At 35.2% G+C, this 72,089-nt stretch overlaps 4 protein-coding genes across 9 annotated transcripts; 2 read left to right on the forward strand and 2 right to left on the reverse strand.

Annotated features, from left to right (window-relative positions):
• Positions 1-8,587: 8,587 nt before the first annotated feature.
• On the forward strand, positions 8,588-13,991 carry LOC111403944 (disease resistance protein RPS2-like). The gene is given in 4 exon segments (XM_023032628.1): positions 8,588-10,364; positions 10,367-11,150; positions 11,308-13,032; positions 13,732-13,991. Coding segments are annotated over 3 exon segments (4,077 nt in total). The 5' UTR covers positions 8,588-8,765; the 3' UTR covers positions 13,002-13,032; positions 13,732-13,991.
• A 15,011-nt stretch (positions 13,992-29,002) lies between these two features.
• Positions 29,003-30,964, reverse strand: LOC111404651 (zinc finger BED domain-containing protein DAYSLEEPER-like). The gene is made up of 5 exons (XM_023033428.1): positions 30,905-30,964; positions 30,430-30,521; positions 29,871-30,102; positions 29,620-29,675; positions 29,003-29,519 (listed from the first exon to the last, which is right to left on the reverse strand). The coding sequence occupies exons 1-5, from the start codon at positions 30,962-30,964 to the stop codon at positions 29,003-29,005; spliced, it is 957 nt and encodes a 318-aa protein (XP_022889196.1).
• Positions 30,965-38,826: 7,862 nt separating this feature from the next.
• On the forward strand, positions 38,827-44,700 carry LOC111403945 (disease resistance protein RFL1-like). Of its 6 annotated transcripts, none has more exons than XM_023032630.1 (4): positions 38,827-41,194; positions 41,321-42,151; positions 43,938-44,142; positions 44,356-44,700. In XM_023032630.1, the coding sequence occupies exon 1, from the start codon at positions 39,200-39,202 to the stop codon at positions 41,183-41,185; it is 1,986 nt and encodes a 661-aa protein (XP_022888398.1). In that variant the 5' UTR covers positions 38,827-39,199; the 3' UTR covers positions 41,186-41,194; positions 41,321-42,151; positions 43,938-44,142; positions 44,356-44,700. The 6 variants fall into 6 exon arrangements, with proteins under 6 accessions (XP_022888398.1, XP_022888402.1, XP_022888397.1 ...); XM_023032634.1 differs by having other exon boundaries at positions 38,827-41,006; XM_023032629.1 differs by having other exon boundaries at positions 38,827-42,151.
• Positions 44,701-66,600: 21,900 nt separating this feature from the next.
• LOC111404652 lies at positions 66,601-67,107 on the reverse strand. Its single transcript, XM_023033429.1, has one exon. It carries the CDS (start codon positions 67,105-67,107, stop codon positions 66,601-66,603), a length of 507 nt encoding a protein of 168 aa, XP_022889197.1.
• Positions 67,108-72,089: the final 4,982 nt, after the last annotated feature.

The raw sequence follows: 72,089 nt of genomic DNA on the forward strand, positions 1-72,089 counted from the left end.
TAGCACCCATTCATGCAACATTAAACGTGTAGTGCCTAGGCTATCATGCAAAATATGATCGATGACCTACGAAACAAACTAAACTCAAACAAATTCCTAAACTAATGCAATGCAATAAAATAAATTTAAGGATACAGTGGGTTGCCTCCCACTCAGCACTAGGTTATAGTTGATAGCTCGACTTTACCGTATTGCGTTATTCTGGCGATCAAAGATGGACAGTAGACTTGTCCTTTGAGAAATCACAGCCCCAATAGTGCTTCAAACGCTGTCCATTAACTTTGAATGTCCCCTTGCTGTCGTGAGTGATCTCAACCGCTCCATGTGGAAACACTTGTGTAATGGTATATGGACCAGATCATCTCGATCTCAATTTTCCTGGAAATAGTTTAAGCCTGGAGTTGTAGAGTAGCACTTTTTGCCCCACCTTAAAGTCACGCCTCTGGATATGCATGTCATGCCATTTCTTGGTGCGCTCTTTGTAGATCTTTGAGTTCTTGTAGGCTTCCATTCTGAGCTCATCCAGTTCATTCAGTTGTAACAGTCGTTTTTCACCCCCAGCCTTCAAATCCAAGTTCAACTTCTTCATTGCCCAGTAGGCATGATGTTCGATCTCAAGAGGTAGGTGACATGCTTTCCCAAAAACCAGTCGATATGGTGACATTCCTATAGGGGTCTTGAATGCAGTCTTGTAGGCCCATAAGGCATCATCCAGTTTCTTTGACCAATCCTTTCGTGATGAGTTGACTGTGACTTCGAGTATTCGCTTCAATTGCCTGTTGGATACTTCGACCTGTCCGCTGGTTTGGGGATGGTATGCGGTGGCTATACGGTGCTTAACGCCATATTTTGCTAACAACTGCTCGAACTGACGATTGCAAAAATGTGTGCCCCCGTCACTGATTATGGCTCTTTGTGTTCCAAACCGGGTAAAAATGTTCTTCTTTAAAAACTCAATCACCACTTTCCCATCATTAGTAGGTAGTGCAACAGCCTCGACCCACTTCGATACATAATCCACAGCCACTAATATGTATTGATTTGAAAAAGATGGTGGGAATGGTCCCATGAAGTCGATCCCCCAGACGTCGAATAATTCCACCTCTAAGATACTATTCAAAGGCATCTCATTTCTTCTAGATATGTTACCCGTGCGCTGACATCGGTCACACCTTTTCACAAATTCAAAAGCATCTTTAAAGAGTGTAGGCCAGTAAAAACCTGATTGAAGAATCTTCGCAGCTGTTTTCGAAGCACAAAATGCCCTGCATATATAGATGAGTGACAGTTTTCTAATATCAAAGGCACCTCTTCCTCTGGTACACAGTGACGAGCAATTTGATCAGCCCCCCGCCTGTAGAGAATGGGATCTTCCCAAAAATAATACTTCAATTCAGCGAAGAATTTCTTCTTCTGGTGACTTGAATAATCTGGCGGTATGATAGACCTGGCTAAATAGTTAACTATATCTGCATACCAGGGTGTTTCCATCACACCAAAAATCTGTTCGTCTGGGAAGATTTCGTTTATTTCCACTGTCTCTGTCCGTTCTGTGTCCTCAAGCTGAGATAGGTGGTCCGCCACCACGTTTTCACTGCCTTTCTTATCCTTAATTTCCAAGTCAAACTCTTGAAGTAGTAATATCCAACGAATGAGACATGGCTTAGCATCCTTCTTTTCCATTAAGTACCTGATAGCGGCATGATCTGTGTAGACTATGACCTTCGACCCCACAAGGTATGATCGAAATTTGTCAAATGCATAGACTATAGCAAGAAGCTCTTTCTCCGTAGTGGCATAATTTAACTGGGCATCGTTCAAAGTCTTACTTGCATAGTAGATCATGTGAAATACCTTAGTCCTTCGTTGACCCAACACGGCTCCCACAGCATAATCACTGGCGTCACACATTAATTCAAATGGCAGGCTCCAATCCGGTGTGATAATTACATGTGCTGAAGTCAACTTCTCTTTCAAAGTGTTAAAGGCCTGCAGACACTCATCAGTAAACTCAAATGTGGATTCCTTCATCAGTAAACAGCACAGAGGTTTGGTAATTTTTGAAAAATCCTTAATAAACCTTCTGTAGAATCCAGCGTGCCCAAGAAAACTGCGAACACCCTTCAGCACTTATCAAATGAAGATCCAAACACAGAGAAATCATCCGTGAATACCTCGATGAATTTCTCAATCATGTTTGAGAAAATAGCCATCATGCAGCGCTGAAAGGTAGCGGGAGCGTTGCATAATCCAAATGGCATAATTTTGTATGCAAAGGTGCCATAGGGGCAAGTGAAAGTGGTCTTCTCCTGATCGTCTGGTGCCACTGGAATCTGATTATACCCGGAGTACCCATCTAGGAAATAGTAGTGCGAATGCCCTGCTAATCTCTCCAGCATCTGATCAATGAACGGTAATGGAAAGTGATCCTTTCGAGTAGCTGTGTTTAGTTTACGGTAGTCAATGCAAACTCTCCATCCAGTCACTGTCCGTGTAGGAATCAACTCATTTTTCTCATTTTCTATCACTGTGATTCCTCCTTTCTTGGGAACAACTTGCACCGCACTGATCCATGCACTATCTGATATTGGATAAATAATGCCTGCATCGAGCAACTTCAATACCTCAGCTCTAACCACTTCCTTCATATGTGGATTCAATCTCCGCTGCGACAAAAGGCCTATGATCGGCCTATACCACCTCTGCTTCGCCTTTGTTATTCCAAAAGATCAGGCATTGATGGAGCGATGAGGGTATACAGCGACTTCCGTGTATCCAATCTCTTCCTAGTAGCACGTTGTAACTAGTAGGACCATCTATTACAAAGAAGACAGTGGTCCTAGTAGTCGTCCCTATAGTTATGTCCAATGGCATAACTCCCTTAGCTGAAGTTGCTCCTCCATTGAAGCTAGTGAGGATGACTTCTGTAGGAATCATGTCACCCTCTGTCTTTGCGAACTTCCTCATCATCCTAGATGGAATGGTGTTTATAGCTGCTCCATTGTCGACAAGCACTTTTGCCACTGGGACACCGTTAATTAGAGCTTTAACGTATAATGGCCTAAAGTGTTTAGTCAATTTCATGGCTAGCCATTTAAAAATAACCTTTTTGGCAGCCTCTATTTCTACTTCCTGCTTGTTTTCTGTCGAATTATCCCCCTGTGATAAGTCGACGTGCAGTATATCACGTTGATCCTCTGTTTCCCGAACTTCCTTCCTACTTCTTTCAAATGCTTCCTCATCAGTTATCCAACCTGTGGGAGGGGGCATTATTCTTGGAGGTGACCCATATTTTTCAGAGCGAGGCACTCTCTTCTTCCTTTTGGGTGTCCCGTACAGTACGTAGAAGTCGAAAGGACGCCTAGATGGTTCCCCCAACAAGTCTACTTCGCGAACTCCCTCTCGATGTAGTTGCTTCAAAAGAGTATTGCGCGATACTCCTCTCTTTCTTCTTTCTGCTTCTAGGTCGATTTCTTCTTCAATGTCTATCATCCCGTCATCCTCTTCATCGTTGTAGGCCTCTCTAGAAGTCTGGCCTTCGTCACATACCAGCACGCAGGCTTCTCCGTCATTGTCTTCCCTCTTTTCTTCTTTTTCTTTATTCTTGAATTCATTGGCCAGTAGGTAATTATTGGCCACGACAGGAGGCAACGTACCGAATTGGATAGTAAGGGGCTGATCTGGATCTTCTTCATCCCTTCTGTCTCACTCAAACCTTGATCTCCCAGAAGAAGTTTCTGGCAGTTCCTTCATTGATTCATCTGTACCGGTCTCTTCACTATTTTTGAGGACATTTTGATTGGCTACCTCGAGTAGTTTAGGTGCTTTAGGATGTGGCATTCCCTGTTGCTGCCTCATCATCCGTCCGTAGTTTTGTTGGAAATGCCTTTGTTGGGTCCTAGTCATCTCATCGAAGGGTATTGCCCTTCCTACATTGTACTGGAATGAATGCCATACATTTGGCCGGCGAGGTTGCGGCCTGAATGTTCTTCCATTATCTGCTGGCCTGAACTGCCTCTGAAAAGGCGGTCCTCTATAGAATGATGTACCTCGCCCTCTACCAGGCTGAGTGTTTGGGAAGAAGGTAGGGCGATGAGGATGCTGCCATGTCCCTGGTTTCTCCATATTTCCATTCACTTCTCTTTTACACCTTGCACACAGGACGTCTTCATCCTTTTTTGGTTCTTTCCCCTTGATTCGTTCAAAGACGCTGGGATGTGGTCTAGGATCCTCTTCTCCATCATCTACGACCAACTTGAATTTTGGCAACTTGTTTTTGAATCCAGATGTCACCATGTTTACTCCAAGTGGCTGTGGGAAAGGATTTTCATCCACTGCCATCTTCTTCTTATCATCGAACGTAATTCGTCCTGATTCAATGGAATCCTGCAATACATGGCGAAAAACCAAGCAATTGTTAGTCAAATGTGACCATGCATTATGCCACTTACAATATTTTTTACCCTTAATTTGTTCAGGGTTTGGCAATTTGTACTTATCGCTCAACTTTATCTGCTTATCTCTATATAATTTATCAAATATAAGGTCAGCTTTGGTCATGTCGAACAATAACGTTCTAGCCTTTATGTTTCCATCTTTTATGGGCTCATCTTTGCCCGATGGTCTAGACTTGGCCATTATGGGACAAGTATATGTATCCCCTTTGATCAATTCGGCCAAATACATTTCGGCCTGATCGTATGACTCGTCGTCGATGGTATGAACGTCAAAATTTGGGTCTTTGTAATAAGTCCCTTTACTAGAATTTTTCATTTGTTCTTCCTCTCTTATCAGTCGCTCATACCTAATCACATTCGCATTCAACTGGAAAAGGTCAGGAAATTCCTTGTTCTGGAACTTCTTTTTTAAATCAAAGCTCAAGCAACCCTGAGTGATTTTGCCAAATTCTTTTTCGGGCAGAGGTACAAAACACTTGCTTCTTACTGTCTTGAATCTTTGGAGAAAACTTTCTTTCCATTCGTTTGACATTTGACTTAGATTCGCCAAATCAACCAAAGTGACTTCAGACTCAGTTTTATAAAACTGAGCGTGAAACAACTGTTCCAATTGTTGCCATGTTTGAACAGAGTTCGCTGGCAAGTTGATGAACCAGGAGAAAGCTACTCCTGTTAACGAACTAGGGAAAAGCCTCATTTTATGGTAATCGGTTACATCACCACTTTGCAATGTGAATCGCCCTATGTGTTCTAGAGTAGACACTTCTCCTAAACCGATAAACAGTGAGAATTCTGGCACTTTGTACCCTCTAGGCCATGGATATGCTTGGTCTACCCAATCAAGATATGGTTTTGTGTACGTCGGCCTAATGACGGGACGTACCCCAAAAGCCATCTGATCCTGTACGATTTTCATAATCTGGTTCCTCAACATGACGTTAGGGTCATATGGAATTCCTACAGGTTGGTTAACCGGTTGATTTGCATGAGGTCTGATGTTTGGTCCTTGATTGGCAACAAAATTACCATGATTAGGGCCATTACCATTAGCCTGAACATCTATTCCCTCATTAACACGTGGAATATTCTGTCCATTGTTCAGGACATTATATTTTATGTTTGGATTACCCCCCAAGTTAGGCATACTACTACCATTGTTCTGATTTGGCACTGTAGTACCCCCTTGGTTTGAAGTAGAGGGACCAGAAAGCGGTTCTATCCCTTGATTCGGATTTAGGACCGAGGGATTATGTCCCACAATTGTCCTAGTTTGAAAGTGGTTTGTAAGAGGTATAGCCGGTTGACATATTTGGCCTACTAACTTATTCATTGTTTCGTTCAACGTCTTTAGTTATTTGGCCATGTTGTCATAGTGTACATTCCCATTTTGTGTAAATCTTTCCATATTATGAATACTTCGAAAATTTACCTGTTCAACGACGTCTTGCGTGAGTTCTCCAAGTAATGCACGCATGGTTCGAGGACTCAACTTCTTCATTGGTTCGTAACGACTGTTACTGCTCTGATTCAGTCCATCTGTTCGTGGAGAGGCATGCTGCTCCTCATATTTCTCGATCACAGACTGGATTCCTCCCTGACTTGCTGCTTCCTTATCGGATCTCTGAGGCATATTGTTTCACCTTTTGTACTTTCAACACTTAACACCACTGTCCCACTGGGCGTGCCAAATTGTTTCGCGCGGGTTAGTCGCTAACAATTAAAAAGGATCAGACGATTGTGTAAGGGACAAACCTCTTGAGACAAAGTCCCAAAAAGGGGTTTTTTTTTTTTATTGGCGATGACTTTACAATTGGAAATGAAAAACAAAGTGTCTTCAAGGGGCGCAAGCACACGAGTTACTGAAAGAAAAGTGTTTAAGTCTAAGCTAAGGAAATGAAAATTACATATTCTCTGTTCGAGAGTTTTTTGATTCGGTCCTTTGCTCTATGTTTTTTCTCCCTTTTATACTTCACAGACGATCTCTTTGTGATCAACCGCCTAAAAACCACTTGATCGCCCTATAACTGTCCACTTTCCTCATAATGGCCAACTTGTCATGAAAATTGCCTTTTAACTGCTGCCATTACTCTTCATCGTTCAACCACTTTCGATTGAGTTCCTTGAATCGTGGAACGTGATAGGGCTGCTTTGATAACGGCACGTTTTGATGACCACAACGCTTTATGTTTGTTAAGACCTTGGGCGACTTGAAGGTTTGGGCGATAATAGAGTAACAGCTTTGGGCGACTGTATGGCACTCCGTTCGCTCAGATTCTGGGCGACTTGTAAACTTGGGCGATGGCGTTACCGCGTTCTTGGGCCTCCCTATTTGGGCCTTCATCTTGATTTGTTTGATTGGGTTTCGTTCTTTGAGCTATCTGATTTGGGGATCCTCCAATTGGGCTTCACTCCTTAGGCCGTTCGATTTGGGTTGAATTTTTATGTGTCAACAGTTCCCATCCACTCGTATGCTTTCGACTTTGGAGAATATTATAAAAAGGTTGGAGATTTGGGGCATCAATTTCTTGAAATTAAAGGTTGAAAGTTCGTAATTCATAAAACTAGAAGTTCGTGATTCAAAAATTAACAATCGAATTTAGATAAAAATTTGAATATTTTATTTTTAATATAACATATATATGAATATTTAGATAATATTATTTATTGAGTTAAAAAAATATAAAATAATTTTTAGATAACACTACTTTCCACAGGAGAGCAATTACAGAAATACTAGTCAAATAGGACTTCAGACATTCGGCCCCTGATTTTAATCAAGGGCTGAGGTGGATTCATATATAAAAGGCTGTCTAAAGTTTCTGTTTCAGAAGCGTCTCTTAGCAATTACCAGAGGTCATTAGGGTAAATGACACAACGTTTCTCGCTATAAAGTCCCTCACGCCTTTGTTACAGTATTAAGATCTTTTCAACCTTATTGCGTTCTCTCTCCCCCAAATATTAAGAACTTTTAAACCTTACGTTCTCTCTCACCCACCGTACACGGCAGCGCCACCTCTTCACCGCCATCGGCTCACCGAGATCCGCTATCCCTGGTAGTTCAACGTTTCTAAATCTGAGTTTTTTACTCACCCCCATATTCCCAGTTTCTCTCTCTAAACATGTTCAAGAAATTGTATATTATTTATTGTTATTACAAATTAAACCCAATTTATGTACTGTTGATCTACGATTTGCCTCCTTTTTTTTCACTGTTTGGGCCGTTTCTCATAATTTCGTGCTTCTTCTACCCATTTTTTATTTTTATTTTTTTGTATAAATTCTTGTCGGCTAAGAGTGTGCTGACTTTGCAAGCATTTAATTATATTTCCCACTTCTTTTATAGGATATTCGCTCCTTGCCCGGTTTGTTTTGGGATTTCGATTTTCATCTCATTTATATTATCTTCCTAATTTATCCAATTCAATCATGTGATTGTTATTTGTTATCATTAATTCTGATTGAATAAATAAATAATTAATTGATATTTGGTTCTTACTTTTGTTCCATGTTGCATCCCAAGTGTTTTGAGTGTTGGCTCAGTTGAAGTGATTAAAGGTCAAAATATACTAATCTGAAGCAATTTTCGGGTAGCTATTTTAATTTTCAATTACCATTTTATTAGCTTTGTCTTTTATCTTCTATGTATTTATATTTTTCTTCTCAATCTTTTCTATCTATTTTCATATGTTTGGTTGAACCTTGTTTTTGTGTCAGAGAATCATAGCACTCTAATGCCAAGTTGTTACATGTATCTTCTAGTAATGACTACTATTTAAATTTCTATAAAGTTAACCTTTAAAGATGATTAAAAAAAAAAGAAAAGAAAAAAACTATGACAAATAAGCCAGTAATTGAGTTGTTTCTAAATGAATAAAATTGATTGTTTAGGTGTTAGTTTACTTTATCTGTAAGTAGTTTAGAATAATAATATTTAAACTCTGCGGAGTCAATTATAAAATGAACAATAATCGCTGTTAGTCCATTGGTTCAACAATTGCTTTTCTAAATGCTTTCCAACCTCTTACCTTAACCAAGTCCGTTCTCAATAGAGTAACTTAATAGTTTTTAAATTTTAATAATATAATAGTGAATTATCTCTTTTTTTATTTTTTCTGTAAAAGTTCAAATATTTTGAAATAAATTAGTGTTTTGAAAAATTTTCTTGATTTACTTTGTACAAAATGCAGGAGACGTCGTTTTGTTTTCTTTCAGCCAAATAAGTGCCCCACGGTTTAATATTTCTCAAAGTAGTAGCTAAAGTTTTTATTGGTTTTTTGACTATATAACAATACTGCTGCAGGAAGTCACATGGCTCAGTTTGTAGAATTTTTTAAAAATGTTTTCTCATGGCTAAGCCAAGACTTGGAGGAGAGTATGAAAACTCTTCATAGAAAAATATTATCGCTGGAAGTTCTGAAAGATGATGTGCACAAAGCATATAATCATGGAAAAAAACGCAAGAGAAATGTTGAAAAATGGTTGATTGATGTTGGAAACAATATATCAGAATCTAAAGCTCTTGAGCTATATTTTCCTAAAGAGCTTTTTCTTGAGGTTTATGAGAGCATTGACATCTGGATGTCATTAATGGATGACAATGTCTTAAGCATTGGAATTTACGGAATGGGTGGAATAGGTAAGACAACTTTGGCTATGCATGTCCATAATAAGCTTTTAAAGGAATCCACATTGTTGGGTCATGTTTATTGGGTCACAGTTTCTCGAGAGTTCAGCATTTACAAGTTGCAAAATGACATTGCCCATGTCTTGAAACTATATTTCTCATGTGAGAATGACGAGAGGAGAAGGGCAGCTGAACTCTTCCAAGCATTCAAGGAGAGGGGGAGATTTGTACTTATATTAGATGATGTCTGGAATCAAATTGACGCAGAGGAGATTGGTATTCCTTTAGGAATGAATGGATGCAAGTTGGTCATAACGAGTCGTTCTAGTGAAGTTTGTCATTGGATAGGTTGTCAGAAGATTATAAAAGTGAACACACTTTCTGAACAAGAAGCTTGGGAATTATTCTTGAAGAAACTTGGCAGAGTTGAACTTCATCCGCGAGTAGAAGGGATTTGCAAGAAAATGGTAAAAAGATGTGGTGGTTTGCCACTTGCACTTGTCACATTGGCTGGAAGCATGAGGAGGGTTAGTGACATTCATGAATGGAGAGATGCATCCGAAGGACTGGCAGAATCATGTATGGGACGAGCCGGAATGGAATATGTGGTTCTGCCAATACTCTTATATAGTTATGATCGATTAAGAGATACAATGCTAAAAGGTTGTTTCTTGCATTGCTCCCTGTATCCCGAAAACTGTCATATTCCAAGAGATGAATTGATTGAGAATTTCATTTCAGAACAGCTGGTGGAGAGAAGTTATAGAAGCTTTAGAGCCGAGATTGACCAAGGTCATGCAATACTGAACCAATTGGAGAGAGTCTGCTTACTGGAAAAGACTTCAAATGGTACAGATGTGAAGATGCATGTTTTGATTAGAGACATGGCAATAGAGATCGCTAAAGAGAACCCTAGATACATGGTAAAAGCTGGAATTCACTTAAGGGAAATACCAGATGAGCAAGAGTGGACAGAAGATTTGGATAAGGTTTCCTTGATGGATAACACTATAATGGAAATTTCACCTGGCACGTCGCCCAAGTGTCCTCGACTTTCAACATTAATTTTGAGTGGCAATCCTTTGAAGAGGATTCCAGATCCTTTCTTTGTGCACATGTGTCATCTACGCACTATCAATTTAAGTCTCACTAAAATTCAGAGCTTGCCAAATTCTATTTCAGACTTGGAGGATCTTAGAACATTAAAGCTGAAATTTTGTAATGAACTGGAATCGATGCCATCCTTGGAAAAACTCAAGGAATTGAGACATTTGGACCTCACGGAATAGGTAAGACAACTTTGGCAATGCATGTCCATAATAAGCTTTTAAAGGAATCCACATTCTTGGGTCATGTTTATTGGGTCACAGTTTCTCAAGAGTTCAGCATTTACAAGTTGCAGAATGATATTGCCCATGTCTTGAAACTATATTTCTCATGTGAGAATGACGAGAGGAGAAGGGCAGCTGAACTCTTCCAAGCATTCAAGGAGAGGGGGAGATTTGTACTTATATTAGATGATGTCTGGAATCAAATTGACGCAGAGGAGATTGGTATTCCTTTAGGAATGAATGGATGCAAGTTGGTCATAACAAGTCGTTCTAGCGAAGTTTGTCATTGGATAGGTTGTCAGAAGATTATAAAAGTGAACACACTTTCCGAACAAGAAGCTTGGGAATTATTCTTGAAGAAACTTGGCAGAGTTGAACTTCATCCACGAGTAGAAGGGATTTGCAAGAAAATGGTAAAAAGATGTGGTGGTTTGCCACTTGCACTTGTCACATTGGCTGGAAGCATGAGGAGGGTTAGTGACATTCATGAATGGAGAGATGCATCCGAAGGACTGGCAGAATCATGTATGGGACGAGCCGGAATGGAATATGTGGTTCTGCCAATACTCTTATATAGTTATGATCGATTAAGAGATACAATGCTAAAAGGTTGTTTCTTGCATTGCTCCCTGTATCCCGAAAACTGTCATATTCCAAGAGACGAATTGATTGAGAATTTCATTTCAGAACAGCTGGTGGAGAGAAGTTATAGAAGCTTTAGAGCCGAGATTGACCAAGGTCATGCAATACTGAACCAATTGGAGAGAGTCTGCTTACTGGAAAAGACTTCAAATGGTACAGATGTGAAGATGCATGTTTTGATTAGAGACATGGCAATAGAGATCGCTAAAGAGAACCCTAGATACATGGTAAAAGCTGGACGAGATTGACCAAGGTCATGCAATACTGAACCAATTGGAGAGAGTCTGCTTACTGGAAAAGACTTCAAATGGTACAGATGTGAAGATGCATGTTTTGATTAGAGACATGGCAATAGAGATCGCTAAAGAGAACCCTAGATACATGGTAAAAGCTGGAATTCACTTAAGGGAAATACCAGATGAGCAAGAGTGGACAGAAGATTTGGATAAGGTTTCCTTGATGGATAACACTATAATGGAAATTTCACCTGGCACGTCGCCCAAGTGTCCTCGACTTTCAACATTAATTTTGAGTGGCAATCCTTTGAAGAGGATTCCAGATCCTTTCTTTGTGCACATGTGTCATCTACGCACTATCAATTTAAGCCTCACTAAAATTCAGAGCTTGCCAAATTCTATTTCAGACTTAGAGGATCTTAGAACATTAAAGCTGAAATTTTGTAATGAACTTGAATCGATGCCATCCTTGGAAAAACTCAAGGAATTGAGACATTTGGACCTCACGGGTACTAGTATTAAGGAAGTACCTAAAGGTATGGATAGCTTAACCAACCTCAGATTCCTGTATTTGAGATGTTCTAAATTAAAGGTGTTACCGACAGAGATTTTGCATAGACTCTCACGTCTTAAGTTGCTCTCATTGCCAATTCATATATGTGTACCAATAGAAAAAGTTGAGGCATTGAAAAAGTTGGAAGTATTAGAAGGTAGATTAAATAGCGCACGTGATCTCAATCGATTACTAAAGTCTCGACAACGTGACAAGCGACTCAGTTTCTACAGATTGTCTTTAAGCTCAAAAAGGTATAGAGATTTTGATGATGTTCATATACTAAGCTGTAAACGGGCACAGTTTGAAGATGGCAGTCTCATGGAGTCCTCTTCACGCAAAGATGGGAATTTGCTTCCACGAGATATTCAAGAACTAATATTTGATAATAGTGGCTTGAGTTGTTGCTTAATGGATGATTTCCCAATTTTGAATAATGCTAGAGACTTAAAGTCCTGCATCATAGAAGATGAGGATAAATTAGAGTGCATTATGAGGTTATCGTCTGCAAATGATCAACAATCTAGTGGCGCCCCATTCCAAAGCCTTGAAATTTTGAAACTTGGGAACTTGCGAAATTTTATTGGACTTTTCATGTGGGAAGCAGCTGCACCTCTTTCACCTTTCACATTTTCCTGGCTCAAAAAGTTCAAGATTGGACATTGTTGTAAAGTGAAGAAGCTTTTCCCTCAGAGTTTGATACATAATTTTCGTAACCTCGAAGAGTTGATGGTCTTTAACTGTGTACAAATGGAGGAGATAATAGAAGGTGACAAGAATGAAGGAGGAAACAGTATTAGTGCTGATATCACATTTCCAAGGTTACTTATTTTGCATCTTAGGAATCTGCCACAACTGAAGAGCATCTGCAAGGGGTTGATTATTTGTGATTCCATTCGGCACATTTTTTTGGAGGGCATTAAAAAGATAAAGAAAGTGCCTTTATATCTGCAGCTTCTCAATGGACAACCATCTCCGCCGCCATCTCTTATATTAATTTGGATATGTAGAGAAGACAAAGAATGGTGGGAATCATTGGATTGGGACCATCAAAATGCCAACAGCGTCCTTGAACGCTTGGTAAGATACTTTGATGGGCAGTGGTGGATGGCCCAGGATCAGCCTTCTAATACTGGCTCTGGCCCTGTTGATAACTGAAGAAGTTGTTTGATTAAATTCATCCACTCAGGTATGTATCTATTCCGTCACCTCATTAATTTTAAACAACGTTTTGCTTTTATTTTAATTAATTCCGATAAATATTTTTTTAAATATACTTTTTGTACGTATGATCCGAAAAGATAGCATGACTTACTAATTATCACAATACTTAACCCTTAATAAGAATAATCACAGAATCATTAATTCAAAATTATAGTTTTAAATATGAAAATCATATCAGTTTATCGTTTATATTTAATTAACAAGATGCACCTTTTTCATGTAAGAATATTATGAGGTTTTCACAAATTAGCCTTTCAGACAAAAAAATAAATAAAATAAAATAAGGTTCTCACAAATTTGTAAATATCCAAACAACATTTAGATATAAAATCAGAAAATAAGTTATTTTACAATAAACCTAAAATTTAAATAAAGTTACTATCAATTCAAATTTGTACAAAATAAGTTATAATATTAGAAAAATACATTAATTAATAATCATTTATTCCAGCCTATCTTAATTGTCTCATAATGCTTTTGTGTGTATTTTGATTTTTAAGCATTTTCCAGGTGGTGTGATAATATCTAAGCTCGACTAATTCTAGCATCTTCACATCTTGATTAAGTTAATAATTGACTCATCCCATATTTTCTCTTAATTTGAGGAAACTTTTCTTGTCAATTTTAACTTGAGATATTACAAAATTTTACTTCTTCTTGTCAGGGTTTTACAAGAATGCTTAGCTAATATGGTTGGCTGGGATTCAAGACAATATCTAAGCTGGAGTTTGATCAACGTGTTGCAGCACTTTTTAGGCATTTCATGGCGATCCAATTCGGTTTCTGAAGGTTGTCTTCTAGGTGTATTAATATCTTATTTGATAATGCATACACTTCCGTAATAAACAATATGTTTTGGATAGTATGTGTATTATATTTTATAATTTTATGAAACGTACAGTATATCGGACTTGAGAATATCCACTTATATTCCATTGGATTCTAAGCATTTGTTTTTGTGGGGACAGTGAATGCACAATTTGAGAAAGATGGTTACAGTGGCTGAAACGGAAGTAAAATGAGTCAAATGAATTGGAGAAGAAAAGTGACCAGAGAATGAATATTTATAATCTGGAAAGGAAGAGTGGATTTGGAGAAAATTTAGATGGTTTGGTGAAAGAAAGTGGTTTGTAGTAGGAAACTAAACGAAATGGGATACGATTTATGATTATATATATATATATATATACACGGGAATGATCTCTTAAGCACTGGTGCTTAATTTATGTTAAGCAACGATGATATGGTTTATCATTTAATTGGTAAAGTTTTGTTGCTTTTTAAGTTGGTATTGTCCAACTTATAAGAACTTTGTGAAATTTTTTATCAAATTTGTTATAGTCAAAGTTCGCCTTGGTGGTGGGTCCAGTGCCTTGTTGGCATTTACTATCGTCGCCTGTCACTCTCTAAATTTTTTTTATCAAATTTGTTATATTCAAAGTTCGCCTTAGTGGTGGGTCCAGCGTCTTGCAGGCATCTATCATCGTCGTCCGTCACTCTAGTAGCATTCGATGTATATGAGGTTATCAATTACAAGTAGTTGTGGGAAAACTTACCTGCTTCCAGATTTCATCTGTAACTCATATTACCATTGGTAAAAGACTGGAGATGGAATCTAAGATGATGGAAGGATCTGTTTTATTCTGGAAGAAAGTTGTTTGAAATGATTCAATGGTGAAAGTGTTACTACAAATCACGGATTGGCACTATGGTATATGGTTGTAGCTTTAGTGGTTTATTTGTGTGTAAATATTTAAATTGGAGTGTGCAAGCCGCCTAAGTATTAAGATTATAAATTATGAGATTCTTTTGTGGGTATTTCTAGGCAATTTCTCGCTCAAATTGGCAAAAGTGCCAACCGATATTTTGATAGACGTGTTTATTTTGATAGATGGGTGTTGGAGTAGACTAGTGTTATCACTTAATAACCGAATTTAAAAATGTATCTCATTTGTCATTAAACTATGCACCGTGTCCCCATTCATCACTCAAATGGAAAAATCTGTTAAGTTCAAACAAACGGCGTCGTCTTGAGTGATGGATGGATGACACGGCGTATAGTTTGATGACCATTGAGTTAATTTTTAAGTTCAATTATAAAGTAATAATACTTAGCAAAGTTTAGTAATCATTGAAATACATTTTTAAGTTCGATTATTAAGCAGTAAAAATATCTTTTTCCCTCAACTGTGAAAGAAGACATTAAAGAAAATGAAGGAAAAATTTTGAAAAATCAAATTGACCTCAGTTATCTTGGCATTAATTTGATTTGAACATTTGTGTACTTTTACTTCTTTTTTTTTGTCAATTTCTTTAAGTGTTCCTATCGTTTCTCTTTCAATCTTTTATGTGAAGTTCGAGATACAGTGTACTGATTCTATTTATCTAAAAATCAAACATACGTTTTCTCCCTGATGAATGGACATCAGCAAAAGTTCTCTTTTTTTATGCAATTTATAGGTCTCCGACTTTCTACTTCCTCTTTTCTTTTCTTTTCTTTTTTTTTTTTCCTTCATTTTCTTTGGTTTCTTCTTTTACAAATGTCGATTTGAGGGATTTAATAATTGAATTTAAAAATATATCTCAATAGTTATTGAACAATGTCAAGTGTCACCATTTAATAACTAAACTTAATAATGTATGTCAATGGTCACTGAACTTTATCGAGTGTTAATGCTTCATAATTGAATTTAAAAATGTATTTTAATGGTTACCGAACTATGCATCATGTTACTCATCCATCACTCAAGCCGACTTCGTTTGTTGAACCTAACGGATTTTTCCACTTGAGTGATGAATAGATAACGTGGTGCATAGTTCAATGACCATTATGATATATGTTTGAGTTCAATTATGAATTTGTAACACTTGGTGAATTTCAATGATCATTGAGATAAATTTTTAAGTTTAGTTATTAGGTAGTAATACTTAACAAATTTCAATAATAATTCACGTAATTAACCCTTGTATGTTTTGAAAATTATGGTTGCTATGTATCATATAGAGGATGATGCATAAATATAAAATCATGAAGGTGTGCTGTGAGAAAGAATCTTATAAAAAATGCCAATTTAGAACCTAGGTAGAAAATGGAATTGTGGTGGACAAGGACGTTAGTTACCTTACTCAGGATGTTGAAATGTATGTGATCGTGATGATCTGGCTATGTATGTGTCATTTGATTATATGAATTACAAGTGTCAACATTTAAATGTGAGGTTATATCATATATGATTTAGAACGGACATTGTGGATTTGTGATAAATAAGAGATGTCTCAGTTAAGATGTTAATATGTGGCGATGTGAAATCGTGTAGCAACAGGCACTACGAAGCTCACAGGAAATTGTCACAAATTTCAAGAACGCCAAATACACCAAGATTTTGGATCCAACCCATGAATAGTGAACTAAGCAACCAAAAGTATATGAAATTAACGACCTCTTAATCACACAACTTACGAAATCACACCTGAATTTGTGGATTTTAACCCAAGACAATAAATTAAGAAAACCCGACAATAATGAAGATTATAGAACCCCTTGATTACATGTATTGTAATTCACACCCGATAGTTTTGAACGTCACAAAATGTTCTAAATCTCGATAAGTTCGATGTTTTGTTCCATCAAGAACAAGTAATTGAAGCAAAGCTTTAAGAGAAGAAATCTCAATTTTTAATTCAAGCAAAAGTCTCGATTGTTACAATGAGAAAATAAGAAACTTATTTATGCTAACCCTAGAATAATGTTAGAAAAAGGGAATATATCTTCTAAAGATTACAAATATTGCATAAAATTGGAATTCTAACATAAATAGGTAACTCGCGAAAAAAGGAAACTTTGCGTCTCAAAAAAATACACCTTGTGATCGCATTGTATAATCCAATGCAGTCGCATAATTCATTTGAAATCCTTCAATTTGGTCTCGAGAATGGTCTATATGGTCGCATGCCTTTTATACTATGCGGTCACATAGTATTAAATTTGAGACCTCCTTTTTCTTGTGCAGAATTTTGTGATGATTCCGAATTGTACTCATGGGCAAAAATTCGATTCCCGAGCTGAAGGTTATGCCCGTTTTAATCCACACTACTCGTTCTTCCATATATCTTCCAAAACTTTAAATCTAATGCCTTCACGACCAACATATACATTGTTATTTGGTTTGTTAACTTCGACATTTTGGACGTCATAGCTCGAACAAATAATTTGCATAACTTGTTAGCTCGAATCTCGGTCTTTGTCACTCGTCAACAATCAACAAATTCTCGATAATTTCTGCCCCATGTCGAGTTTAGTGTACATTCGAGAGGAGGCAAGTGTACATTGCTCTTGGATCACATCATGTGGTGAAATATTATTTTATGAAAGTGAGTTAAATTCACTAAAATTGTTGTTGAATTGCTGTGTTATACTAGAATTAGGTAGAGACCATCATGTTACACTAGGAATATAATATGAGTTTTTATGAGATTTTTGCGATGCCATTTGCATTACTATCTTTTTAGTTTTATTTTATGAAAGTGAATTCATTAGGCGTACACGATCAACAAATATGGATATAGGTTAGGAATGATGGTATTTAAAGTTCATGTAATTTAGCACATGGAACTTTGTGGATTTTTAGAAATAATAAAATTCAATAATGGTAGGCCATGAAATGATGATATAAAGAACTATAGAGTGCAGTTTGTGGTAGTTGTATTGTGTAAATGATTTAAAAGGAGAGAACAATAATGTATAGGAAGGTCTAAATTATTCCTAGTTAGAACTCGATCATCACAAATGTCTATTTCTATTCGAGTTCGAGAGTAATTATAAGAGAATGTCATTACGAACCTTTTTTGAGCTTCCATATATGTCGGAGTTGTTGTGATGGTAATTAGATATGCATGTGCTATTTATAGTAATTACTAGTGAAGGAACATGATGTAGTGTAAGTAATAATATTGGAATTTGATCATGTGGTATTTTAATGGAAAGTAAGACCTGGTTAGAAGTATGATTACATTGGATTACATAAAATGTAACGCCCCGAATTCTCGGAAACTGAAGCGTTAAAATAATATTCGTTTCTTTCTTTGGTTCGACCCCTTTGACGCTAGCCAAAGTATTTTATAAATCCAATTTTTTTTTAAAATATATAAAAATATAATGGAAGGTAGTTATCTATATAACTTAGGCAAATGTAGCAAAATTTGATTTTTTTGTAAAAGATTTGAAGACAAATCGACAGTTACGGATTTAACAACAGCGAAAGAAAAATATTTTTGGCCTAGCAAATGTCTATTAAAATTTATGAAATTTTTACAGGGACTAAATCATTCATATATGTACCACATATAAAAATTTGGGGTTTCGACGATAACGTTTGAGGCACGAAAATATTACTCGAATATGCTGGACAAAAATCTCGGATTCGACACGATGCAGTTTACTAAAACAGGCATAACTTTATTTTTAGATAATATTTTCGAGAAATTCCAAAGGCCACTATTAGAAGACTCATAGAACTTTCAAACCCCACTGATTTCACTTAAAAACATGCACCGTAGCCCAAGTTATGCTATTTTCAACTAGAAGGACAGAAACTGAAATTTCCACCCAGCATAAAATAAAACTTCATACAAATCAATCCAACACTTTTGAATTCTTGTTAACATGCACTGTCTAAAAATGAAACAAAATAAACATTAAAAAGCATTTCTAAAAGTTCATCTAAGCTCCATGAAATATTTACATAAATAGAAATATTCACTAGAAATTGAAAGAATTAGAGATTGCCGAACACTTGCCACTATGCCAACCATTGCCATGCCTCGATCTTAACCTGTAAAATTATTTGTAGGGATGAGTACTATAAATAATACCTAGTAGGAAACACTTAAGTAAACGGTAAAAATATATATTTTCAGAAATGCAAACTTTGGTCAATTGTGTCACCGTCAATTTTAAGCGAATTGGTGATCAATCAGTCCGCTTACTCTTAGGTTTTGATAACCCCATTTCATTTGTCATAATCATCTCTTCATCTCTTGTTTAAACCACCAAATGGTGATTCCATCATGAGCAACACAATAACACATTTAATGCAAACGAAAATATATAAATCTTACACCCCTTACATAAGTGCTGAAACACCCCTACCTTAATGCTTGGAATTTGAAATATCCTTTCGTGTCCAAAGAATAAAATGCAGCGTACGTCTTGCCCTTTTCTTTAGAAATTTACAGATTCAAAGTTCTTTTTGTCTATGGAAGAAGGGGCAAAATAATTTGATGCATAAGTATAATAGGGAGAGAGAGAGAGAGAGAGAGTGGCTAAAGAAGTTGAGATTTCAGCTTTGAAAAATGAACTCACGACTTAAAATAAAAGAGACGGTTTCATGGTAGTGCAAAAGTGGATGTTAAAATGCACTTAGTGGGTAGGTTGAAATTGAAATTGTTTAGATAAGATTTGAAATGCCAAATGAAGATAATTGGTGGATTTTTGAATGATGGACGTGCAGGTTACTTTTCAAATATAAAGTTTTTTTTCCCAAATGATGTGGCCGGCAGTTAACTGATGTGGGGAAATAAAATAAAAAAAACCATGGTTAGTGGGGAGTTAAAATGATAATTTTTGGCAGTTAACAAAATGGAGATTAATATGCTAAGATAGGGTTGGTTAAAATTGGAGGTTACAATGGATAATAAAGTGGGGGTAATGGATAAAAATTGGAGTTGAAATTTTATTTTCAAATGAATGATCGGGGACGGTTTTGGCATTGACAAAAATGGAAGTTTATTAGAATGATAAGTTGGAGAATAAATGATGGATGATGAAACATGCAAGTAATTTGTCCAATAAAAAAAATAGCTTACATAATGGAAACAAAAATGGTAGTATTAAAATAAAGTGTGTCGTAAGAAAAATAATGTAGCCAAATTAACATAAAATTTTGTCGGTTAAAAGCGATTTTAACACCTTGTAAAATTTAAGAAAATCAAGTACGTGAAATTTTACTTTCGTGACCAAAATTTAATTTAGACTATTAGGAAGTGTCGTAGCGACAAAATAATATAACCCCAATTATATTTGAGTCCTATAACAAAATTTTATTTGAAACGAACAAAACACATTTTTTTTTCGGTCGCTGCATAAAATATGCATCCATAAGTAGTTATATTGGTGGTAGTAATATGAAGTGCAAAATAGAGCTCTTAGATGCCATACACAGTTTTTACATGGCATACCTGGATACATGGGTTCTAACATGTTAATAATATGTACAATGAACAAAATATATTATTGCAAATAGAGATGCTTGGACTCAGGTTTGTTGGACAGTGGGCATAAACATGCAAAAGAGATACAAAATGTGTATTTCCAAGTTCTCAACAACTACTCTTGCTTCTATTTTTTGTCTGCATGTTCGTGAGCTTCATGTGTAAACGTTCTTTGGGTTATTAGGCTATTTGTTGGAGTAATGTTTACATTTGTAAGTTGAAGAGATCTTTGTGAAGTGTCTGGTTGTACGATGTTGGTAGGTAAATGATCTTCATTTTGGAGGTGTGAGTCAAGGATGAAGATGACTTCATATGGTGCCTTGTTGGTTGTTGTCTCTATATATACAGTTTTGGTGTATAACATGTGCTGATGTGCAGTTGGTGTTGGAATGATAGAGTTGTTTTCCATATATTCCCAATGGGATGTTTATTAAAAGTAGTTAATAGTACATTTATTGGGGGGAAAAAGAAGTAGATAGAAAAATATAATTTTGAGATAGGTTCCTCAGAATTGTCAATTGTTTTTATTTGTAGAAAATACCAAAATAGTCAACTTTTGGATTTTCATTTACAAAAATGTCACTTTTTTAAACTTATTGCAAAATTGTCAATTTTGGTCTTTTTTGTCCCTTTAACTAATTTCAAACCTTTCTATGCCCTTCACTAAATTAGACATGACTAGAGTTTGAAATGTCAGGGTACTTATTAAATGCATTGATGGGAAAAAAATTGATGAAGAATGTTTTTCCCTCTATTATATTGCTCGAAGATCTTTCCTTCTGCTTTTAATCATTCGTTCTTTCGCTCTTAGTCATACAATAAACTTGTACCTCTGATGTGCTTGTTGGAAGTATTTTGTAGATTCTTCCATGCCTTTTTCTGTGCGTAACTTGTGTTTCAACACTCCATTTGGAAAGTAATTGACCTAAAAAGTTAATGGCAAAATATAAGTGTTGAAAGGAGTAGTAAAAAATGTAAGTCAGAGCAGAAGTGGCAATCTTGTCTACTATAGAGTGCCGAATGCGGATTGAAATTCTACAAGCTATAAACGTGCAGAATTTTACATATACTTGTATTCTTCCATAAAAACAATAAAAAATTGCATGATTTTTCTAATCCTGAATGTGGAATTGTATTGGCATATTTGATATAGTTGAACTGGTCTCTGAATTAGCATAATGCTTTTGACATGTGTCTATTGTTTGCATCTCTCACCTTCATTTAGTGTCAATAACATTCGGGTGATCAACTCTAGACACAGGGCTTCTGACTTTTCGAGTTGGGGCCAGCATCTGGAGAACATCCAAAACCACTCTGTTTGGAGCCTCCCATTTCGATCTACCAGGTGAGGATGACACTTTCTTCCATTTCTTTTTGGGTTAGACACATTTGACGAACATACATTTCAACTAGGTCTAAACTTTTTACCAGTTATGGTCAACTATGCACACATAAGCACGTCCATTTCACATTTTTTATCATGTTTATCATATAACCAGACCCTTCATGCCGCGAAAAATCAATACACCTCTACAGCCGATTTTAGTGACTCATGCAACGCATTGGGTAAGGTTCAAATAATGGCTTCACACAAGAATTACACACTCATGGTGGTTTACATGTCAAAATTATAATTTTCTGTGTTTACTTCAGTTGTCCAATTCACTATAGTAGGCAAATAAAATCACTGTGAACTGTCGTTCTCGATAGTTAGCCTCAATCATTCTCGACAGTTGGCCTCTCCAGTCATTTGTGGAGATTAACTGTCGCCATCGATAGATAAACTATCCATACCGACGGTTGATGTCAGTTTTCCCCCTATTATATTATTCGAAGATCTTTTTTTTCTGTTATTAATCGTTCGTCCTTTCGTTCTTCGCTCTTAGTCATGCAATAAACTTTTACTTTCGATGTATGATTCTGGACTCGTTATTGTGACTAATACTTTATTTTCTTCTGGTTCATCATCTTGTCCGTTTTTCATTATTTTCATACAGCATCTGCACAGTGTACTCGTTTTAGTTATCATTTCTCATTTAATTTCATTTTGAAAATTAATAATTATTTTTTTAATATTAAACAAGCTAGCTTTTGAAGATCTGCTGTATTTTTTTGGAGTTTGAAGTTTCTCATCAGTGGGTACCTTTGTTCTGTGAATTGCGTTTAGACATCAAAGAAAGAAGGTTGATGTTCCTTCCGCAGTTTAGTTTCTTCAGTCCAAAGATTTATGTTAGCTCTGCCCAGGTACTTGCAATTTCACTAGAGTAGATGTGCAGAAATGAAAATTTTGATCAGAATCTTGTTTTCATGAATGCTGTGTTAGTTGAGGATAATTTAGAGGGGATTAGATTATATATTTGATGCAGCTCTTTTGTTTTACTGCAACTTGTTTGGCCTTGGTTTGCTTCATGTAGTTTTATCTTAGCTCTTGTCTTTCAAAATAGCTATGGAAACTGATACGGTGTTCTAAACAGAAGTATGCCATGAAATATTAGAAAGAAAATAACAATTATCCTTCTCATGTGCAAATTTTGATTTCAAGATTGTGAGTTGTGACGGTGGAATTATCAAAGTGTTGAATTATGTCATTTCATAATTTTTGCCATAGTCCTGCAACTCAAGTAAGCAATCACTTGTCCTCCCTGATTTATGAACGTACAAGACAAGTTTTGAAAAAAATGTCAATTTTATGTTAACAAGTTAACAATTTGTTTCCTAATCCAATTATACATTTTCCATTGCTTAATACAGTTTTGGGGGCCTAACTTTTCAAGCTCTTGTCAAGCCGAAAAATCACAGCACTGGCACTGCTCCACTGCCAACGAACCATAGTGAGGTTGGCGTTTTCTGCATTTCCTGAAAATGAGGAATATGAATGTGAAGTACCAAATGCCAGATACAACACGTGTACTTGTGTTTCCATTTGGCTGGTTTAGGTTGGGAAGCAATACCTTTCCTGCATTTTTTATCGATGCGCATGAAGCACTTGCCTCCAGTCTAAAACTGCAACGAGGCCTCATTTTTGGCCTTTTTATTTTTTTATTATACGAATAGAAAGGACAAACAAAATTTTATGTACCACATTGGCACTCGTTCAAATTCATGACTCAGGCAAATTTATGTAGCCCACGTGAGAGAGTTGTTTTTTGTATGACTATATTTCATCATAAATATAAATGTCTATATCTACATGGAAACGTTTATTTTTCAATTCGTCAACCAATTGTAACTTTTTAGTAGTTGTATTATATGCTCATTGAACTTTGAATGTTTGTTAGATTCCAATTCTATGTATTGCATTCGTATAGTACAAAAAGTCAATCGCACATGAAATGTGTAGTTCGACTCTCAATTGTTGGGGATTTTTGATTATTTTTTACAAGTGTAGGTTGACTTTTTTGCCACTACTTGGAATGTGTATACTGCTCGCATTTCTCACCCTTGTGTGATGTGAACAACATTCAAGGGGATCAAAATTTGGATGTTCTGGTCATCATCTGGAGACATTGATAACCATTCCATTTTTTGCCTCCCATTTCGATCGACCAGGTAAGAGATAAGACTTCATTTCATTTTTTATCGATTTAGACACACAATGTCAATTTACTCTCACTGTGCGTAATATATGTGTAAACCTATGCTTGTAATGTTGAACTATTCACAAATAAGCTAGGCTAATTTCCATTTTCTAGCATGCGTGTGCACATTCACTATATACTGCACAATCATTTTTATGTGTCCAAGTGTAGGGTAATTCAACTTTCCTTGGTTTTGCATGTCTTCACATTTGCCCATTTATTGTTGAGTCATTTCTGCTAGTGTGTTGTTTCATTGTCGGATTCTCACCGTTCAAAAATTATTTTTGATGCAACATTACCTTTCTGATTGATACTCAAAACTGGGAAGAGTGACCTTTTTGAGGTTTTGCATTAAATGCATCTCCATGGACGTTCTGAACTTACAAATGGTCATATGTGTTGTATATTGTAAGTCAGTCCCGTGACACCAACATATATTCAATAAAAATGGTGACATAGTCTTTAATTAAATGAATTGCTTAATTTAGAGATGTCACATGGCATAAGTTCAAACTACCCTTTATCTAATACTTCATTGTTAGACTTTTGCATTCGAATACATGCTACGAACTTTCAACTTGCCTATTTGTTCCTTTCTCAAGGTGTTCGGGTTGGACAACACTTGGCACTAGCTATTGCTTTACACAACATCCCAGTGGTTTTTTTTTCGCAATATCGAATTATAGTGTACTGTTGTGTTGATGTCATGGTTCTTTTTTTTTTGAATGTCCCTGCTCCAGCATGATGTCGGTTTTGATTTATATCTTGACATGTAACTAGACTCCTAAGTATATACGAATACATAAATATGTTCATGAAACGATCCGATAATGCAGTTAGATGCCTTGCACGACAATTTTATTGGCTTTTATTCCTTATATGCCTTCGTCCACTTTCTTTCAACTTGTAAATCTTTCAAAAGCATGTAGCTGAAAATACATGTACTCAACTCTCATGAATGTATACTTCTGAGTTAATATTCACAGGTAGTTGTTAAAGTGCATTACACATATTGGCTCTAAGATAGTAATTGGTTTTCTATTTCATGTGTTTGCAGTCGTTATTTGTTTATTGCTTGCTCTTTCGTTTCATCAGTTGCTGGTTTGTGAATATTTTCAATTCACATCCAAAAATAGACTGCATTACATCGAGCAACTACATACAAATTATTTAAAAACTAAGAGTACAAGATGTTTTCTGAGATTTAGTTAAAAGTTTTTTGCATACTCTTAGAATCAGTTCTTTGAATTTAATTGGAGTTGCGGCCATGGTTCCTATTTGGTTTTTTTGTCCTATAAGATTCATGAGAAGTGCAACTATATGTCCTCGGATTGCAAACAAACACTTCATAATTCTCCGACACATTACAATAAATCAAGACATGTTGATGCGTCACTTAGGAATACATATGTTACACATCTTCCATTTAGCGTGGCACTATGTTTGCTCTTCTGCTGACATATGGAATTTTGTGATTTCAGTTTGTTGTTACATGTCCTTTTTCTCATGCTACTGAAAGGTAGAATATTGAATAATAACTTAAATATGCATCTTCAGTAAACACATTCACGTTCAGAGAATTATGTACACAACTTTGCATGCATAACTCACAGTTGGCAATCGACTCTTTTTTTCTTCACCCTTTTTGTTGTTGAATACTATTTTACATGTACATTAGGTGTGACTAAATCATGCAACGAATGCTTGTTACGAATGGGTTTATTATTATAGATAGCTATAGAAATAACAGTTCAGCTCTGACAATCTCGACAGATGGCTGCATAACCACAGATGGAAGTCATTTCTCGAGATTAACTTTCGGGTATCGATAGATAAACTGTCTGCCTGACAGGTGATGTCAGTTGTCCACCACACTTGGACCTTTTTGCGATGGGGTAATCACATGTGCAAACAATAAAAATTCTTTGCTCATCAGATGTCTTTAAATGTATCTTGTCCATGTTGCCAATGTTCGAGTGTCATGCATTACCGTTTCACGTGTGTGGCATTATGATGTTTGGTTCATGCACGTGTTTTATGCGATACATTATGTTTTACATTATGATCTAACTCCAAACTTTTTCTCACTGCACCTTGTAGGACAGATGGAGTTTGAATTTTTCATTCCGGAATATGCATGGTTGTGGGCCTACATTTCGCAATGAAGCAACTTGAAGTATGTCAAGAAGGTGATGGAGCATTTCAATGAGGGAAAACACGAGGACTTTCGTAACTCCTGTTTGGGATTTCTGGCCGAGGTTCCTGACATACAAGTCTCCACCCAACTAATCCAACAGCTAGTTTTGAGAACCACCCACACTGATAAGGTGAAGGAGCTGTGGTTCAACGTGTAAGGCCACATGATGAGGTTCGGTTTGTAGGAGTACGCTGTTGTGACAGGGTTAAGATATGGTCTTTTCTCGAAGGGCGATCACTTCACTCGAGTGCTAGAGAGAAGGGGTTGAAAGAGAGGTACTTCAAATCCATTGACAAGATTTCTTGTGCGCAACTCCAGACTACTTTTGTCTAACCTTCGACGACCCGAGCTAATTATTACAACGGCCTAGTTCTAATTGTCGAAAGAGTTTTCAATGCTCCGGATAATAATGTCGGTATCAATTGGGACACACTATCAATTGTCGATGACCTTGACTTATATTTTGCCAATCCTTGGGGTAGTGTGGGATACAGACATATGTTGTAGGGATTTCGGGGTGGTTGGGTAAGGAAATTCCACGACGTGAAGAGGAAGATGGAGAAGAAGATCACTTACACGGTTCACGTCTTTCCTATTACCATGTAGGTACGAATAATTACTTTTATGTTATCATGCTTGATTTAACACAACTATATTTTCGTGCCTACAATTTCACCAATTTAGCATAAATTTTTCTTCCTGCCACAAATATGGGCATAAGAGGTGTTTTCAAAGATTGATGAACGTTTCGGTCAACAACTCGGTGAACGAATGCCACGACTTCTTAGCTGGTCATCTAGAAAATAGCCACAACATCATACATACGAGGCATTTTTCAAGAATGTATAGGTACGATCTTTCATGTTTCATGTTGTTATAATGAACGTTTCGTTTCCTGCGTACCTTCTCATCTGACACTTGAAACCTTATTTCGCAACTGCACATGTACGTAATGCTACGTCCCACCGATTTTGAGCGTGAGTAACCATATGTGTCCACTCTTGTGCCATACAATGATCTCTCTATGACCGTGTTGGATGACATTACCAGGAACATCGTCATGCCACAGTTTCATGCATCGCGTTTCGGCAGTGGAGATAGTGGACAATTGTCTACTGAGGATTCCAACGACGGAGAGTCCAATAGAGAACCGCTGAGGATGAGATATCTGGACCTGATGACGAATAGGAGCGGTCGGGTAGTGATCGCAATAAGTCAAGTACTAAAGACAATGGAGACAGTGATAACGACGATGAGCATACCCGTGCAGGGCACATGAGTGTGTCTTCCACACCTCGCGCGCTACGAGTTTCTCGTCTCGTGCCACGACCACATACACGATAGATGGAACTTTGAGAGCTTTTTTGAAGAGAGCGAAAGTTGAGGAAATGTTGTTGGATTAGATAATCTTTATTGAAATGCAACTGTGAACAGTGAAATTTGTAATCAATTAGCATGTAACCTTCAAAACTACAAGACTTCGGGAGTTCATATCTACCCTCGTGCCCCCACCCGATTTGACCAACACTATAGATGCGATGGTACCCAAGAATGAGGCCGGAGTATCAGGTAGTATACCACGAGGTATGTGTATTACTTATAGAAAAGTTAAGATTATTACATATAACATATGTTTGAGCAGTTTCCATTCTACCCGTTGCTCATATTTTTCTTAATATTGCAACTGTGACACAGACATATATGGAAGATACATAGAGCCATGCCCGGATGACCAGGATGTGCCATTGCCTACTGCAAACGAAGAACCGCAAGGTATGTGCATTATTTATTCCGTAATTTGAAAATCGTTATTTCACCTCATCTACTTGTGTACTTACTATGTGTTGTTTCAAAAAATCGAACTCATTTTCATCATTTCAATTGTTGTTTTGAACTAGATGGAGAATAAATTGACCCACAGCCAGATGCGCATGAGGGTTCATTCGATACTTAAGTGCAGGATGTGAACGATATGTACGTTGTGTATTCGAAAATATAATGTTTTGTACTATAGTTTGATCTCATGAGTTAATATCTGCCGTTATAAATGTTGAACGTGACAGTATTACATATGTGTCTTGTTTTCATACAGATGGATGAGGCCTGGACCTCAAAGCATAGGGCCCAATGAGCGATGAGGAGCACTTGACTTGCGGCGTGACGGATGTTAACGGTAAGATGTGTATTTGAAACTAGTGTTTATATTATGTATGGTAAGTGGAGAGAATTTTGGCTAAGTAACTCGATCCGTTTAGATTAGATATAGATCGGACTTACCCATATCTGATCCGATCCTATAAGTGTATTTCATAAATTCGATCAGAGAATCTAATGAATATTTGATTGCTAAATCCATATCCGATTCACTATGTTATCGGATATCCAATTCGATAATTCGATCCGAAATATTTTACAAGTTCATTTTTATTGCAATACAAGAAAATAACCATATTAACATGCTGGCAATTGGCATGTTCGAGAATAATCCACAAGATAAAACGAACTAAAATATGCATATTACAATGAATACATATCCAACAAATGTTCTAGAGAGAAGTAAGCAACTAAAACTAGGAAAAAGAAATTCTCGAGCACTGGTTTAAAAGTTTCGGCTCTTTCTCCATATCATATCATCCACCATTCCACCACACCTACAAAAAAAAAATGTTTAAAAATAAAAGGTATACAAAAAAATATCATTTCAAGCAATTGAAAACATAGAATTATAAGTAAAACTTACATTAGCTCCAATCCTTAAGAAGCATTATTTTTTATTTTGTGGGGCCTTGTTTGTAGAATTCATGTCAAGTTCTACAAGGACATTAGAAATTAAGTACTTATAAAGAATAAATAATAATATATAACGACTTGGAAAAAAAATATAACCAACCTCAATAATCAGCATACTTACTCTTCTTTTTTAAAGAGAAAAGCCAATCTTGTGGATTCATCAAAGCCTCTACAATTTCGGGAAGTAATGAAGCACAAAAATCATCAATTACTCTCCCTCTTACACTAAATGTAGCCTCAGATGCAACAATAGTTGCTGGAACAGCTAATATGTCACGAGCAATTTTTCCAAGAATGGGGAATTTAGCACTATTGATCTTCCACCAATTCAAAATTTTAAAATTTTCAGTTCTTGGAAATAATGGCTCCTCCAAGTACTTCTTTGACTTCGAATTTTTAGAAGAACATGACAAATTAAAAGATCGAGATTGTATTGACCAAGGATCAAACCCACTCAACTCCTCCTCTAGAGAAGCCCCCATTCCATGATCACTACTAGAACCAAGTTCTTGACTTACTTCCACTTGAGATTGAGATAAATTATCATCATACTCATTGAAAATGTCAAATATTGTCTTACAAACTCTTTCAACAAATATGAGCATCAACACCATATAGCTTATCATAATAATATTCAACCAAATCCATTTTAAATCTTGGATAAAAAACGACAGCAACTGCTAATATCAAACAACATTCCTCCAAATATTTAACAAACTTCAGTTTCATTGGGCCAGCCATTATACACAAAAAGCTATGCTCACTACTTTCCCACTTAGATGAATGTAGTTGAATATTACAAACATCAGGAAAAAACACATTTGATGTGGGAAAATGAGAACCAGAAAAATGATTTGTTGCATCATAAAATATTCTCAAGCAATCACATAAAATTTTATCAATTTTCCATTTTTCATCACTTGGATAGAGTTTATAGTTACGATCTATTTGTGCTAAGCGCCAAAGCACCTCTTTCATCGCTATTGCACTTTCAATCATTTGAAAAATAGAATTCCACCTAGTAGAACAATCCATCTTTAACTTCTTCTTATCTTCCAACTTAAGTTGATTTTTTACACGAGTAAACTTCTGTGTTGCATATGAAGACCTTTTCAAATACTTCATAGTTTCTCTAACCTTGTGAATAAACTCTCCAATTACTTTTAACGCATCTTGCACAATCAAATTAAGAATATGAGCACTATAACACACATGAAATAACTCACCTTCCAAATGTATTGTAGACTTGTCACAAAAGCCAACATTTCAAGCTTCTTACCATCGCATCGTTGACAGAAGCATTGTCAACCACCATGGCGAACAATTTTTTTCTCCAGATTCCAATCCAAAATCATATCAATGATGTATCTAAAAAGTGTTTCTGCATCATGAGGATATTCAATCTATCTAAAACGAATTATTTTTTTGTTCAATTCCCAATCATCATCAATAAAATGAGATGTCAAGTATATATAACCAATATCTTAATGGTCAGATGTCCAAATATCAGTAGTTAGAGTGATTCTACTTGGAAGTCTCCCCAAGGTGGTTGTATAACTTCTCATTTTCACTTTTATAAACTTCAAATATATCAGACCTCACTGTATTTCTTGACACAAGCTTACAAACCAATACAAAAGATCTCAAAATATTCATGTTTAGCCATATTAAAAGGATAATTATGCATGATAACCATCTTAGCAAAATCCATCGTAGTTTCAATTGGTCAAACTTATGATTTTTAACTATGGCAGCAGCCTCTAAGGAACTTTTGGAAATGGATAGCATTTGTTGACCAATGTCCGTACTACCTTTCTCATTAAACCTTTTCAAGTGATTCTTTAAGTGGCTAGTTCCTTTACCACTCTCCTCTACAAATTCTTTACGACAATGCTTAATTGTGCAATCTCATTTCCTTTCAGCCCTTTAAATTTTACAAAATCATCCCATACCCTGGAAGTCAATTTTCATCTCTTAGGAGAAGGTGGAGGTGAATCTTTAACTTGTATAACATTGCAAGCACCATCTTTTTTCTCTGCTTCAATGCCGACCTTCTCGACCATTGTACATATTTGAAAAGTTGAAAAATCAAGATCGAAATGAGAAAATTAGGAAAGAATGCAACAATGCAAGAAGATACTAATTGAAGATTTGACAAAATCTATCATTCTTATTCAATAATGAATAAATGGTATGTAAAGGTAGTAAAAGAGTTACAGAACATGTAAGGGAAAAAATTGAAGAATGACAAATAGTGCATGTTTTCTCTGTAAGGATTTTTCCTGATCCTAATGCAAGTGTGACTCAACATTAATGTTATGTTGAGAAGACCAATTAATAAAATGGTTGTTAATAGTACACTGATCATTGCCTACTTATTTCTGGATTTTCTTGACTCCTTGAAAATCATTAAAGAATTATTTTCTTACCCAAATGCAAATGATTGTTGTGGCTTTAACATGATTAATTCTAGTTTAAACTGTACCTTTAAAGACATTAATAGATCACTTAAATAGTAAGGTGTGATAAGAAAATCATTTCAAGGCACTTTAATCCTGTATTATACCAGGGACAGATCCTTTGCAACAAACAGTAAGGCATGATAAGAAAATAATTTCAATGACTTTCTAATTGCAAAGGAATTATGAATAAATGATGTCTTATATAATTGCAGTACTTATCTAACAACAAATTGTCAAAAAAAAAAAAACTGGTAAGAAGGGTGAAGCAAAGCTACGAAAACACAAACCCGCTAAAATCACTAGAAAAAAGTAGGCAAGAGTGATGGTTTTTACTGGCTTACTGCAAATGAGATGGAGATAAGTGAAAAATAAAAAAATTGAAACTCTGGGAAGCACAGAAGTGGGTATTGGATTTGGAGGAGAAATGAATCTTTGAGAATTTTGTTTTGGTTCTTGAAACTTGAAAGGTCTGTTTGTATTGCTTGGGTTTAATGTACAGGATATTGAAAGGTCTCTTTTCAAGTTTCAAAGCTTCTCTTTGTATGCCCATGTATTATTCGATCATTTAACAGTAAAACAAAGTTTAAAGAAAGCACGCTTAGGTTGTTATCAGATTGGATAATATTATTATAAAATATATTATATTATTAGAAAATTGGATCGGGCTGTTGTCGGATCGGATTGACCTTTATCCATATTTATTCCATTTAATTAACAAATTTTTGGATTCGGATCTTAATCGGGTTATCAGATTGAGACTTTAAATCCATCTCCCATTAATTTCATCGAATTCGGATCAAAATCCAATCCATTAACAACCCTAACTGTAGTCGAAGCAGAAGGCGGAGTTACTACAAAGATGCGACGATCGCATGCCTTCGACGTACAACACTCGTTACCAGGACTCCATAAATGAGGGAGATGGTGAAGAGAATAAAGAAATAAGTGTGAATGAATTGTTAGCTCAGCATGGGGACGCCGTTGAACTTGGTTTTGCATTTCATTGAATTGGTTTGGGTGGTGAAGGAATTTAATTAACAGGGTTACTCAATTTTTATGTTTTTGATTTACATTATATTTCAATGACTCCTGGGTAGCGTGGTGACGCGTAGACGCATTTCTCTCCTGGCAGGTTGCGGTATGCTTATTTACTTTTGCTGAAACTATTTATATATTCCATTCACAATTATTTGTGTCGTTCTTTTGTTACTTGAATCTTCAGTTCATTAATTAATGTCTAATGATGTTCGTCACACTCGTAAGTTACATTGTTTAGTCACTGACGTAATTTTTCGATGATCAGTTGTATAAGCCTACCACCACTGTCGTAAGACATTGTTCGTAAGTGTCGGATCACATGCAATTCAAACACGTTGTTGTCAATATGGCTAATGTAGATGTACCTCATGAGGACGTGAACGAGGCTGTTAATGACGTGCATGTGGCGAAGGAGGATTTATGATACATTGTATGAATCAACAGACTTCCATCATGAGTTTATATTAGATTGGCAGCCTATATGATGATGAAGGTGAACTGTTTTGCATTTCTATACGACTTTATGGGGCATTAATCTTGGGGATAATTTATACCATTTATATGGGTTTCAACAAATTCACAAATATAAGTTTCTTTAGATAAGGCGTGTTGCTGCTTACATTATGTTGGTGATGCCTACTCTTGTAGTTTGAACTCCTATGTCATATAGTTTAATAATGGACATAGTGGTTATAAATTGTGTCACATTAGTCTGTTGCCACTGTCATGAGTCATTTCACATAAGCTTCGGATCACATGCAATTCCAATATATTCTTTAAAAGTCAGTGGTTGGAAATGTAGAGCACCATTACGAACCAGTGAATGAAGCATTTAATGAGATCTATATGGCTTTGGAGGATTCATGACAGGTTGTGTGAAACAATTGTGTTACATTACGAAAAAAGTACTAGATTGTCCTTGCAAAATTCGTTACTAGTGGTACGTGCATTTCATTATTTAGCTTTGTATACCTACATGCTTGGGGCTAACTTATAGCATAATGTCGAACAGCCGTTGCAAAATCATGAGCTCCTTCAGATGAGCCTGGTGGCCTTACACGTGTAGAAGGCCACGTATGCAAAATATCAATATTTCATTGTCGAGGAAAGCAACGAATCATTAGGAAGTGTGCAATGGAGTAACTACTGGCCTATATATTGTCCATGATCCCCACTGGATGAACGTTTGTATATTCCGTTACTGTGTAATATTTCAGTCCAATGATGAATTTTATGCGACTTTGTTTGTTAGATAGTGGGATATTGTCGTTAAAGACTTTTGGCTAAACTACATTATTAGATGTCGAGCCGTTGGATACTGTTTGTTTAAATTGTACCTTTGCACCTGCCTAACATTTTGTCAATATCATCCATTTGCTTCGAGAAATAATACCGTCTCTTACTTTCAATGTTGTAAATGCTGTAATACGATAACTGAAGATGAGCTGAATGTAATACTGTGCTTCAAGAAATAATTGTTTCTTACTTTCAATGGATAGTGGGATACCGTGTAATACTTAGTTTTTATGTTTTTGATTCACATTACATTTCAATGACTCTTGGGGATAATTTATACCATTTATATAGGTTTCAGCAGATTCACAAACATAAATTTCTTTAGATGAGGCGTGTTGCTGCTTACATTATGTTGGTAATGCCTACTCTTGAAGTTCGAACTCGTAAATGACCATAATTACTTCTTCCCTTCAAGTTGGTTATAAATAGCATGACTTCATTGTTAGTTACACATAGAAAACTTCATTAGTATTGTGAGACTTTCAATTTCTCACATCCACAAACCGTTTCATTAATTGCATCACATCGACATAATGAGTTCGTCCATGGAAAGCAACAAATCATTCAACCTAAACAAGCTTTTGCAAGTTCCCGATTCATCCCCGTTGTTTCCAATCTACATTTCATCAGATGATGAGGAAGTTAACCCTTATATTGGTAGGAGAGCCACTTCTGCTGTTCCTTTTTCCAACTTGGATGAAGTTGTGACTGAAGGGACGATGATTGACGTGGTGTTTGAGGTCATGATTTGGTACGAAGATGAATTCGACGACAGCGACTTGCTTGGCATACGTACTACAGAATGAGATAATTGTTATCTCATCGGATGAGTCAAATGAAGAGGGCAGGGGAGAAGGTTCAGCTGTTGACGACGAATGAAGTAGACGCTAATAAAACGTAGTGTAATAAGTTATGTATAGTCCTTTCTTTTGCAAGGATGAATTTGGTAATGTCCTTACCAAAAAGTCAACATGACCACGCCCCTAATGTTCAAATTCGTGTAGTGTATTTTTAGTACTCCGATCCAAGTGTTGAGAATGATAAACAGTTTGTCAGGAACGACAGATGAACTATCAAGCTGTAATGCAAAATGTTGTCAATGGATCTGTATTTTGCTTATCAAGTTGAACACATATTCGCCTATCTATGAACAATAATGAAATGCTAATGGCAATGTAAGTTGAAGAAAATATTTTAAGTTGATAATGTATTGGGAAACACCTAAGGTTGAGTAGATGTTATGACAGGTATGTATGCTTCTGTGAAATCCTCAGCGTTCAAGCATGAGAAGCAATAAAGATAACGAAAATGAGATTTTTGTTGCTGATTTTTTCAAAAATTTCAAAAAGCTCTCCAACTGTGAAACTGTTAAAGTATTTCGATCCAATTTTGGTAATTGTCCTCCTTCTTATGTTCGTCATAGTAATACTAATTATTGGTAAATGATGTTTTCATTTATGCGTGAATCGAGTCCATTATTTATAATGTTACTAATTACAATTTATTTTGTGGGGATTGAAATTAGAATTTTTAGAGGATTGTGATACAAATTTTTGAATTTATAGGTTGAATTGTTTTGAACAACCATAAAGTTGAAGGGCCTTTGTACGATTTTAAAGAATCAGCAAATCAGTCTCACATTGTGTCTATTTTTTTTGAACAAATATGCAGTTCATCCTTTACCTTATCTGTAATGCTTTGTGTACTTTTTCATCAACTGTCAAGAACTAATAAGACATCTGCTAGGACCGACAGTTTAATTGTCGGGATGTTGTGCATGTCGTCAACATAAGCTTCCATAATTTGTATATGAACATAAGAAGCACTAACGTCCACTAACGATAATGACAACAATATGATAATATAACTTCATAATATACAATGCAGTAGGGAACATTGTACATACAACAAGGACGACGACATAGAGCGACTGTCTAAGAAACTTGTGTTGTATTGGGGTTTGAACATATGGTTTGGTTATGACCAACTTGACTACAGTGAGTGCATTTCCTGCTTGACGATGCAGACTCGTATCTAGAAATCTTACGCCGTATAGGTGGTCTATCTGGAGGACGACATACGAGGGGTAGCAAAATAGGAGTACATGAAATTAAGTTCGGAACAATCGAGTCCACTTCCCTCGTAACAGGATATATAGCTTTTCTATAGGCACCCCTCCAGTATTCAAATGTGTAATAAGGGGAGCATAGGTCGTATAGAGACTTCCTTTTCAAGCAAGCAACAAGAGTTGCATGAACACATGACATACGATTTAGTTAGAACTCATAACACATGCACATGTCATCGGAAAAGTCTAATATGTTCGTGTCGTTGAATATTCCAACTTAGGTTAAGTTGTCTGTCAACACATGAGCTTGAAGCCTACTACCAGATTCGAATGTCGTCTATAACTCGTTCTCTATCCTTGACGGAGGACAATATGGTACTGCATTCAATCGTATTTATTCGACGTTCGTAAAATCACTTTTACATAGTACTCCGAATGTGTTCAACCAAGCAGGTGATAAATAACGAACGGGCTTGTCTCAACATCGAGTTCAAAGATTATGCGTTGTTGTTCATCATAATGTTGTACCAGTGGCCAATGAGTAGTGCTCCAGACCAAAAAGAAAAACCTACTCACTTTAAGTACCTGTACGATCTTTTGCTCAACCTACGAATCTATCCCATGAGTCTTTCAAACTCTTTGACTCGATAAGTTGTAGCAACTCGTTTGAATATAAAATATTACACTTGCATTGTTGTACTACTGTATTAAGTTCTTTTCCATATGCCATATACAACAACCATGGTGAGACAACGGAAATAACTGTACAATTGCTTTCTCAATACTTTTTTCCTATCTAAAACAAATACAAGTTCTTTCTAGTCGCCTATAAGGTCTTTCAAGTTTGACATAAATCACATCTAGGATTTATTAGTTTCAGCATCCACGATACTCCATGCTAACGGATAATCTGCTAGTTGGCATTTTGGACAGTTGCCACTATAAGTGTACCTTTGTATGGACCTTTTTAGTGACTGTTGTCAACACAAATAATGGGCCTCAAGTATTGCACGCAACCACGAATGCTTGCATAGATTGCAAGGAAGATGTAATGAAACCTATCAAGAGAATCAATTTCGATGTGGATTACTGTCCCCGGGTTACTCTCCCCTAGGATGTGGCAGTATGACAATAGTTTTTGAAAACTGTCCCCCAGTGTACTTTGTAGCACATGGAAAGCAGCCAACTTCCCCTTACGTGCTTTGTTGTAACTGATTTTCACATCGAACTCATGTTCTATGTCACGTGCAATAGCGGTATGGTCATACGATTGGTATGAATTATTCAGTTTATACAAAATGTGCTCGGCAACAATTGATAATAGTGGCATGCCAATGTGCGTCACGACGAAAATCAACGGAACACCCGTGCACGTTGTTGAATTTATGGATCATGAAGATTGTAGATTGCTTGATAGTCGAAACACGTAGCATTCACTTGCAATTAACGTCCGTGCATACAACAGTTAACATTTTCATGCTTGAACTGTTGACCTAAAATTGGAACTTATCTTGCAAAATAAGTGCACGAATCTTTGAGTACAACTCTTTCTTACTAAAGAATATTTACTTTTCGGCGAGATCAGATGTATCCACAGGTGTAATCCAATCATATATGCCCAAAGTTATGGAATGTGAGGACATTTACTCGTCAATGTTAGCAATATTAGCACCCTTTGTACCATGTAACGGGTTGTCTAAGTTCTCATTTAATGCTTCAACCTCCTTCTTAACAATTGGAGGTTCGGGTGCATTATTGTTCGACGCACTGTGCCAATGATATCATGATATACATTTTGGGGCACATCCACTGAGGCGAACAAATTCCTTGCACATTTTGCATCCCTCTCTATGTCAACACTCGAGAGCTCGATTTCCAAAATAGTAACATAGATTGCAGTTTCCTTATGAACAGATATGTACTAATTCAATCCTTCATCGTCGCATATTTTGACTAGAGGTGTATTTAAGTTCCGGACTTTGAACTTCAATTCAATTTCAGTGCGAGGCTCAACAATACCAAGTTTCTGCTTCAATCGTAACACAAGTTCAGCTACGATAATACTTCTTGGAGCTAAAATGGAAGTTGTTTTGTTTCCTCTCTACTTCCATTCGTCATCCACATGAACAAACTTTTCCTATGCGATACAATGAATCTCAAATAATGACTCATACTTGAAATGTTGGGACTGCAAAGGTGAGAAATCTGTACATTCCATATGCGAATATTTAGATCCATGTAGTACCAAAAAGGAAAGGGTGTTAATAGTTTTCTGGTCTCGAAATCAACAGTTAAATTGCCTATCCGACAGTTAGTAAATGTTGAGTTCGACAGCTCAAACGTTGAACCCAACGATTTAGAAGATCCTATTCGACAGTTGAACTACCATAATTTTCGAAGAAGCTTAAAAAATATGTGTTTGCTTCTTTGGAAGAAGTTATTGAAAACATCAATGGTGATAATCAATTTTCAACTACAACAACACAATATCTTCCCACAAATAAATAAGAAATAATTAAATGCTTCATTAAATATGGAATCCTTCACATTTTCCAAAAGATGTTGGTATTTTTTCCCTTAAAAAAATATATCAAAAATAAAACAATCAATGAATAAGATATTTAAAAAGTTCAATTAAATGACCATATTGTATTAAACATTTAAAGTAGTAAACTATGATATAAAAATATAAATAATTTATAGTAGCTCACATTTGAGATTGATCAATAGTTTTCACTTGTTGATGATGGAATGAAGATGGTAAAGAAGAAGGTAGGGTTTGCGTTCACACGTGTTTATGTGTATTTTTTTTAATTTTTTACCATATTTTTAGTAAAAATTCATATTAAATATAATAGTCGTATATTAAGTTTAAAATATATAAAACAAATCATTACATCACATCATTAATTACATTCAAATTAAGTAGTTATTGCTCCTAAGAATGTGTTACAAAAGGTAAAATGAACATTTTGCTAAAAAAAAAAAAAAATTAAAAATAAAATAGGGATATTTTTAGAAGAAACTGATGGAAATTCCCCGGATATTTCTTACGCTCAAACTTTACTCTGTTAACCCATTCATCATTCCAAGTTTCTTGAATCCAATTTTCTTGAATCATTCATCATTCCAATTTTCTTGAATCTTCTCTTCCCAAAATATCTCCAGCCTTTTACGTCAGTAGCTTATCAGAAATTCAGATTATTTGCTGTACGTTTCGTATTGATTCTTATTTCTTCGATGCATATTTCGCAAGTGAATGCTTGATTTTCAACTTCTGGGATTTCTTGATTTTGATCTTCTTGATGATACTGAAATTGTTTGGTTCGATTTGTACTGTGAGGAAGCGTCTGCACAGTGTTTCCCATTTTCCTGTGAGCTGAAATGGTGAGTTTTTAGAAATCGTTTAATTGCTTTTCTGACTCTATATAACAATGTTTGCTTGGGTAAATCAGATGGTTGATTTTTCTGAAATCGTTGAAAAAGCTCTCTTGTTTGTAAGCATAGACTTAGAGGAGAATACAAACATTCTTCAAAAAAAAAAAGATTTGCTGACAAGGAGAAGGGATGATTTGCATGCAAAATTACAAAATGCAGTGTATCTTCCAAGAAAAAAACGCAAGACAGAGGTTGAAGATTGGTTGGGTAATGTTGAAGACTTAATAACAGAATTTGAAACCTTGAGAGCAGAAGTACAACGGGGCAGAATTCTTGCACGAAAAATGTTGAGTGAACGGGTTGAAACAATGACTAAGGAAGCGATGGAGCTTCTTGAGCAAACTGGTTATCTTAATGAGCTTTATATTGAGGTTGATGAGAGGATTGCCCCGCTATTGGTTTCATCCAAACACAATGGCCGAGCATTCCTTCAAATTGTTGATGAAATTTGGGTGTCGTTAATGGATGATAGCGTCTTAAGCATTGGCATTTATGGAATGGCAGGAGTAGGTAAAACAACTGTGGCAATGTATGTCCATGATAAGCTCTTGGAGGAGCCCAGATTCTGTGGTCAAGTTTATTGGATCACAGTCTCTGAAGAATTTACAATCTACAAATTGCAGAATGAAATTGCTGTTTTCTTGAAACTGGATTTATCGGATGAGAATGGTGTGAAAAAAAGGGCAGCTAAACTCTCTCAGGTACTCAAGAAAAGGGAGAAATTTGTCCTAATATTGGACAACGTCATGAAACAAATCGATTTAGAGGATATCGGTATTTCTGAAGGAATGACCGGTTCCAAATTGGTCATAACAACTCAATCAGAAAACGTTTATCAATGGATGGGCTGCCACAGAATTATAAAAGTGAACACACTTCCCCATCAAGAAGCTTTGGAATTGTTCTTTAATCAACTTTGCAGAGTTGAACGTCATCCTGAGGTAGAACGGATTTGCAATAAAATGGTAGAACGGTGTGGTGGTTTGCCACTTGCACTTGTTAAATTAGCTAAAAGCATGAGGGGAAAAAATGACATTGAAGATTGGAGATATACATCAGGAGCACTGGAAAATTCATGTATGGGTCTTGCCGTCATGGAAAATGATGTTTTTCCAATACTCTCGGATAGTTATGAACAACTGAGTAATACAAAACTAAAAAGTTGTTTCTTGACTTGCTCCCTGTATCCTGAAAACCATCCTATTCCAAGAGAAGAATTGATTGAAAGTTTCATTTCAGAAAAGCTGGTGGAGAGAAGTTATAAAGGGTTGGGAGCTGAGATAGACCAAGGTCATGCAATACTGAATCAATTGGAGGGAGCCTGCTTACTGGAAAGGGCTTCAACAGATCGGCATGTGAAGATGCATTATATGATGAGAAGCATGGCAATATGGATCAAGAAGCCTAGATACATGGTAAAAGCTGGACATAGCTTAGGGGAGATACCAGAGGTGCAAGAATGGACAGACGATTTGGATGTGGTTTCTTTGATGAATAACTCTATAGAGGAAATTCCACCTGGCATGACACCCAAGTGTTGTGGACTTTTAACATTAATTTTGAGACAAAATCCTCTGAAGTCAATTCCAAATTGTTTCTTTGAGCACATGCATGGTCTACAGACTCTCAATTTAAGTGACACTTCTATTCAGAACTTGCCAGATTCCATGTCAGACTTGGAGAATCTAAGAACATTACTGCTGAAATTTTGTAATAAACTGGAGTCAGTGCCATCCTTGGAAAAGCTCAAGGAATTGAGACATTTGGACCTCACAGGTACCAGTATTGAGGAAGTACCCCAAGGTATGGATAGCTTAATCAACCTCAGATTTCTATATTTGAGATGTCCTAAATTAAAGGTGTTACCAACAAAGGCTTTGCATAAATTCTCACATCTTCAGAGACTCTCATTGCCAAGTCATATATGTATGCCAATAAAAGAAGTTGAGGCATTTAAACACTTGGAAGTATTAGAAGGCTGATTAAATAGCGTAAGTAACCTCAATCAATTAGTAAAGTCTCAACAAATTAATAGGCGACTCATTTCCTATGCTATTGTTTTAAGCTCTGACAAAAGTTATGAATCTGATGCTATTCATACATTATCTTGTAAACAGATAAGTTTTGGAGATGACAGTCTCATAGAATCCTCTTCAGGCAAAGATGAGAATTTGCTGTTGCGAGATATTGAGGAATTATACTTTAGGAGAAGTGGCATGGGTAGTTGCTTATTAGATGATTTCCCAATTCTGAATGGTGCTAGGGATTTGAAGTCATGCACAATATTAAATGAGGATAAAATAGAGTGCATTATGAGGTTATCATCTGCTGAAGAACAACAGTCTGGTGGGGCCCCATTTAAAAGCTTTCAATCGTTGTCCCTGGAAAATTTGCCAAAATTTTTTGGTCTCTTCATGTGGGAAGCAGTTGCACCTTTTCCACTCGGCTCATTTTCCTGTCTCAAAAAGTTGACGATTGAATTGTGTGATAAAATGAAGAAGCTTATCCCTCTGAGTTTGGTGCGCAATTTCCATAACCTCCAACACTTGACCGTTACTAGTTGTTCACGAATGGAGGAGATAATAGAAGATGACAACAATGATGGAGTAAACAGTAGTAGTAAAGACACCACATTTCCATGTTTAAAAATATTTGTATCTGAGATATCTGCCATGACTGAAGAGCATCTGCAAGGGTATGATTTGTTGTGATTCTATTCAGGAAATTCATTTGGTGGGCATTAAAATGATGAAGTGCCTTTATATCTGCGGCTTCTCGATGGACAACCATCTCCTCCCCCTTCTCTTGAATTAATCAGGATAGCGAGAGAAGAGGAAGAATGGTGGGAATCATTGGAGTGGGACCGTCACAATGCCAACAGCATCCTTGAACACTTGGTACATTACTGCAATGAGTGAAGGTGTTTGATCAAACTCTATCCACTCACGGTTATGTCTCTATTCCATCACCTCACTAATTTTAAACGTCTTTCTTTTGGTCTCGTAATTTTTAATTCCAACATGTCTTCTAAAATATGGAGGCAAGTAGTGTTATAATTTCTGCAATATTACATGGGAAAAAAATCACATTTACCTTACATAAAAATAACAATTCTATATATACTATATATCTTTGAATATATATCTAAAATACTATGTAGAATACAAAATAACATTATAAATACTTGATCCCAAAATACTCCCAAAATCTTTTCTGTTACTCATAGTCAAATACCAGCATAAGTTACCGCTAACTAATTACATCCCTATCTATTAGCTAATTCGGAAAAGATAGTGGAAAATGATAATCAAAAAAATGGAGAAGTGGTTGGGTTTATGATTCGGCTTGAAGAATCAAACTCTTTAATAACTAACCTTTGCGAACTCGATCATCAATCTGTTCTCAGAATTGGAGATTTTCGTATATGCTCCAATATTTCCTAATACAAGATAATATCCCTGACAGTAATTTGATTTACATCTTGATTCAAAAATTTTATTTATTGTGGTGCACTACAACATATGAATATTCACATTCTATGTAAAATTGAATTTTGGAATGAGTTTGAAGCACTAATGTGCTACATCAACAACTCAGTTTTAATCTTTGAAACATGGACTTCACTGCTGTGTTAAGTGTGTATGAAAATTCAATATGCTTATGTAATCTACTCATTGGATTGCTTGTTGAACTGTTATCTTTTGAATTGTGGTATTGCATATGAAATACATTTATATCACTATGTGATAACTGATTGATGAAAAGGATCTTTAATTGGTTGATGGATTAGTTTGAAAAACTAATGTGGTCTGTTTTGGTTGTTTGCAGCTATGGATGTAATGAGTGTGTTAATAATTCGGTAAACAGATACATTTGGACTTATGTAATATATCGAACCATTAGTAGATGCAAATTAATGTTTCGCTGTGATCGGAAGAAATTAAATTGGTAGAAAATTGAGCCCCTGTTTGATTCCCATTTTTGGGATAAAATAAATTATGGAATAGTAGTTTTTTGGAGAATGTGTGGTTAAAAAGTAAGAAAAAGTTTTTGAAATTCGTGTATAATTATTTTATAGAAGAATGTGTGGTTGAAAATGAGTTTTAAAAAAATGCATTCTTGAACAAATGGGGATCAAACAAGGTCTGAATATTGCAGTCTTCTAGAAAATAATTAAAACTGGAGATCATACCAAAGATTCAGGGTATTACCATAATCCATTAGAAGTGTATCAATATAAAAAAGAGTAGCTGATCGAATTAGATAAAGCATAAGAGTTGGCCACTAGTGGATGGTACACGACCAGTTGGGACTTGCTGTGTGAGTCATTTACACGTTGAACCAATACAGTCCATAATGTAGCCTCTCTTGGAGCAACAGTGTCCTTGTCGCTTGATCAGTACCAAAATAAATGTCCCATTGAAATTCAAAGTACACTTTGTTTATCATTGTGCCCCAACTCTTAAAAAGCAGTGTAAACTCCAACATCTTTTAAGTGTAAACTCTTTGTTAGAGTAAATAATAATCCTTTCTAGATATCAGGTGCAAGTTACCTAGTCAATAAGCAGTTGTTCCTTAATTCCCTTTCTTATACATAGCTTGCATTCATTTTTAATTCACTAAGCATCACATAATTCACAGATTTTTTCATCACCTTTCTCTGCACAATCTGTGAGGAGGATTGCTCTTTCTCGTTTTTGATTTTTTTTTTTTTCCTTGTTTTTACACGTTCAGGTATTTTACACAGATGGCGGGAGAGAGGAATGAAAAACATGAAGTAGAAAACAAAAGTGATGCATGAAGCTCAAAGAACATCGGCACATTATCCTAGTTAGTGGCTATCTGTACTGCCCCTTCAAGACCTTCACTACAGATTAAATTGCTAGTTCTTATTCCATTCTTCCTAGTTTTGAATCTGTGTGGAAATTCTAGATATCAGGTGCAAGATACGTAGTCAATAAGCAGTTGTTCTTTAATTCCCTTTCTTCTATACAGCTTGCATTCATTTTTAATTCACTAAGCATTACATAATTCATGGATTTATTCATCGCCTTTATCTGCACTCTTTGTGAGGAGGTTTGCTCTTTCTCGTTTTTAATTAATTAATTAATTAATTTTTTTTCTTTCTTTTTTTTTTTTTAAACACATTCAGGTATTTTACACACAGCTGGCGGGAGAGGGGTGAAAACATGAAGTAGAAAACAAAAGGGGTGCATGAAGCTCAAAGAACATAGTACATTATCCCAGTTAGTGGCTATCCGTACTGTTGAACCATTGCATCCTGCCGTCCGAGTCCTTCACTACAGATTAAATTGCTAGTTATTATTCCATTCTTCCTAGTTTTGATTCTGTGGGGTCACAATTTTGTCAGCATTTAACAAAAACACGTTACAAACATTCGGTGTAATTCATTATGTAACACAAATTTGTATGATAGCGGAAAAGAGACGTGAAACTGCATACAATAAAATCATGTAAATGTGTAGTGTTACTTGTCTACTGAAAATCACACAATAAGATGGATTTCAAATTTTATGAAAAGATGACATGTAACGGTAAATTATGTTGCAGTAAAAATTAAATAGTTAGTATATGAGAAACCAAAATCAGGTACATTGAACAATTATGCATTACAAAGATTACGGTGCAACCCTAAATTATGACGCGTGTATGATACCTGTAATAATCCATAGCATTCTTTGACATAAATTTCGGGTCAAGAATCCTTAGTTGAAAAGATGAGTTCAAAGATCTTTTCAATGGTTGAATCACCTTGCTTTTCAAATTTCTAAATCTGCAATTTTCTTGCACTCTAATGATCCCAATCTCGATTACAATAAAAAAGGGATTATTATTCATAATTTAAATGACTTATTTTATGAATTTTCATGTCAAAATAGTGATTTTTAGGGTCTTTCCAATTTTGGCGACCTTTTCCATATGAATTTTCACCATTTTTCTTTTCTATCATTTTTTCTCTCAAAAATGCTAGACAAAAATTGGAAGTTTTGTGGGAGTTAACAGTGGTTACAGGGAGTTGCATGTTTAAATTTCAAGTTCAAACCACTTTTTCCAACCCTTATAACGTCTTGTGGGTCAGATCACCTCACGTGAGCAACCTACGACCTGTATTTTCCAACATCTTCTACTCGCACATGATAGGGTTGGCCTGAGCCACAAGTGATAACAAATGTAACAACTTAAATACTTCCCAATATCTATCTTACAAAATTTCATACGACAAATAGATCGTGCGGCCAGTGAGTAATATTAGAGCTCACAGTACTATAAACGTGTTAGAGATATATAGTAACTGTATTAGAGGAACATCACATTTCGCTATACTCCAAACTCATTTTTCAACATTAATTCAAGTATTTTCGACCCCTCAAGTATTTATGAAGCATACTTGAACCTCACATTAAATTATTGTATTCACGATTGTGTTCTATATCCTAAATGGTTAAACACAATTGTTCAGCCGGTGAATACAAATATAAGTCAAAATGGTTTTCCTTTCCTACTTGAATCCTTAAAATTTAAATCATCTGCTTTCCTAGACATGTGCCATCAAACCGAATGAATCATTGTCATTGGTAACATGTTAAAGTAGCAACATTGAAATAAAATTTCAAGAATCAGTCAAAAGTCATAAGAGTATATATGAGGTTATATAAACCTCAAGGTCTCGCATAATGAGGAAGCATGGATCCATTCGCTCATTTACTCAATATTGGTCGTAAAAGCACACGTGGTATAAAACACATGCTACGATATTTTCTCCATTTCTTAGGGCGCATGTTAGATTCTTATAAACAAATAACATTGTACAGATCCTAGTTAAGGTATTCCTCGATACCTAACTTGAATTCTCCTTTTGTTCATTTTTCTAGGCAATCTCAAATTGAGAACTCGACTTGACTAAACAGGTTCAATGGATAGCAAAATTTATTTCAATTACTTATTGTAATCTTATCTCGATATCTCATCAAGGTGACTGGATTATGTACACAACTTGATCATTTTGTCTCATCTCAGCACACCCCAAAGTGTCTAAGGCGATTGTTCGTGTGAGTGAACCAATCTCAACTTGTTCGACATACTTTATACGTGCATGCGAATTATTATCTCGTAACCCCAACATTAGATTACACATGAACTCAAACTTGTTCATATATGGGCATTAAAAACTCAATCAAGAGTTTTCCGATACACTAATTATTGTATTCTATGCAATTCTAGAATTACAACTTATCATCATACCTTTACGTAAACACAGTGATTTTCATCCACATGATGAAATTTTATACGAGATTTAAACCATGTTAAAACTCAAGTACCAGTGTCAAGATGTCTGCATTAGACTACAAGTGTAACTGTAAAGTTACCCTAATACTATATAAGCCTTCAACATGAAACCTACAAATCGATTCATTTAGATCCCTTCAATCAATTTCCAATCAAGAATGAAAATACAGTCTCCAAATCTATTTCGTATAATCTAAACTTAAACACATTATTGTGATTAGTATCGACATATAAAATTGTATCTCACTGCTAAGAAAAAAGGTTTATCTAAGTCAATATACTCATATTTAGTATAACATCTTTTTAAAAAATGAGCTTTATCTATCATAAATTCATTAATCTACCACTTAATTTTTAAGAACCCGAATGTTCTCAATAAACATAACGTCCAATTAGAACTTCCACCACATCTCAAATTAGATTGGAATTTCGTATTCCATATATACTTTCATCACTTTCCTTAAATTTCTCCACTGATTTTCTAGAACGAAGAATCATTGAAATTAAATAGCTCTTAATATCCACCCGAAGCCAAGAACCATTGAAATTAGATAGTTCTTTGATAGCTCTCACTCGGATATAGATTACTCACACTTGAATAAGAAGTTTAAACCAACTCTTTTGTATTCAAAAACTGATTCATCAATACACATAATATCAAATTCAATAATATTCTCCAAAAAACTTTCCCTCATTGTGAAAAAATGTCAAATGTCATATCTTGTAACCCAAAAATCCATCCAAAATTTCACTTAAGTACTTTTTTGGAACTGTCATGTGTATTTCACAGATACATCTCGTTCTTAAGAGACTTATGTTCTTAAATTTATTATTAAGAACTTATTTAGTCGAATTTTGAGTTTGGGATAACCCATAGTTGATTATCTTCTTGTCCAATGTTTATATATATTAAAGGTAACAACATTGAAAGAACTCAATTAAGTAACAGGTTGTTGGTAACCAAATGCATAAATTGGACTGTATTATCTCAAGCCTCATTACACTCGATAATATTCCATTCACTCTACTCAATAGACCATATAATTACTGTTGATTATGGAATAGTTATTTCAATAAGAATTTCTCTTTCATTACCTAGATCATCGAACTCTCGTGATAAAGATTCACGCTCTCAAACAATTTTCAAAGTCTTCAATTTCATTTTCCGATTTTCTACTCCACTTCAGAAAAATCTTAAAAAATACAATATTCTTAACTTAAAAAAATTAGGAGAACAACTGAAATGCATAAATTCATCAATATGTGTAACGAAAAATGAAGTTCCATCTCAATCTCTCTTAATCATAGCCAGCAAAGAAATTCAGATGGATTTACTCTATGGAAGTTTAACTATTAAAGTTTTGAATGGTTTTTTCAACTCAAAACTTCAAACCGTTGCACAAATATCAAGAATCATAATAAACACCATCACTATGAGTACAAAAAGGACTACCACATATAAGATCAAGTAAGAAGCCAGTTTTAGAAGAACAATAACTGAGATCAAATTTAGTGAAGTCTATATCAAATAGGAGGTCAGTTTCCTACTATGCAACATTAAGTTGCATATACCAATCATATAAACCTCCACTTCATAATTTGCATATATCTATTTTGTATTAAGTCAAAGACCATAGACTAAAGGCACTTCTTGATTTCATATAAAGTGGGTTTCTAACTCTTGAATCCACTATCTACATAAGATAAGATCTAATATATATATATATATTCAAATGCATTGTTATTTATATCAACTCATTTAGAGTTAAGAGATTTAAACCATTTGATTGAAACACTTGAACCTTTATAATATTGATCATCTACCAAAACCACTTTCATGCACTTACTAGGTCAATTTTTCACTCTCTTTATCTATGCCACATTGTTCTAACTCATTTAATACTTATGAGCCAAAATTTTATGCAAATTAGAACATTACTACACAAGCATGTCCTAGAGAATTAGCAATATTAAGTCACACGTCTTTCAATTCATATAGCGAGTAGTTTCAATACAGAAAATTGATGTTTCAATTCAAAGTTTTCATCCATTGAAATGAGAGTAGTTTGAACTTACTACTCATAAAAAATGTGACCAATATAATGTCAACACTATGTTAACCATCTCAACTAAGTAACATTTGAGAAAAAGATTATCTATAACAGAACTTAAGAATTCAAATGTTCAAGCACTAAAATCTATCTTTTCCCGTAGTTGACAAAGTTCTAATCTTTATTCCCTAGAGTAGTATGCCCACATCAAGTACTATTACGTGTTTGATGCTCTCTAAAGTATTAAGTTCTTCAAGTACACTTAAAATTTTATCATATCAAATGTTATCGCATTTAGCATATCACCTTTATTAAGGCCAACAATTATGGATTTTGAAGCCATGATCTATCAGAATTTAGAGACATTTTTATTCGCGATCAATGTCCATTTATGCAAATATAAAATTTTGCATTAACGCAAATTAACGTATACGATAGTTCAACATTAGCCATAGAGTCAAAAGTTTACTATGTTTCCAATGATCGTCCGCAATCCTATTATTTCACCATCATAGACTTAATTCTTCCAACTTGAGAACTCCCACTCAGTTGCCGAATCAAATAGTTCTAGGTGAAACTTTCTCTAAATCTTCCAATTATCGAATTATCATTCAATTGACAATCAATGGGTCTAAGTAAGAATCTCATTAATTCTACTGACCTTAGCATTCATAACAATTTACGAATTAATATATATCGTGTAATTCAATAATTTAATTTAATGATGTGCAATAAAAGTATAAACATGCATGTTATCCAATTATGATATATATCATGATATCACAAATTCATTCTTCCAGTAATTCCAATTATAATCAAAGAATAAAACTTACATCATTTAAGTTTTATTATACAAATTCTCAACCTCACTTTAATATCTACTGCAAACAATCCAAAAAAAAAAAAATGGAAAGTGACATCAGAATTCTCATATTCTGCTTATTACCAAAAAAATTCCCAAAAATATTTGCATGTTCCATTAGTTCATGTTCCAGATTCGTTTATTAGTTTCCATAAGCACGTAGCTCTTCACTTAGTTCCATAACTTTCATTTTTCTAGCATTCCCTCTAAGGATGCTATATGTGTGCATAAATTCAATAATACCTTATCAAGCACAAAAATTGGAAACAAGTTATAATGAATCACATTACCTAATCAAAGACCCATACAACTCATGAACATATATAAACGTGGTATTTTAAATACTTTCGAAATATTTTTTTTTTCAAAAAAATGAGAGCACTTCAAAAAAAAAAATAAAAATAAAAACTCCCACTAGCTAAATACCACTTAATAAATATTCTTAATTTTATAAAAAATTAGAATTTAACCAAGTTAAAAAATATTTTTAATGTTTTTCACAAATTTATTTTAAGCATTAAATACAAAAAAAAATTATATATTTTTAACTACCTAAAAACTAATTTAATTATACTAAAAATCAAGAATTATTCAGGGACCAATCTACAATTTTCAGATTTGAAATCAGGTCTCGCATGCTTCATCACATATGGGATCAATCTGGATTTTTTTAGAGTAACAAGAAAAATGGGTCTGCGTTAGTGCCGCCACTTCGTCCTCAGAAATTTTTTATCGATTGATTATTTTGACTAATTTCGGCATTTTGAATTCATTTGTATGGTTAGATTTAAAAAAAAAAAAACAAATTTTTAAGGCTACATTTGGGACATCAACAAATAAGATTGAAAATGGCAAAAAGTTATTGTTCATAGTCTTTAATTTCATGCAAAATTTTCAGATTTTCAACCGAAATTTCGGAGGGTATAACTTCTTCATTTTACGGTGAAAATTAATAATCTTTATATTGTTGGAAATGTCTTGAGAAGATCTATCCAACCATATCAATGGGAAACACAAGACATTGTGTAGAAGAAGTTTATCATGTGATAAGTTTCGGGTGTTATTAATTTTCATATAAAAAAATCAGATTTTCATCAAACTTCGGGGGCATAACTTTTTAATTTTAAGGCCAAAATTTATGTTTTTTTTATACCGTTGGAAAGGTCTTGTTTTACCCATTTTAATACAAAAAATCAAATTTTCATCTAAAACTTCGAAGACTCATAACTCCTTCATTTTAAGTTCAAAATTTGAGTTCTTTATATAATTGAAAAGCTTAGAAGAAGATATTTTTAAACATACTAATCTTGTTACATGAACATGAACGAATGAATAGCAGTAAATATATATATATTATTTGTTATTTTATCTAGGTTTCATTTTTCTCCAAAATTATAAAATCAAAAAATTTAAAAATTTGCTTATATGATCTACATCATATAAGGAATATGCTGTAAAAAATTTCATGAATTTATGTTGCATATTTCATGACATGCCATTAACAATGCTTCAAGTTTCAACAAAAATGGCATACATGCATTTTTCAACATAACAATTCTATTTACAGCAAGTTAGTATGCAAGGAAACAACTTTTATAGCTTTGATACTAATGTAATAATTCATAGCATTCTTTAACATAAATTTTGGGTCAAGAATTCTTATTTGAAAAGATGAGTTCCAAGATCTTTTGAATGGTTGAATCACCTTGCTTTCCAAATCTCCAAATATGTAATTTTCTTGCATTCCTATGCTCCCAATCTCAATCACAACAGAAGGAGATTATTATCCACAATCTAAGTATCTTGTTTTGTGAGTTTTCATGTCAAAATAGTGATTTTAGGGCCTTTCCAATTTTTGTGATATTTTTCATACAAATTTTCACTATTTTTTTTCTATCATTCCCCTTCTCAAAAATGCTAGACAAAAATTGGAGGTTGTATGGGAGTTAACGGTGGTCACAGAAGTTGTAGGTTTGAATTTCAAGTTCAAACCACTCACTCCAGCCCTTTTAATGTCTTTGAGTCGAGTTACCTCACATGCACGACCCGCGACCCATATTTTCCAACATAAATATAGTTGTGGAACTGCATATAAAGAAATGATGTGAATGTGTAGTGTTACTTGTCTAAAACCCCCATTTTCAAGAGTAGAACATGTTAGGCTCTTAAAATGTGATGAAGGCGCACTTCTTTATATTAAATTACAATGAGTACAGGAAAGTAACAATCACACACAAGACAACTATTATTCTTTTGCACTCACTTACCATGGAGCTGAAGCTCTTACACAATCAAAATTTATCAGAACATTATACCTAAAACTGATCAGGATCTCTCTAAAATAAAAAAAACACTCTCTCAAAGTTGATGAGACCAAACACTCTTTCTGTAGCGACCCAAAAAAAAAAAACATTCATAATTGATTGAATATTCAAAGCATTAATCAATCACGTTTGAAAACTTGGTGGAACAGTCAAGACATTTAACAACAAATATAAATGCATGAAATGAAAAATCAAATTATTCTTTTAATTATTTAATGATATGATTTTTTTTTGTTTACTTTTCATTTCAATTTATTCAAATTTCTAACATGTGTGAGATATATTTATACAAAAAAAAAAAAAAACTTTTAAAATGCCAAAGGTTATGAAATGCCAAAAGACTTTGCATTTATTTCTCACATAAAATACATTGAAATGAAACATAAACAAATATTCTCTTAAATGTTCAATGAAGGGCTGCCAACATTTTTTTAAAGGCCAATTGGATTTTACATTTAATTTCTTCCAAGCCATTTATACCCTCCATGTATACATATACATAAAATTGTTTTGCCCCCTTTTCCATAGCTTAAAGCACTCTGAATCTGAATTTTTTATAAAGAGAAGGCAAAGAGTATGCTGAGTTTTTTTACATATTGAACATAAAAGGGTATTCAAATTTCAAACATTAAGGTAGGGGTGTTCACAACACTTGTGTAAGTGGTTTAAGAATTATTTGTTTTCACTTTGATCAAACGTATTGTTGTGTCACTCATGAAGGAGGCATCTTTTGGTGGCTCAAATAAGAGAAAGAGATTGAAGATGACACTATTATTGTGTTACTCATGAAGGAAACACCATTTGGTGGTTCAAATAAGAGAAAGAAATTGATGGTGACACGAATAATCAAAGTTTGCATTTCTGAAAATATATATGTATTTTATCATTTACTCTAGTGTCTTCCTACCGAGTATTATTCGTAGTACTCACACCCACTAAAATCTCACAGGTTGATTTGAGGCATGGCGGTGGTTTGGCATAGTGGCAAGTGCTCGGTAATCTAAAAGGCTTTCAACTTTCTAGTGAAATTTCCAATTTATGTCAACGTATTATGAATAATTAGATGGTGCTTTTAAAGACATTTAAACATCTGTTTCGTTCAGTTTTATATGCTATTCATGTCAACCATAATTTGGAAATGTTGGTATGTCTATGACCGAAGTTTATTCACTGCTGATTATAATTCCAGATTCTGTCTTCCATTTAAAAATGGTATAATTTGGGCTACATTGCATATTTTAGAGTGAAATCAGTAGTGTTTGAAAGGTCTATGAGTCTTCTAATAGTAGCCTTTGGAATTTCCTTAAAACATTAACTAGAGAAAAAGTTATGTCCATTTTTGGTAAACTGCGTTGTTTCAAATCCGGGTTTTCTGTCCAGCATGTTTGAGCAATATTTTCATGCAATCGTTATCATCAAGCCCCCAAATTTTATATGCTGTACATATATGAATACTTTAGTCCTTGTAAAAATTTCATAAATTTTAACAAACATTTGCTAGGCCAAATATATTTTTCTTCTGCTGTTGTTCAATCCGAAATAGCTGAATTGCCTCAAAATGTTTTCCAAAACCAAATTTCACCATAATTTTATAAGTTTATATGGATAAATACTTCCCATTATATTTTTTATATATTTTCAAAACCCAAAAACTTTCTAATTTACAAATTACTTTGGTTAACATCAAAGGGGTCGAATCAAAGAAAGATCGATTATTTTTAACGCTTTGGGTTCCGAGAATTCGGGGCATTACAACTTGGTATCAGAGCAATGGTTCATTTTCTATAGACTCACATTGGAAAGAAAATCTTAGGAGTGTTGTGTCACATATAAGTTGAAGGATTTTTTTTTCTAATGAGGATCCTGAGCACTATGCCTGCCATGCTGCGTCATGCAAATTTTGAGGTAAAGAAAGTTTCACAAATATGATTGCATCTATGCGATGATTATGAAAAAGTTTATTTGAGATGCAATATTTGAAATGAATGTATGAATTTCAACATATAGTTTGTATACCTTTTGTTGATAATTAGTAATGTACCAAGTATTTTTTCAGAGTGTGACGAGATTAAATGTTTGTTTTAGTCTTCGAGAATTAACTAAAACTTATTAGATACCCACTTATTGGATTTTGAATGATTGGTATGACTCAGATGGTATGGATTAAGAAAACTTGTAGGAAGATGAGTTCATCGATGCCTCATTGATATGAGATCTTGAGGCAATATGAAGAGTATCGGTGTAATCCAATGCATAACATGGGCCAACACATTTGGGAGATGTTAGTGAGATGAAGGGAAGTGAGACAACTAGGCTATGTGGTCACTGGTCATCGAGCCACTCGCCTCCTTATTGAGACATTGCCAGAAGAGTGGCTAGAGGTGGTCGAATCAATTTATAATCATTTATGGGAGGTTGCTGTGCCTACCTTATATCGAGAGATTGATTATGAGGCCTTCTGTGTAGAGCTAATGGAGCGATGGGAGCTGGCCTGACTTGGGATCCCCGAGGACGATAATGTACCTACCGAGATGCACATTCATGAAGATGCAACTCCACCTATTTTGGATGATGAGGTTTAGTTTTCTAAGAAACCTATGATTCATGGAGGCTGGATTAATGATTATGATAGCAATGATGAATAAGTGAATTTTAGTAGTTTTTATCAGGTTTAATTTTTGTTGGTGTTTAGTAGGATTTTTTTTATGATGTTGTGGAATAGCACCAGATGCTCTTTCACAAATTTTTTTTTGTTTCCTGAAGGATTTGTATGAGACAATAATAAAGGATGTTGAGTTATGAATCTTTTTCCTATATTGTACAAATATCGTTGGTTCCTTTAAATGAGATTGCAATTATTCTGGCATATAGGAATATGGCACAAGCGAGGACAATTAGGGAGTTAAGGCGGGAGATTGATGAGTTGAGATAGGCCTTGGCTGCTCAGGTTATACCTCCAGTACCTCAGGTTGCTTAGGTTACATCTCAAGCTTCACTAGTTCCACAAGCTCCGCTGGTGCCACCAACATACCTGACTATAGCGCTTGTTCCGATGGTAGAATAATTTCATAGATATCGACCACCTACCTTTGAAGGTGGAAAGGATCCTCTAACAGTTGATGAGTGGTTGTGTACTACGGAGAAGATTTTTTAGCACATCTCTTGCCTAGAAAATCAAAAAGTATTATGTGTAAAGTTTATGCTAATCGGGAAAGTAGGCCATTGGTGGGAATTTGCATCACGCACTCGCATCGAGGAGGAGCAATGTAACTTAATGTGGGATCAGTTCAAGATGGAGGTAGTAGAAAAGTTTTTCCCACAAGCTATGCGAGACCACAAGGAGACAGAATTCTTAAGACTGGTACAGGGAGATATGGAACTTTCTGAGTATGAGAGAAAATTCGAGAAATTGTCCTGATATGCCCCACATCTTGTAAGTACTGAGCTCATAAAGGCAAAACGTTACGAGAGGGGCCTGCGCCCAGAGATCAGACAGATTGTGAGTTCATATGATCTCACCACTTTTCAAGTAGTGGTGAAGAAAGCTCAATTAGTGACCTACTCGGGGGTGAAGTTGGTAAATCAAGGACATCGTAAAGACTTCGAGAAAAGGAAGTGGCAGGACAAGAATAAGAATATGGGATAGTTTAAGAAGCAGATGCATGCGAGTCAGTCAGTCAATCAAGAACATCATAAAGACTTCGCCAATGTTGACTTTGTTACTCCCCGTATTAAGTTAGCCATGAGAAAGCAAACATGTGAAAGCCCCATTAACGTCGAAAGAATCAGCTCGAATCATATGAAAAAATGAAGCACAAGGTTACAAAGGCTACAGAAGCCGAAGTCCTTATTCTGGCTAAGTTGCCTCTCAACCAGATATATGCCGAAGCCCTGACGAAAGTTTTATGCCGAAGTCCTCATATTCACGACCTGCCAAGGTTCTGAAAGATGAGGCCGAAGTCTTAAGAGACGAAGAGGTTGCCACATCTGTCGACCTGATGAATATCTTTTTAAAAGACTGATTAGATGTCTACTTTATTTTATGTTAGGAATATCAATCTAGAAATATAGGGCAGTTGACTTTTTGTCAATGTAATAAATGCATATATAAGAAGGATGTGATGTATAGAAGAAGGAGGTAGGGGTACGTGGTTCGGATCGAACGACTACCACGTCTTTCCCAAACTCTATATAACCTCCTCTTAGAAAAAGAAGAGAAAGATGTGTGGAACAGTGTAAACAACACATATAGAAAAAAAGGGAAGAGAACCCAAAAAAAAGAATAAGGAACGGGTATATTAATTTTTGCCTCATTTTGGAGAGAAAAATAAATAGAACTTCATACGTTTCTTGCCATTTGATTGTGTTCCTTTTTTGCTCTTTCTATCATTTGCTTGCAAAAGTTGTGATTGTGTTTGGGCGAGATTATCACTGCCCATTTACAAGCTTTTCGGTCACTTTACTGATGCCTGAACTATTTAGTCTCTATCGAAGGAGTATCTCCTGTATCCATTCCACCGTCCAATCAAATCAATGATCTAAACACATCGAAATTTGCCAGTATGGACTCGAGTGGGCCCGGCATCTCTTGGCATCATTTTTTGAGATCAACATATTGGCGCCATCTATGGGAATACTTGGAATAACTAAACCACGAGCACCCTGTAGGATAAAGCCTTTGAATAAAAAGGTAATGCTATTGAAAAAGAGCGATACGGGGCATGGTCGAGGTGCTAAAAAGAGGCAACTCAAAAGGAACTCTGTTAAATCCTTGAGTAAAGGAAAGCAATCCCAGGAACAAAGCTAAAAAATGATTATCTGTCGAGGAAGTGTAGCCATGAGTTCGATAGAGGATGAAATTGCACCTAGGCGGACTAGAGAACACCTTGGCGAGAAAGTGTCCTCACAAAGAGTCCCAATAATCTAAGGACCATTCCCCACTGCTCTAGTAGCTCGCTACCAAAGAAACGACTTAAGGAGCAGGCCTAGGCTAGCAGCGAGGCTCACTAAAGAGTTGGCTACCGTTGCCATAAACGCGAGGGCCATCTCCGGACAAAATGCTGCAATGCAAGAACTGCTAGGGTACATGCAAGGCCAATTGGCCAACTCCTTACAAAACAATGAGGAGGTTGTTCCGCCAGAAAGAGGTGGATGTGGATATGGTTGCTAATTATGCCACCAACCAAATGACTGGGGAGACTGCCATTCCTTCAGAATATGATAGGGCAATCATGCCGAGAAGGTTGGCTAATGTCTTTGATAGACTTCGACTTACGAGAAAAAGAGGGGATTGAGCCCGCTTTTTGCTCGCTCAAGCTAGACTCCCTCCTATCCCCTTAAACCAACCACATCTATTCAACCCTCCATTATTGGGAAGTCAACATGGACAACCTCAACCAGAAGTCGCAGCTGAGCTCACCCATAGATACATGTATCTACTGCCTAGGAACAGGCATGAAAGATGAGTTGCACTAGCTCAAATGCGGGCCAACCAAGACTAACCACATGAGGAGAAAAAATATAAGCCCAAGGAGATGTGCCTCCAAAAATAGACCATTCCAAGCAAAGCCCTCTTGTAAAAAGAGGCCCTAGGACATATAATTGTCGATTCGAACTCCATAACCTCGACAAACATGAGCTGACCTTCATAGCAGATCAATGAACCAAGGGCATAAGCCACACAGAAAAATGATCTACTGTCTTCCCCATCCCATCCAAAAGATGTGGTCAGGAGACGAAAGTCTTAAGTACTGCCGCCATGAGAAAGATAAAGGCCTAGCCTAAAAAGATGAGCTCCAATTTTAGCCATCTCAGGCTGACTTCTCTTGTGAAAAGATACGCTAAGGTATATAATTACTGAAGCAGGCCCTATAATGTCAGGAAATAAGAGCTGACCTCTCAACAGACCAGGGATGAAAAAATTGCGATCTACTGTCTTTTCCAACCAAAGTAGCTCAGGCATAAGCCTCATAGAATTATATTATCCACTAAATTTTTGGCTTAAAGGGTGAAGGCCGACCCTCCTGATCTTAATGGGCTAAAGACTTCGACCCCATCCAAAGAGACGAAAAAAGAAAGGTCAGAATAGGTCAAAGAGGACATGACCCATCTTATGTATAGCCTCAAATTGAACAATGTGCTTGTAAAAAAAGTCTGTTCAAAGAAGAGGTGAAGAAGAAATCACTTTGACAGAACTGCCCTCATATAGAAAAAGATAAAGAAGGACCCCACAAGGGCCACCCCATAAATACGCGAATCCCCTTTGACTAACTGTAAAGGAGGACTATGCATGAGCCGTCAGCTCAGCTTTGCAAAAAAAAAAGTGTCAAGACTTTAGCTTAGGCGATAGGATCGACCATTTTGCCTTAGAAAAATATACACATATATAACAAGTCGAAGAGCTTCGAAAAGCAGGGACGTCGGCTCCCTTCAAAATGTGTGAAGTAAACAGCCTCAACCCATAACTTCAACTTCTTCAAGGCCAAAGACTTAACCAACTTCAAGGCTTCAAACGACATCCACGATAAGTGCTTATGCAAATTTTTATTTCACTTTTAAGTCCCCAATATATGAATACCTATATCTGGATTTGGGGACTGGTGTGATTACTATTAGCTTGCATGTCACATTATAGATGGTATACTTCATGACTTATGACATCATTCTTACCAGCGCAGGTATATATGACATTACATGCACTGTTATCAGGCATATGACCTGATATGATACTTGATAGGCTTCTTCCATATTATATCTTGGAAAAATGTGAGATGCCATTTATAAGTACTTGGAAGGGCAAAATGGACCCTGTACCCATTTGATATATGTGCAGTGGACTAGTTTAGTCCACATTACAGAGGACATGTTGTCGAAATTTCAACAAAATATATGGAATTTTTTGAGGTAATTTCGTTGAAGGAATAAAAGAAATTAGCCCAAGAGGCATCAGCTCATAGAACTCCAGAACATCTAAGCTCAAAAGACAATGTCAATGAAAGTTAGCCCAAGAACTGCACCTTAATAAAAGGATCTGGATCTCAAAGATGGCCACCTCCAAAATGAAAAGCCTAAAAGGCACTTGAAAAACGATCTAGAACTCGAAGATGTCCATCTCAGAAATGAAAATAAGCCCCAGGGGCAAAACAAACAAAGAGTTGGATCCTATAAGGACCACCACCGTGACAAGACACAAGTTGCCTATGAAAAGATAGAAAAAGGGGGGCTACAGCAAGGGCACAACCCTCTCAGAGCATCCACAACTACAAGCAGTAACAATTTCGAGCTAGGTTCAAACACAAATTTGCATAAAAAGATAAGAAATTTTATTCATTACTACAAACACATTACAATTAAGGGAAGTCAGCCACTTCCAAAGTACTTTGCAAAATAAGTAAAAAATATACAATAAAATTACTACATCAAATACATAATCCGCTGGACCTCTCCCTTTTGAGGGATGTCTACCATATACAACAATATTTACAATTACGAGGTCTAACGGACCATGTTGAAACTTAAGCCACAGCTACTATACACTTTGCCTAGTACACTCTGGTAGAGGAATAGACTAGCTGCTCAAGGGAGGTATGCCGGTGCCAACCCCTGAGGATCGACATATTCAAATGAAGGTTTCACCCTGTTGCAACATAATTTATTCAAAGCAACAGGTGACCCTTTGTACTTCGGCACTACTCCCAGGGTGTTTAAAGAAGATTGTGCTGAGGTTGCATGTTCATTTTCACGGGTCCAAACATCCAGTACATTACACACAAGAATTATCCAATTTGTACACTCCATGGCATCGTCCGAAACAAAGCAGTCCCTTACACCAACTCTCCTCGAAATCCACTAAGTACAAATATAATTTTCGATTATATCACAGAGACACTCACGAGTCAAAATGAATTATACAAACAAATGAGTATTTTTCAATATTCCTTGCCATGATTTTTCATATATCTACTAACTGCACTAACTACATGTGCCAAATCTGGTCTTGTACAAAACATAGTATACATAAGCGAACCAACTGCACTGAAATAAGGGACCGGAGACATATAATCAATATCTTCATTTGATTAAATCTGATGGAGGATACAATCTAGATGATAATTTGAAGTGTGCAGCCAAGAAAGTACTGACAGCCTTAACGTTTAGTATATTGAACTTTTGAAGCACTTTCTCAATGTACCACTTCTGACTCAAATATAATCTGACAGCCTTCTATCCCTCAAAATTTTCATATCAAGAATTTTCTTTACTACACCCAAAATTTTTATTTCAAACTCCTAAGTTAAGATTTCACCTTTCCAACCTCTACTTTATCCTTGGCTACTATGAGCATATAATAAATATATATTAACAATTATGTAATCGTTCTACCAACTTCCTTTCTCAAGTACACACAACTATCATAATTACTTATGATAAAACTATAAGTAGTCATGAATGAATTGAATATTTTATACCACTGTCTCGGTGATTGCTTCAGTCCATACAAGTATTTCTTCAACAAGCACACATAATCTTCTTTTTCAAAACTATGAAACCCTCTAGTTGTTGTATGTAAATGTTCTCCTTAAGTTCTCCATGCAAAATTGCTGTCTTGACATCCATCTGCTCAAGCTCCAAATCATTCTTTGCCTCCACACAGGTAAAAACTGAATTGAACTATGCTTTACAACTAGTGAGAACACATCTGTAAAGTCACTACCTGGAATTTAACTATAACCTTTTGCTATCAATTTAACCTTATACCTAGTAACTTCAATCCCCGATGTCCATTCCTTTTTTTTAACACACATTTGTAGCGAACAACTATTTTATCTTTAGGTAACTTCACAAAGTACAAGTACCATTTTTATTCAATGACTCTATCTCCTCCTGCACAGCAATCAACCATTTGCTAGAATCATTGTAACTGATTGCCTATAATGACCAAAATTCTTTTTTTATTATTATAAAATTTTAGTCGTTACCTAACTCATTTATACGTTTATTTAATATATATTCATTTATATAACAATGGTTTCTATTAAAGTTAATCATACTTGCAACGTCTTTTAATAATTCATACTGTACAATATATTATTTCTAATGAAAATTCAAAAGCAAAACTTAAAATTTAAAGGAACATGAAAACTAATTAATTTACTAGAAAGTAGACAACTACGATTTACCAAACATGTTCAAGAATTAAATTAAACATAAATGCCTATTGCAACCGAAATAAAAGAAACAAGTTACGTGCTAAATTTTTAGGTTGTTGTCCCATGAAACAAGGCACAACCACACCATCGAATTGCTGCGCTTCGACACGACCCGTACTAACCTATAAAGTAGGGAAAAGGGGGTAAATATAGGGAATATTTAGTAGGATATGAATATTAGTACAATCCCAAATAATATTTATCATTCATATATCAAAATAAATCGTACCGTCATATCATATCTTTATAACTGATAAGAGCTCATATCATATCATGTCATATCATTAGTCATGTCATTAACAAAATATTTATCAATATGAAATAACAAAAACTAAACGGGACGAACCACTTGTACGACGTATCCTACCTTAACCTTCAAATGCATTTCAACCAAATGAAGATGCTAAAAAAATGTACTATAAATTATTCTGCAAAGTCCTTTTTGTTTCGATACACTAAAATATGGAAGGAAAATGAGTAATAAAAATATATGAGGACAAGTTATGAAATGTTGAAATAAAGAAACTGTAAAGTAATGTGAGATAAATAAAGAAGTTGAGTGAATCTTTCATATTAGTTGGGCAAGTGGGGAATTAACATGGCAAGTGGATGTGTGGAAGTTTCTTAGCGATGGTTAAATTATAAGTAGAGGAGAAAGAATCTCAAGTTTAGAAACATGTGAATATATTAACAAATTTGTATTCCAATCTCTCTCTCTCTCTCTCTCTATATATATATATACACACACACACACACACAAATCCTTTTTATATTTATAAAATAAATTAATAACTTACCAATAAACTTGCTCTACACGTGTCACCCTTAAATTCTAAATTCCTTAATTTAACTTAATTAAAAATAATTTAGCACCATATCTTTCGACCTCGATAATTTGGGCTAAACTTAATCAAATTAACTTTTTCTTGAGCCTAATATGCATGATTAATGATCTATCCAATGAGCCTAATATTTATATACGTATCATTACTCGATCAATATCTAAATATTTAACCCAAATAAAATTGGAATTTCCTATGTATCATTTTAGTCCCTAACTTTTCAAAATATTAAAATATAACATATAAAAAAATTAATTCTATTCTATGAAAATTTGGAATTTTACAATCCCCCCTCCTTACAATATTTTCTTCCTCCAAAATTTATCTTGGTTAATTGAAGAGTTCTGAATACCTGGTTCTAAGCTACTCTTTCTTCTTCCAAGTTAACTCATCAAGTCCATGATTTCGCCATTGGACCTTGACTAGGGAAACTTCCCTGTTTCTGAGTTGATGCATTTTTCTATCCAAAATCATCGTCCGAATTTCTTCATATGATGAGTACTTTTGTATCTCCAATGTCTGATAACCTACCACATGATTAGGATCATGAACATATTTTTTGAGCATCGAAACATGGAACAGTTATGCACTGCTGCAAGTTCAGATTGTAAAACAAGTCAGTAAGCTACATCACTAGTCCTTTCGAGAGTTTCAAAAGGTCCAATAAATCACAGTCTCAACTTTCCCCTTTTACCAAATCTTAATATACCTTTTATGGGTACTGCTTTTAGAAAAACTTTATCATCCATACCAAATTCCAAATCTTTTCTTCTACCATTGACATGGCTTTTCTGTCGGTCATGTGCTGTCTTTATCATGACTCTAATCTTGTCAACTACCTCAATTGTTCGTTCAATGATTTCAAGATCCAAAATTCTATTCTCTCCGAGCTCGTCCCAACGAATAGGAAGTTTATATGGGGTCATACTTATAGTGGCCAGAAAACTATTGCTGTAAGAAAACTCGACTAAGGGTAGGTGTGTCTCCCAACTGCCGCTAAGATCTAAAACACATGCCCTCGAAATCTCCACTAGGTGTATCATGAACCATAGCAAGTTTATCAAATACTACAACTCTACTAATCACCATATTTCTTATCTTGTGGTGTGTCATACCCCTTCACATCTGATTTGTATCCAAGAAAGATACACTTTCTAGACTTAGGCTCCAATTTCCTATTATCTACATGAGCATAAGCAGGACAACCAAATATTTTTAAATCAGAATAATAAAAAGGTTTACCAGACCATACATCTTTTGGTGTCTTTTTCTAAATGGTAGCTGAAGGTGAGTAATTAATCAACAAACAAGATGTATTAATAGATTCAACCCAAAAAGTCTTAGGCAATCCAAAATTTGAAAGCATATAACGAACATTTTCTATCAAAGTTCTATTCATCCGTTCTGCCACACCTTTCTACTGAGGAGTTCTAGGTATTGTCAAGTGTCTCAAGATGCCATCATTCGTACAGAAGCTATTGAATTTTTCTAAACAAAACTCTAACACATTGTTTGTCCATAGATGTTTTACCTACTTTTCAGTCTCCTTTTCTATCAATGTTTTCCACTCATTGAAGATTTCAAACAAGAATTTATAAAAGTCTCGATTCTTTTATGGAGCAAGCTTAACAAATTTTATACTTTCTCTCGAAACCCATAAAACCAATGTTGTGTCAACCAAAATTGACTAGCATTTATCCATTCAATTATTGATCTGGTAATTGAAAGCATTAAAATCATGACAGAAATAATTATAAAATTATCAAAAAACATAAAAAAATCCTTTTTTTCGCATAGCTGGCACCTCGGCGCCCAAGATGGGCATTGCGGCGCCCGGTTCGACTAGAAGACAGACTGAGCATCTTTCAGTATTTTTTGTATAACTTATTCTGCTAATATTCGATTGAGGTGATTCAAGATGCATTGGAAAGCTGACTCAAAGAGATACAACTTTGCTTTAGAAATAATTTTCCAGTTCGATCATTTGCTATGTCAAAAATGAGTCTCAATGTGAGACTGAAAATCTGGAGTATAACTTTTTCGGTTGGAAGTTGATATGTGATCATACTTTGACTAAATTTGATCCCCTTGATATCTTTCTTCATCCAATTGGCTCATAGTACTCTTGGATCTTCATTGCGAGGTTCGACATAACTTTTGATATTTGCATTTTAGTCTCCAAACTTTGGATCTCTTACAATTTTGCCATTTTCTCTAATTTACCAACTTTTGCTTAATTCCTCCAATTTCACCAATCTATATCACGACATCAAAACACACATTAAAATGAGCTAAAACACTCCTAAGGATAACAAAATAATGAGTTAAGTGGCATAAATATCAGGAGTGTGAAGCACTCATCAAATACCCCCAAACTTAATATTTTGTTTGTTCTCAAGCAAATACCAAACTAAAGAAAACCACTAACAAACACACAAACAAATAAATACAAACGAAGTCACTTAGAACAAATTGTGTTAGATATCTTGCCCTCATAAGTCAGGATTGAAAACATAACATCAATTTCATGAATCACTTCAAAGTTATAATGCAAAAGCTAAATTCTCACCTATTTAATGCAAAACGCATGTGTGTGTGTCTGGAGAATTAAGTGCAAAGTTGTACAATAATAAGTTGATTCAATTCTCGACCTTAAAAGTTAAATATTTCCTCACTTTGCTTGTGGGATTCTCACATCCCCAAACTTATTTTCTTCTCTTCCCAATGGTGTAATCTAAGGTGGATTTTCAATACTAGTTTCTTACACCGCTCAAGTTTGGTCAGATTTTACTAATTGTAGTTCAATACATAAATAAATGAAGGTTCTCTTTATTTTTGATTGCTTCAACCTCCAAGAATAAACTAAGTTACTTACCCCATTATTAAAAGGTCTAATCCTCTAAAATAAGTGTTCAGGGCTTAATCAAGGCATGTGATATCCTTTTTTTTTAGATATAATTTTATTCTTTTAATTACCTTTTGTGCGGACATCTCTCCATTAAACTTTCTAAATGACCCCTGTAGCAACCTTTAAGCCGATGACTCCCAAATCAGATGATTTTAGGATATCAGATTTTAAACCCTTGCAAGCTTAATCATTCGAGTCATAAAGGCTATGAAGAGATAACTCACAATGAGATTATTAAAATTTTCCTCATTGGGATCTTTTTTCTTTATTACTATTTTTTAGAGTGATTGGTGAAATGTCCCTTACCTAACATCTATTCTCGAAAATTTGGTGAAAAGAAAATTGACCCTTAACTTAAAGTTTTCACCCAATTTTCATTCTGTTAGTCTCAGACAATCCATACAAAAAATTTGCACACACAGAATCCACATTTATCTCTAAATTTTCCTACAATAGTGCAATCATCCAAACATCCTATGTTTGGTTTAAGGGTATAATGATGTTTATGGTTATTTGGGTTTAGCATCTAATTTCTCAAATCCAACCTCTAAATGAATCAACCTACTCATGTACAATGCCACAATCAATTTACGTGCAAAATTATTTTTCATTTCACACAAATAAGCAAAAGTTTAACTTGAACACATAACTCATCCACAATTTATAAATCAACACATTTCCTCAATTACATAGATCCATGCCGGCAAGGCTATCTAACTCACATAAGCATGCCAAACAATTAAATTTTTTTTTATTTTTAAAAACAATGCACACAAATAAAAAAAAATTGCACACAAATCACACAAAATAAAAAAATTAGGCAATTAGACAATTTCTAATACACTTCCCCCAAACTTAAACTAAACATTGCCAAAAATTTAAAATTAAAAGAAAGGAGGAGAACTTTCCTGATTCGTCTGAATTGCCAATGAAGGTCTGGTGCTATGATGTTGAATTTGATGGATGCTTCTTCTAGCTTTTTCTCCAAACTTGAGATTTATCTTGTTTTCTCCTTGTCAATGTTGGTATAAGTGTTTCGCGACATCATGTTCATGAAAAATCAAATTTTAGATGTTAAATGCATGGAACATGGGTTACTTAGCTCAAACATCTAATAACCAACTTGAATACTCAAAAACCTAAGGGGAGATGGGATGTGGCTGATGAATTCCTAAATAAACTCAAAAATAAAATAAACTATCCCATAATAAAAAAATAGAATAAGGCCTTGTTTGAGCCACATTATTTTAAAAAAATACATTTTTCAACAGTCATTTGACATCATTTCAACCACACATTCTTTAATAAAATAATATTACACGCAAATCCAAAAATTATCTTATTTTTTAATCACACATTTCCCATCAATATACTATTCAAAAATGCATTTTCATTCTAATAATGTGGCTCAAACAAGGGCTAAATAAAAAAAACGAATGCTTGGGTTGTCTCCCAAGAAGCACTTCTTTACCGTCATTAGCTTTACATAATTGAGATGTCTACATTGGATCTTCATGTTGCACATTTATCTTGTTTCTAAACTTTACCCTTGGCTTTGTATTCTTCTTCATTGTAGCATGGCCAACAAATTTAGGAAGTTTTAACCCTTGAGTAGCCTTCAAAACCTCTTTTTGTTTGACAATGTTTGAGTGTTTCAGAGGCCTATCTACATAGCTTTCCTTTTTGTCAGGTGGATCAACTTCTTGAGCTAAGATGAAATCCACCGCCTTATTGGCTCCTAAGTATTTACCATTAGTAGGTGCCTCCCTTGCTAACTGGTTGCCATGTTCTGCATTAGCGGATCATAGAATATTTCTTCTTTTCCTCGATTACCTATAACTGCTTCAGTTGATCGGATCATATTGCAAGGGTTAACTTTTTCTTAAGGCTTCTCTACTTGATGGATGTTGAAACTTGTTCTTCATTAACCCGCAGTGTCAACTTTCCTTCCTGGACATCAATTAATGCTTTTCTAGTAGCCAGGAAAGGTCGACCAAGAATCAGTGGTACTTTATCATCCTCCTCCATATCCAACACCACAAAGTCCATCGGAAAGATGCACTTATCAGCATTCACCAATACATCTTCAATAATACCCTTAGGATATGCAATTGATTTGTCTACCAGTTGCAAGGTGAGGGTTGTGGGTTTCATTGGTTCAAGATCCAGGTTTTTGAACGTTGATAAGGGCATCAAGTTAATGCTAGCTCCAAGGTCACACGGTGCTCTATCAAATGTGATGCTACCAATATTGCATTGAATGCTAAAGCTTCCTAGATCTTTCAATTTTGGAGAGAGCTTCTTCTGGAGAATGACACTACTCTCTTCTGTCAACTTAACAGTCTCAAACTCCTCCAACTTTCTCTTCTTTGACATCACTTCCTTTAAAAAACTTGGCATAGTTAGGCATTTGGGCCAAGACATCTGCAAAAGGAATGTTGATGTGGATTTTCTTGAAGAGATCAGTTTTCTTTTTAATGAATCTCTATGGAAATGGTAGCTATGGCTTCAAGATAGGTGGATTGACTGGAAATGAGATTGAGTAAGGCATATGAATCTCTTTTGTTGCCTCTGCTTCAGTCTTCTGCTCTTCAATCTGTTTTTCCTCTATAAGTATGGGATTCGGTGTAGACACCACAACCTTTTCAAGCTTGCTTTCTTCAATGGTGCGTGCTGTTGTAGGCACTTCATATTAAAACCTATACTTCTTAAAATTAATGTAGTAGCAGAAGTAAGGGTCGATCCCACGAAGAGTGTTTAGTTTATCCTTTATGCAATATTAACTAAAAAAAGGGGTTTTGGTTTTGAAAAAATAAATTTTCAATAAAAATAACTGATAGCAACGCAATTCAATGAATTAAATGAAATCAATATAACGAACCTTGATCTAAGTCAATATCCACCATTGGATCCACAAATAATTATCAATTCATAATTTTAGCATTCATTGTCGAAAATAATTTTCCATTCGAAATGATTTCCTAATTTTCCTTAGTTTTAATTAATTAGAAACAAGCGATTTAATTAATCCTAGTTATCAAACAATCCCAAAAAACCGCGAAGATTTATTTCAGTAACCGCTTTATGAACTAGAAAAATCAATGAACCAGATAACACAAGCACACGCGGTTGCATTTAACCTTGATAAATATTCTTCCTAAGATTTAATAATTTCCAAAGTAGCAAATTACTAATCCTAGTCGCTTTACAAGTTAAATTAATCAAACAATTACGGATTTGATATTTAACTTAGCTATAGATTGTGGAGAATAATAAACTAGTATGCATCCTAGCAATTAAACTCAACAACCATAAAAATACATGCAGAAAAATATTTAATACTAAACATAAGAATTAAACAATAAAAAACCAGGTGGATCTTACAGTTAATTGTTCCAAGGCTTCCGCCTCCTTCAATCAAGCAAAGAGAATTAATTACACATCATAAATCTAGAGGAGAAAGAGAGAAAATTAAGTTTGAGGGTGTTCTCTACATTTTGGGGTGAATTAGGATATTTATATGGTGAAAAGATTTGTTTCTATACATGTTTGAACGGAAAAAGGAAACAGAAAAATCGTGTCTCGGCTTCTACCATGCGATCGCATGGTATATTTCCATGCTACCACATGATTATGTCAAAAAACCATCTTGAAGTCGCTGAAATAGGCTGTACGATTGCATTGAAAATGAACCATACGATCGCATGGTTTTACAGTTTTCACTATCGGACAACTTTTAGTATTTTGATCACAACTTTCTCTTTCGATATCCGATTAAGGTTATTCAAAGTGCATCGGAAAGATAACCCAAATGGCTCAAATTTTTTTGCTATGTCATCTTCCAATTCGATTTTCTACCATGTCGAAACTGGGTCCCAATATGATGCTAAGAACCGGTGCATAACTTTTTTTTTTTCAATCGGAAATTGATGTGTGATTATACTTTGATTGTATTCCATCCCTTTGACTTCTTTCCTCATCCACTTGACCTCTAACCCTCTTGAATCTTTATTCCATTGCTCGTCTCATCTTGGGATTATTTGCAACTTGGTCCTTGAACTTTCAATTTCTTCCATTTTGGCCCCTTTTTTGCTCTTTTCTTCCAAACTCCATATTTTCCATCCATTTACAATCTAAATCAAAATATAAGGATATTGAGTACATTTAGACATTCGCTAATCATGAAAATACAAGTATTAATGGATGTAAAACATGACATTTCATGTCTTATCAAATTTTCCCAAACTTAGCTTTTGCTCGTCCTCGAGTAAAATTTAAATTTACTTTCACGAAGATATTAAGATTTTCATGCCATCAACAAAGAGCAATCAAACTCGTTAAAACACATAACATATCATGAACAAACATTCTCACACAACTCATAATCGATTAGTTAGCATTTTCATATAAAGATGGAGTAAACCAAACATGTAGACCCTTGGGGGATATAAGCACTCGACTATTATGTGTTTAAAAGGTAAGTTTTTCACTCAAATTCATTCCAATGGACATGATCTACCATATGCTTGCATATCTTCTCATTCTCCACCAATTAGACCACATGCATAACACAAATCATAAGGTCTTTTACATGGGTTGTAACGTGGCTTAGGGTCCAAGTGGGAATTATTTAGATAAGTGACTCAAAAACCATTGAAACTAGTGGAGTAAGAAAAATGAATTGCCTCAAGCTCAAACATATATAAGACATGTAAGATTATCACTCCGCTTAACTGTTTCTCTTCATTTATTTCATACAACCCAACACTTTCTTGGGATTTTTGAGAGAAATCATGAACGTAGAAATTTTTTTTTTCATCACCTTTTTTTTTGGGATTTTTTTAATACTAAATAGTCCACTAGCAATGGAAATGATGAATTGATATTGGAATTACATTTCATTTCACCAATCAAAGCTCTACCATAGATCCATACACCCCCACACTTATTCCTTGCACACCCACACTTCAAAATATTGAACAATACTCCACTAGCTCTATGGATTGAGTAAAGATATTGTTTTTTCAGGTTAAGGCTTGTAATGTAGGTTTGCAAAAGAAAAGACAATTAAGCTCAAAGGGGTTTATCAAAGGGAAAAATTAATCACAAGGTAAGCTATTTGCCTTATGTGGCTAAATTATGCAACAAAGATGGCCTTAATCATGTTCATGCACGCATGTATTAATATGATCTCAAAGAGAATCAAGGTAAGCTCTAGAGAAGCAAATCCATGGAAGAAAATCACTCATGAAAGAAAATAGTGAGACTGATATGAATGTGTCAGTTTAAAGGCTCAAAATCTCACCGATTTTTTTCTACAAAATTTAATTACTACCATCCTCAAAGAAAATAACTCAACTAATTAACTCTAAGTTAGAAGATCATTCATTCAATCATGTTATGAGTTTTTCAAAGCTGAATTGAATCTAGTAGATAGCACATGCAACCAAAAATCATTTAAAACTACAATTTTTTCCTCAAATTTTTTTTCTTATCTTGTCAAAAATAATGGAAGCATGACCTACATTAAAAATTTAAAAAAAAAAACTTAAATTCCTCCCCCCACACTTAAAATTTACATTGTCCCAAATGTAAAGTGAAATCCAAAGAGGGGAACAAAATTTTCCTAATATATAAATGCAAAAACAAAAAACGAAAATAAAAAAATAAAAAAAAGAACTTTCCTGGTTTGCCGCCAAGCAGTGCCTTTGTTTATTGTCTTTGGCTAAACTTATTGATTCCTTTCTCAACTGGCATCAATTCGATTTCGAAGGCCCTATGTTCTCACCTCCTCCATTTGGAAACTTGCATAGAAATGTCTCTTGTTAGAAACTGACAAAACACTATGTTAACTTTTACCAGACTTTGGTAACTTTGGAGAAGCATTCAATGCTGCAAACAGTTTTCCGTAAGGCAGTATTCGGGAGTAACTTCTGATCCACCTCCTCAATATGCTTATCAATGAAAAGTTTTACAACATTATTTTCATCAGGTTCTAAAACTTCATGTTCTAAACGATCAATCATTTTAATAGAGTAAACATGATTATCATCATTAGGGCATTTTATGGAATCATAAATATTGAATTTAGCAATTTTATCATCAAATTCCATAGTAAGTATGCCATCATGAACATCTATCTTAGTTTTGGATGTCCTTAAGAATGGTCTTCCTAACAAAATGGGGGTAGTTTGATCACTATTACCCATATCAAGCACATAAAAATCAGCGGGAAAAATCAAATCATTAACTTTCACAAGAACATCCTCAACTAAACCCTTAGGATTTGCATTAGATTTATTAGCTAGTTGGATCACAACACCACAGAAGCATATATAGAATATGGCATGACAATAACAGAAGTTCCTAAATCTATCATGGCCTTTTCAAAATTAGTGTCACCTATCGTACAAGGGATAGTAAACATACATGGGTCTGTGCACTTCATGGGGAGTTTTCTTTGAATAATTGTAGAGACATTCTCCCTAACATTTACCTTTTCACATTCCTTGAGTTTCTATTTCCTCTTATTCTTGTACAAATGTTTCAAAAATTTAGCTTAACGAGGTATTTGTTTAATAGCATCTATAAATGAAATATTTACCTCGCATCTATCAAACGTATCATAAAACTCATGATCTCCTTCATCTTTCCTATATCCTACCAAAGCTTGAGAAAAAGGGGGTATCGATTTATAATCAGAAAGAGATGGAGACTTACGCTTAGGTATGTCATTATCACTGGGAACATCCGTGTTTGTAGTGACATCTTTCTCCTTTTGTTGCTCCGATGATGTAGGGACTGTTTTTACTAGAATCTCAACCTCTTTACCACTTCTCAGGGTGTTTGTACATGCATTTTCTCTTGGATTGACCATTGTTTAGGAGGGTAATTTTCCGAAACTTTGTGCTTCCAGCCTACTAATTGATGTTGCCATTTGACCCATTTGATTCTCCAAACTTTTAATACTTGCACTTGTCTCTTGTTGGAATTGCAAATTGTTAGTGGTAAGAGACTTTACGATATCTTCTAAATGCATACCTGAATTTGAAGTTTGGTCTTGTTGTCATCTATGAGGGTATAGCTGCCTGTATTGTTGGAATTTTGGATGATTTTGAGTCATTGATTGATTCACTTGTTGATTCCCATAGTTAAGGTTAGGATGATCCCTCCATCCTAGGTTATAAGTGTTTGAGTAAGGATCACAATTCCTTTGTGATTGTCCAAGAAAGACATCCATTGTATCAACTTGTTTACTAGGATCTTCTTGATGAGTTGGGCATATGTCAGTTGGATGCCCTACTACCGAGCAGATTCCACAAGCCTTTACTATTTGCAAGGTTTCTACAGCCATTTTTCGAACAAGAGTAGTTAGACTTAAA

The sequence above is a fragment of the Olea europaea genome, chromosome 11, assembly GCF_002742605.1.
Source record: "Olea europaea var. sylvestris chromosome 11, O_europaea_v1, whole genome shotgun sequence".
In the NCBI taxonomy this organism is placed as follows: domain Eukaryota; kingdom Viridiplantae; phylum Streptophyta; class Magnoliopsida; order Lamiales; family Oleaceae; genus Olea; species Olea europaea.

Excerpts from the sequence above, each read along its gene's own strand:
- LOC111403945 (XM_023032629.1), top strand. The coding sequence starts at position 39,200 with ATGTTTGCTTGGGTAAATCAGATGGTTGATTTTTCTGAAATCGTTGAA.
- LOC111404652 (XM_023033429.1), bottom strand. The coding sequence starts at position 67,107 with ATGCCAAGTTTTTTAAAGGAAGTGATGTCAAAGAAGAGAAAGTTGGAG.
- LOC111404651 (XM_023033428.1), bottom strand. The coding sequence starts at position 30,964 with ATGGTCGAGAAGGTCGGCATTGAAGCAGAGAAAAAAGATGGTGCTTGC. Across the intron at positions 29,676-29,870 it reads GTGCAATAGCGATGAAAGAG|TGGGAAAGTAGTGAGCATAG; the intron begins GTGCTTTGGCGC and ends CATTCATCTAAG. Across the intron at positions 29,520-29,619 it reads GCTGGCCCAATGAAACTGAA|CTATATGGTGTTGATGCTCA; the intron begins GTTTGTTAAATA and ends TATTATGATAAG.